Source organism: Strix uralensis, chromosome 31, assembly GCF_047716275.1.
Source record: "Strix uralensis isolate ZFMK-TIS-50842 chromosome 31, bStrUra1, whole genome shotgun sequence".
In the NCBI taxonomy this organism is placed as follows: Eukaryota; Metazoa; Chordata; class Aves; order Strigiformes; family Strigidae; genus Strix; species Strix uralensis.
Window position 1 is genome coordinate 2,923,972 of NC_134002.1, and position 70,853 is coordinate 2,994,824.

Consider the following 70,853-nt stretch of genomic DNA (forward strand, 5'->3'; position numbering starts at 1 on the left):
AGAAAATTAAAAACTCACTGTAACTTTAAATCGAAGCGAGTCTGTTACTGACCAATGAGGGGTAGAAGTGATAAGTAACTAATCAATAATCCCTGTAGTAATTACATAATCATGTAGTTTGGAGTGTATAAATATGCTGAAGTTCTTTCTTGTGGTGAGGAAGGGAGGGAAGGGTTTTGAAGATACGATAACGCTTCGCATGGATGTTAAATGTCATTATCGTTAGTATTTTGAATCAAAGTGACTTTTTTCTTCTCCTAACAAACCCATCTTTTTACCCGTGACCACAATGGGTGAGTGACCCCTCCCTCTCTTTATCTCCATTCCTGAGCCTTTTTTGATTCATTTTTCTCCCTCCCAGCACCAGGGGGGGGGGGGGGGGGGGGGGGGGGGAGGGGGCAGTGAGCAGCTGCATGAGGCTCAATTTTTCCCTGGGCTCAAACCACGAAACCCCTGAATAAAGATTTTGGCCAAAAGTTGAAATATTTGCAGGAAAGCCCTCAGTGTAACCAGTGTGTAAGAAAATTTCATTTTCAGTTTGACTCTAGACTGTAAAATGTAGATTTTTTCACAGGCTGTGGAGATGAACAAAGAAGACAATGACACTTTTCACACCTCCCCCGTGGATATAAAAATTTATAAATCTTGGGGTTTTTGAGCAGTAACATTTGATTTTGCACAAGTAGCCTCTGATTTGAGTCTTTTGGATGTCTTTCCTGCCTTGAGGCAAAATTAAGGAGAATTGGTAAAATATGAGGCAAAAAGGATGTGAAATATCTCAGATTTATCTACAACTCCTTTATTAAATCCAGCTGGGACCACCCATTATCTTCATTTCCTCTGTATTCCAAAAATAATAAAATCTTATGATACTGCCCTTGAATTTCCTTTCAAGTTTCAACTGGGTTTCCAAGATGGCTGTGCTGGGAGGCCAGGGGTACAGGAACAGACTCCAGTTTGGAGTGGGAGGCACTGGGGGATCCAATTTGTACTGGGAGAGGGCCCAGCCTGTACTGGAAGGGAGCAGGAGATCCATTTACTACTGGGAAGAGGCCTAATCTGTACAGGGATGGGGGTGGGAGTCAGATGATCCAGTTTGTACTGGGAGGGGCCAAGTCTGTACTGGGGGGGTATCAAGGTGGACTGGGACCCACCACATCTCCATGTGGGCATCCAGTTTGGACTGGGAAGGGGCCCAATCTCTACTGGGAGGGGTTAAAGGGATCCAGTTTGTACTGGGACAGATCCCAGGAGCTACTGGGGATGGTGCCAGGGGTTTCAGTTTGTACTGGGATGGGGCCCAGTCTTAACTGGGAGGGGATAAAGGGAACCAGTTTGTTCTGGGACCAGGCCCATGCTATACTGGGAGGTAGTCAGGGCATCCAGTTTGGACTGGAACCCACCACATTCTGAACTGGGAGGGGATGAGAAGTTCCACTTTGTACTGGGAATGGGCCTAGTCTCTACTAGGAGGTGTCATGGGAACCAGTTTGTACTAAAAAAGGTCCCAGTCTATACTGAGACGATGCCCAGTCTGTACTGGGAGTGAACAGGGAACCCAGTTTGTACTGGGACAGGGCCCAGTGTGTACTGGGAGGGAGGCAAGGGATACAGTTGGTACTGGGAAGGGGTCATTCTACACTGGAAGGGGAAAAAGGAAACCACTTTGTAGGGGGACAGTGCTCAGTCTGTACTGGGAGGGTGTGAAATGATGCAGTTTATGCTGGGATGGGATCCAGTCTGTACCGGGAGGTGCAGGGTGATCCAGTTCCTACTGGGACAGGGTCCAGTCTGTACCTGTAGGTTTTAAAGGGATCCAGCTTGTACTGGGACCTCGCCCAGTCTTAACTGGGACAGGAAAAGAGTGTGCAGGACCTTGCACTTGGCCTTGTTGAACTCCATCAGGTTTGCACAGTCCCATCTCCAGCCTGTCCAGGTCCCTCTGGAGGGCACATCCCTTCCCTCAAGTGTGTCAGCCTCACCACACAGCTTAGTGTCGGTGAACTTTCTGAGGGTGCACTCGATCCCTCTCTCCATGTCACCAACAAAGATCTTAAACAGCACCGGTCTCAACACTGACCCTGAGGAACGCCACTCGCCAGCACTCTCCACTTGGACATCAAGCCACTGACTGCAGCTCTTGGAGTGAGACTGTCCAGCCAATTCCTTATCACTGAGTGGTTCATCTGTCAAATCCACGTATCTCTAGTTTATAGACAAGGATGTCATGTAGGAGAGTGTCTACTGCTTTGCCCAAGTCCAGGTAAATGATGTCAGTTCCTCTTCCAACTGTTCTTTGGGGACCAGCAACTGGTGAGACCGGTGTGTGTGCATGTCACGTTGGTGTGTATGTCAGTGGGTGTAACCAGTAGTGAACATCAAACAGGAGCAACCAGTGAGTAGAAGAGGCCTGGGAGCCCAGTATTTTTGAGAGTGTAAGTCCAGATCGGAGAATAGAGAGCCCAGTGGGTCTGCAAGTATCGGCTGGAGGAATAAGGTTGCCCAAACCACCTCCCGGAGAAACTGTTGGGACTTGGGCATCTGGTACTGATAAGGCCATGGGTCTTGACCCAGAGGGGAAATTGTTCTTTGTAGGAAAGAGCATCAGCAATGCCTGGAGCTCGGCCTGGGGATGGATGAGGAGTCAGCTGAGAGCTGAGGGGTCAACATGAGAGGGAAGAACAACATGGACAATGCTGTGGTGGGTGGATGTCTGCTCCACACCTCCTGGTCAGGAAGGGGAAGTAGATGAGGCCTTCTTCAGACAACTGGAAGAAGCCTCATGTTTGCAGGCCGTGATCCTCACGGAGGACTTACACTATGCCCGTATCTGCAGAAGGGCAAACAGCAAGGTGCAAGCCACACAGGCTGCTTTTGGAGCTTGTTGGCTTGTCCTGAGAAGGGTGATTGAGCTGGCAGTGAGGTGAGGTGCCCTGTGGGACTTCATCCTTACAAACAAGGAAGAGGTGGTCAGGGATGGAACAGTCGGGGGGGAGAAGGTAGAGCTGAGGCTGGTGAGAGAAGGGAACAAGGCTTCATGAGAGCAGGTTTTGGCCTGCTGAGGGACTTGATTGGAAGGATCCCATGGGATTCCACTCTGCAGAGAAGAGGGGTGCAGAGAGCTGTTTGATGGCCAAGGATCTCTTCCAGCTCCAGAAGGCTCCACCCTGACATGCAGGAAGTCATGCAAAGGTGGCAGGAGGCTGGCAGGGATGAGAAAGGAGCTGCTGACTAAAATGAAGCATGAAGAGGCAGCTTAGAGAAGCTGGAACCTGGCTGCCTTCCAGCCTCAAAGGTTCTGTGACCCTGTGCAGGGCCATTGCAGGGACAGGGCTGGCTCTGACAGGGGCCAGCAAGCAGCTGCCAGGAGGTGACAGCAAGGACAGTTTACAAAGGAGACATTTATAGAGATTGACTTCACTGTTTTTCAGATTGACTTCGTTGGTTTTAGGAAGGCAAAGCTTGCCTGGAGCCCGTGGTGACAAGGAAAGTGAAGAGCAAAAAGATGACTATCAGTGGCTCGTTAGAGAGCAAGAATGAACAAGGGAAATGCAGGGCTGGTGCTGAATGGGGAGGGTGATTGAACAGCAGCAGACACAGGTAGGGCTGGGGGACTCAATGTCATCCTTGCCTGAGTCTTTATTGAAAAGGTCTCCAGGCCTCAGTGCTCAGGGAAAGGGCTAAAGGAGCAGGAGAGCTCGTACTGGCAGGAAGCTCAGGAAATGCAGCAAGGACAAGTGCCAGTGTGTGACCCTGCAGGACATCCCCCTGGCAATGGCACAGGCTGGGGGCTGCCTGGCTGGGAGAAGCCCTGTGGGAAAGGTCTTGGTGAGTTGGGCAGGAGGCAGCCGTGTGCCCTGGCAGCAAGGGAGGCCAGCTGCCCCCAGGGCTTGATGGCCAGGAGTGCGGCCAGGAGATCAAGAGAGGGCATTGTCCAGGTTACTGTGTTTGGATTTCAGACCCCCAGGACAGGAATGATGTTGGCAAGCTGGAGGGCATTTAGTGAATGGCCCCCAAGATAGGCCGGGTCTGGAACACTTTTCCTGTGAGGAGAGGCTGAGGGAGCTGGGCTTGTTCAGCCTGGAGAAGGGAGGGCTGAGGGCGACCTCAGTGCAGCCTGGCAGCACCTATGAGGAGGCCATAAAGAATAGAGAACTAGGCTCTGCACCATGGTGCATGTTCAGAGGATGGAAGGTGAGTGTTGGGTGAAAGAGGGGATGTTCAACCTGGAGATAAGGAAAAGATTTTTCATCCATCTCAGGGCTAATTCTGAGCAGGGTGGTCATGAGCCCTGCCTGCCCTTCTGTCTGCCATGGTTGGTCAGGTCAGAGTAATAGAGTTGCCCCCAGAATCAGACCCCAGGTGGGCCTCTTCCACCTGCCTCACCCCCTCTCCTCCCTGAGGATATATTTTCTGTTAGGTGTGTTTTTTGATGCACTGGATGACCTCACAATGCCTGCTGGCCAGCATGTCTCCTGAGGGCCAGGCCGGCTGCTGCAGTGGAATTGATGTCATAATCATCCCCATTCCAGCCAGCTCCACTTGGCCTGACTCTCCCCTTCCTCTCTGTCCCTGTCTTCTCGCTGCTGGGATGATCGATTTTGTGATGAACGTCTTGCCCCCCCCCCCCCCCCCCCCAGCAGCTGCTGGGGCCAGCTGCTGGCCAATCAGGTTACTGGAAGAGGAATGGCTTCATAATCAACAACACAATTTGTTGTGCCTTTCCCTGTCTCTCCCCATCCACTCCCTTGACTCCTCATCGCTGCTGCACCCCACGTTCAACAGACAAACCCAGCCCCTTCACTGGCCTTTCCCTCTCCTCTGCCCCCCGTGTTGGCAGAAACAGGGTGGGACGTGTCGCGTTCAGGCTTTGCAGTGCTCATGCAGAATTATTGCCACAAAGTCGGTGCTGAGATCAGACTCAGTGCTGTGGAGCAGACCCCAGTGTGAGAGACGAGAAACCAGGCCTGTGAGAAACTAAGAAAAACAGTCTGAGAAAGCAAAAGTTGAGGCTGATCAAAGAAATGCCTCAAACACTCGCAAGACAAAACTATGAGTCACAGGGTGCATTCTGTGGAGGTCGAAGCTGATAAGGCTGCCCGAATAACACAAGATGGGACTGGAGGAGGGAGCCCTGTGAAGACAGGACGGCTCTGCTCTGGTGCACCTGGCCAAAACTTCAAGGGCCATCTGTCCGGTGAATGACCTTTGCTTCATTATCCACGAAATGCATATTAAAGTTAACACCCCTCAATATGCTAACGAGGGCTAACATGATCATGCTAATTACATCATCCCATGAAACACCTCACCCCTCCCCGTACATGGGATACGTAGGTATGGGGGTCGACCTAGGGGATGGACCCAAGGAAAGTGGGTATAAATCAAGAAGGGAAGAGGGGGGGGGCCCCGAGGAGAGAGAGTGCAGTGAAGCGAAGAAGACGGATGCCAGTGAAAAAGACGGATGTCTCCTGTGCCTCTCGGAACCCTCGTCGGCAGGATCAGCGCAGAAACCCAGACCGGTGATCTGTATTTCCCCATTCCCTCTATCTCCCTCTTTTCCCTTTCCTATTAAGAAATGCAAGGCATATTATATTGCTTGCCACAACTTGCTATATACTTAGCCAACTATCGTGTGTTCAATTAGTACATTGTGAGTAGTTAATAAATGTTTAGACTTGGAGACTTGTTGTCCGCTCCATTGGGGATTTGCGAATCTGAGTCACTTGTCCCCCTCGTCTGAGCGGGACGTGACATTAAAATTGGCGTAGTCGGCAGGATCCCCTTCGGTGTCGGAAAGTCTTATGAGATACTGGTTCTCTATCCGACCAACTCGGACAGGGAGAACTGGGAATTGGCCCCTCAGCTCTACGCTGGGAAAGGGTCGGAGGGATACCGATTCTCTATCCGATAAGGACAGGGAGAATCGGGAAGTGACCTCTCAGCTCTAAGCCAGGAGAGGTTCGAGCAGTGGCAAGCCATGACTGGCCAGGAAATGTCGGTGCTTGACTGCTCCCCTATTTTTGAGAAACTGAAGGAGTATAAGGCTTGTCCTCCTCATTTAGTAGAGGTTTGGGCCCACGATAATTGGCATAATCCAGAAGCAGTGGCAAGCTATATCAGTGCACTTGCGGGGGTGCAAGGGTCGCGACCAGGCAAAGGAAAAGCTGTAGTGTGCGCTGTATTAGGGGCAGCACTGACTGCAGCCCAAAAAGATAAACATGTTAAGAAACAATTAGAAGGGGAAATGATCAAATCCTTACAAGATCTGGTAAAAGCTCTCCAGGATCAATTGGTTGAGGAACGTAAAGTTACTGAACAAAAAGCTAAACTCTGGCAAGAGCAAACTGAAGTTCTGAAAAGCCAATTAGCTGATGAGCGTAACACCTCTCAGCGATTTCACATGGCTCTGTTAGATGCCTTGGACCGAGAAAAAATCTCACGGTCCGAAAAAGAGAGGAATGAACAAGAAACCTGCAACCGGACAGATTTCAGCTCTGTTCCGGATAGTGAACAGGGAGTTGCGAGTCTGGCAAAAGCAGCAGCCAGACCCTTGTATCCAACAAAGGATTTAGAGATAAGCCGAGAAATTTTTTACCCCGAAAATGAGGGGGCAAATTTAAGACCATTAATTAAAACGGAGACCACCGAGGGTCAGGGTGGAAGAGCTCCGCAGGTCACCATTCGAACTACACCATATCCAGCGACTGAGCTTGCGAAAATTCAGGAGAAATATACCAGACGAGCTCAGGAAACTGAGACTGAATACGTGTGGAGGGTATCTTTGACTGGTGGCGACCGAATTTTGTTATCAGAAGATGAGGCCCAGGGATACTGGGGGCCAGGGGTTTTCTTAGTTACTGATGACCAGAGAGAGCCGTGGTCGTTAACTCAACGAGCTGCTTATTGGGCTGGGGGTCTGGACCCCTTGGAAAGGGGGGATCCAGTATGTATTGAGACCCCAACCGTAAATCATTTGACTGAAAGTCTGCAGAAGGCTGCTTGTCTCCAATTAATGCATGACAGGCGTTTGGTTCCGCAGCAGCCTTCCCCAATGCTATTAATTGCTAACCCTGATCAAATGACTCCCCTGATTCGGGGTTTGCCGGACTCTTTGAAATCACATGCAGTACAATTACAAGATCGTTTGCGGAATGCATTAGCCCCGCGAGGGGGGAGACGGGCGGGGGGAGAAGCCATGACCTGGGGAGAGATAGCTCAGGACTTAATAAATTATGGCCGGAGAATGGGCCTTACCAGGGGAACGGGTAAACCTAAGCCCTCGGTACGCAGAGTGGAACAGCAGGAAAATCCGCCTCCTTCCCCTCCGCAAGTTGTAAGAACAAAGAGAAACCTCTTGTGGACTGAGGGAATTAGACAGGGAATTCCCCGAGAGTTAATGGATGGTATGCATACTACAGTTTTAGAAAAGCTCATTCGAGCCTGGAAAGACAAAAGAAAGCTGCCCCCCCCAACCGAGCGGACCTTTCGAGAAAAGGGAGGGACAGAGCTGGAAACTAACGAGATGGTGGTAATTGCTTCTCAAACACCAACTGCCCCTGAAGAAGACTTGATTGATTTAGGGTCGGGAAACTGGATGCGCCATCCCCAGTAAGTGAGCCGGGGGATGGCGGGTGGGTCCACTTAAGGAGGCTCACAGAGAATACTAAAGGAGACTTGTTGATTACCTTTCCGCTCGGTCCCTTTAAAACTCCAGTTACATTTCTAGTAGATACGGGTGCTCAGATTTCAGCACTCCAAACTGAGGTTGCCAAGCGGAATGGCATAATTGCTGACAAAAAGCAGATCTGGGTTACAGATGTTTTCGGGGACTCTAAGCCACAGCTGACTGCTCGGGTGAAATGCTGGTTACCTGGGAATGAAACTGCAACAGAGGCTATGATGATCCTGGGAAATTTCCCCACAAATATCCTGGGACTTGACCTATTGAAGGGACAAGCTTGGGTGGATTCAAAAGGAAGGGAATGGAAATTTGGGTCCCCAACTGCCTCTATAAGACTTCTACAGCAAGCGCCTGCGCTTCCTCCTTCTAAAACTGTTAATGTGAAACCTTACGCCTTACCGTTAGGTGCAAGGGAGGGGATCACTCCGGTAATAGCAGAGCTGCGGGAGCAAGGGATAATCGTTCCAACTCACTCACCCTATAATTCCCCAGTGTGGCCAGTCCGTAAACCTAACGGAAAGTGGCGTCTGACAATTGACTATCGGCGATTAAATGCCAATACAGGTCCTCTAACAGCTGCAGTGCCTAACACAGCTGAACTGATTGCAACCATACAGGAACAAGCCCACCAGATCTTAGCAACTATTGATGTGAAAGATATGTTCTTTATGGTCCCCATACAGGAGGCAGACAGAGATCGCTTTGCCTTTACATGGGAAGGCGTGCAATTTACTTTTACACGTCTCCCCCAGGGATACTGCCATTCGCCGACCATCGCTCATTATGCACTAGCACAGGAGCTTGCTCAAATCCCTCCAAGGGAAGGGGTCAGGATATATCAATATATTGACGATGTTCTGATTGGTGGCTCTGATGCTGCTGCAGTGGGACAGACCCAGACAGAGATAATCACCCACCTAGAAAATTTAGGGCTCCAAATTCCAGCTGAAAAGGTACAACTCCCATCCTCTGAGGTAAAGTTTCTGGGTATTTGGTGGCGGGGAGGAACAGTGTGTATTCCCCCAGAAACTTTAACTACCCTGGAAGAAGTAAAGAGCCCTGAAAATAAGAAGGAGCTGCAACATGCCTTAGGCTTGCTGGTATTTTGGAGGAAACATATTCCCGATTTTTCCATCATAGCTCGTCCTTTATATGATTTGACACGCAAAAGGGCTACTTGGGACTGGACTCCTGTCCATGAAGAAGCCTTAAAGCTGTTAATCTTTGAGGCTGGAGTATATCAGGCTTTAGGGCCGATACATCCAACAGATCCATTCCAAATTGAGTGGGGTTTTGCAATTCATGGACTATCCATACACATGTGGCAACGTGGGCCGGAGGGTACCACTCGCCCTATAGGGTTTCATTCGCGCAGTTTCAAAGATGCAGAAAAGCGTTACTCGATCTGGGAGAAGGGTCTTTTTGTGGTTACCCTAGCTTTGCAGGAAGCTGAAAAAATCATAAGGCAGCAACTAATCATTCTACGAGGACCCTTTAAGGTCCTGAAACCAGTACTGGCTGGAACCCCCCCTCCTGTGGGGGTTGCGCAGCGAGACACAGTGAGGAAGTGGTATGCACAATTAGATCATTACTGCCACACATATCAGATAGAGGAGGGGGCACCCAAAGTGCTCAAAATACAAGATCCACCTTCTGACCACCCTGAACCTCCTCCCTCATACATAAAACCTGCTCCCCCATTTGAAACCCATCTAAAGAATGTATGGTTCACCGATGCATCTTCTAGAAGAGAGGGAAAGGTATGGAAATACCGAGCAGTAGCACTGCATGTTGACTCGGGGGACCGAATCATAACAGAGGGTGAGGGAAGTGCTCAGGTGGGAGAGTTAACAGCGGTATGGAGCGTGATTGTTAAAGAAGCTGAGACTACAGAACCAGTATTTATTTACACAGACTCCTATGCCGTATTCAAGGGATGTACCGAATGGCTTACATTTTGGGAACAAAACCACTGGGAAGTAAATCGGGTACCAGTGTGGCAGCGTGAAAAGTGGGAGGAAATCTTAAACATTGCAAAACGGAAGTCCTTTTTAGTAGGATGGGTTGCTGCACACCAGTCAGGAAATCACCCTGCCCACCTGCTAAACAACCAGGTGGATTCAATGACTCGTTTGATGAGAACTGCTACAGAAGGTGAGGAGGAGAAATGGGAACACTTACTGGAATGGCTGCATGTAAAGCGGGGTCATTCAGGAAGCAAAGATTTGTTTAAAGAAGCGATAAGCAGGGGATGGTCCGTAACCAGGGAATTGTGCAATACCATTATTTCAGCGTGTAGTCTATGTCGTACTCGGCTGGGAGAGCACAACCCTCTTAAGGACCAACCCCTACACCTAAGGGACAACAAGGGACTATGGGACACCTGGCAGGTGGATTATATTGGCCCTTTCCGGCTCTCTGAGGGAAAACGTTATGTATTGGTGAGGGTGGAAATAGTATCAGGCCTAACTCAAGCAGAAGCTGTATCTCGAGCAACTGCAGAAAATACGGTGAAGGGGTTAAAACGTTGGTTTAGCTACTTGCCTAAGCCCAAATCGATCCAATCAGACAACGGTAGTCACTTTACTGCCGGGGTGGTTCAGGAGTGGGCTCAAGATGAAGGAATTCAGTGGATTTTCCATACTCCATACTATCCCCAAGCAAATGGAATTGTGGAACGCACCAATGGACTGTTAAAGCAGGCCCTAAAACCCCTCGAACCAGGATGGCCACAACGGGTGTCAGACGCAGTAATGAAGATAAACAGCCGGTGGGGAATTAATGGATGCCCACGACTTACCGCGTTCTGTCCTAAGCCTCTGTCCATACTCGCCAGGAAAAAAGAGACTAAAGACCCTGCAAACCCGCTCCATTATCCTGGACAACCTGTTCTAGTAGACTTGCCCACTGTGGGGCAAGTACCCCTAACCCTAAAAACTCCCATCAATATTTGTTCATGGGTGGCTACTGATGCCCATGGGAAAGAATACCGCATCAATACCAGGTGGATTGTCCCTTCTTTCTAACCATCATTGTTTTGTCATGTATATATGTGTTTTACAGAGCATTGATCCTGGACAACAGGAGACCTATGTTACTTTTAGCACTTTCAATGGTTGTAGGCATTATTGGCTAGTTATTATTTGTAATCTGCTTACATTATTATATAATTTGTGGAATCATACCTGCTGAGTGTGGAATAAATCATTGCCAATCAATTACAATCAACGATCCAGGAAATTTTACAGGTACATTTAATGAGTTCACTTATTAGAAGGTTAACCTGGAGTTGTGCCTTAAGTTACCTTATTGGGAATCACCTCCAAAATAAAGGAAGCCTGTGAGCCACCTGTGACTGCAAACTGGTGCTTGCAAATACCAAACAGATCACAGTGCTAGCTCATATAACTGTATGTGGTCCTTACAACACCACATCCATCAACAGCAAGATGCAGTCATCAAAGACTAGTTGAAGGGGTCTGATCCCACAAATTAAGCATTAATGAATTGTACCTGAATATTAAATTGTATTCCCATTTAAATCCTTATAGACCTGATAATGTCATTGTGTAACCTCAAATAGTTTTAGAAAATTTAACTTAGCAATTATATGTACTAACAAGATATGCCTTTAAGGAATTAAAGGTGCAGACCCAACAAGCATCTAAGATGACGTTGCAGAATCTGGCTAGCATTGCTGAAGGAACATGGACTGTGCAGTGTGCTGAATCTGACTGAGGGAGAATGCTGCATCACCATCCACAATGCCACCACCTCTACAGAGGAGACCGTGCCATGATGAAGATGATCAACAACGGGAAGTGAGAACCTTTTTATTGACTGATGGACTAGTTTGATGGATGGAACCCTGGGTCATGGGTCACATCACTGGGATCCTCAGGACTCACGGGGTGGGGAAGATGGCTTGTAAATATTAGTATTGTGATATTATGCAAATTTTTGCTTTTAATGGTATGCCTTGCAGCAATTAGCTATATGCTCTCTCACCTTCTGTCTTCCTTTTCCCTATACCTTTTGGGATCACAATGGTCAAAGAAGAACTTGGAGTGTTTGAGTCACGGGGTGGGATGTGAGAGACGAGAAACCAGGCCTGTGAGAAACTAAGAAAAACAGTCTGAGAAAGCAAAAGTTGAGGCTGATCAAAGAAATGCCTCAAACACTCGCAAGACAAAACTATGAGTCACAGGGTGCATTCTGTGGAGGTCGAAGCTGATAAGGCTGCCCGAATAACACAAGATGGGACTGGAGGAGGGAGCCCTGTGAAGACAGGACGGCTCTGCTCTGGTGCACCTGGCCAAAACTTCAAGGGCCATCTGTCCGGTGAATGACCTTTGCTTCATTATCCACGAAATGCATATTAAAGTTAACACCCCTCAATATGCTAACGAGGGCTAACATGATCATGCTAATTACATCATCCCATGAAACACCTCACCCCTCCCCGTACATGGGATACGTAGGTATGGGGGTCGACCTAGGGGATGGACCCAAGGAAAGTGGGTATAAATCAAGAAGGGAAGAGGGGGGGGGCCCCGAGGAGAGAGAGTGCAGTGAAGCGAAGAAGACGGATGCCAGTGAAAAAGACGGATGTCTCCTGTGCCTCTCGGAACCCTCGTCGGCAGGATCAGCGCAGAAACCCAGACCGGTGATCTGTATTTCCCCATTCCCTCTATCTCCCTCTTTTCCCTTTCCTATTAAGAAATGCAAGGCATATTATATTGCTTGCCACAACTTGCTATATACTTAGCCAACTATCGTGTGTTCAATTAGTACATTGTGAGTAGTTAATAAATGTTTAGACTTGGAGACTTGTTGTCCGCTCCATTGGGGATTTGCGAATCTGAGTCACTTGTCCCCCTCGTCTGAGCGGGACGTGACACCCAGCAAGAAATAACAGCGTTCAACAGGAGATCTGCAGTGGTGGCAACCATGTTGGTTTTGCAAGGGGGCTTCTGTCCGTTCACTAAAAGGATCTGCTACTACCAAGATGCACTTGGTGTTTCAAGCTGTCACTGGCAGAGCTCCCACCAAATCAATCTGCCGTTGTGGCCGTGGGCCTCCACTCTGTTGGTGCTGGGCTGGGGCTTTTACTCCAGTGTAATCTGCACTGGTCACGGCACGAGACAGACAGCTCCTACCCCAGAGATCTCCATCCTTCTTCGTGTTAGGCCAGCACTCACTGTCCTTCACTCTGCTCAGAGTGTTTGCCTCAGCTCATGGAGGAGCTTGATGAGATTCTCCTTGAATATTCTGAGGCATAATCCAATAATTATTGCCCTCTGCATCCACAGCATAATAAATATTCCTTTCCCTTACTATGGGGATTGACCTGATGGGTCTGTTCACATGACTCCCTTGAATTATTCCCTGGTTGGAAGGTGACATTTTCACAAATTGGGTCAAGATGATGGGCTCTGTCACAGCCACATGAGGTCGCTTCTTCAAGAAATATTCAGCCTGAGGTTACCCCAGATGACCCAAGAGTGTTCATGGATGCTCCTGTGCCTGCTAATAACAGGGCCAACTTTCTCGGGTTCCCAATGACAACTTCAGCTGTGGGTCATCCCCAAGAATCTGCTGTCAAGGGTACCAGGATCCACGATGCCAGCCCACAGGAACCTGGGCCTTCCCAGTAGAACCTATGGATCTTGACCAAGACTTACTCTTGAGTTCCCAGACTGCAGGGAATGCATTGCATTTATTGTCACTGGTGTTAGTGACTATATGCTGCTCTGCTAGAAACTGAGCTGCCTTCCTGATTTCTCAAGCCCATTTTGTAAAATCTGTAATTCCATTTCTAAATCTTGTACTTGTCTGACATCTAACTCCAGCTTTTTATTTTGTAAGCAGAGCCTATGTCTGTGGACCCTACTATCTTCCTCTCTTTTGATTCACTTTGGTGTCTTAATCTGGGAAATTCTTCGGTGACCTGTCACATGGAATTCTTCCAAGCAGGTTCATCAGCAGGCTAAAGCCTACTCTCCTGAAGTCCTGTTCTTGGCCTTGTTCCCTTCTCTCAGGAGCCTCAACTCTACTTTCCCACCCCTGATTGTTACATCCCTGAGCAGCTCTTCCTTGTTTCTAAGTCTGATTTCCTGCAGGACACCTCCCCTCACTGGCTCCTCAGTCACCCTTGTTGGTATGATGTTGGCAATTAAATCCAAAAATCTTCTGGATGGCTTTCACTTGGGTATGTTGCCCCTTCAGCAAATTTTGGGATAGTTTAGGTCTGCTATGAGGACCAGGGCTTCTTCCAGTTAAATGAAGAAGGTCCATATACTTCCAGATCCTCATCAGGGGGTCCATAGCTGATATGCACCCACTACAATGTTGCCCACGACCCTTCAGCTCACAGCTGACTCATCGTCCATCCCCAGCCAGAGCTCCACACATTCCTGCTGTTCTCTCCCATAAAGGACAACTTCCTCTCTGAGTCCATCCCCATGGCTTTATCAGTACCAGACACCCAGGACACCACAGCTTCTGCAGGGGAGGGTATTTTTGGTGGTCTGCAACTCCTCATGTTCTTCTCTTGTGAGAGACATCACAGTCGAGATGAGCCAGCTACACACAAACATGAAAAGCTGACCAAATGGAGCTTCAGTCCAGGGGGACCTTGTATATCTCTGGGATTCTGAAATGGAATTCACCTGAAGTTCTACAGTGAAAAGGGGCCAGTCCTACATCAGTGGGGGGAGGGGAGCAAATAGCCCTATATGTCAGGTCAGGCTGGGAACTGACCAGCTGGTGTGGCCCCACAAACATGGATGTGTCCCAGGGTGTGGCTCCCCATTTTGGAGAAGTAGGGAGGACCTGGAGAGTGTTGAGTGAAGGTCTGCCAAGGTGGGGTTTGGGACCTGGTGCCCATGAGCTGTGTGGGGTGGCTGAGGGACCTGGAGTTCTTTGGCCCAGTGGTGTGGAGGCTCCAGGCACTATAGGAGTAGCCTGAGAGTGACTGAGGGGAGATTTCAGAGATGATGGAGCTTTTCTTTGTAGTGAGATACAGCATGAGAAAAAATTAATATGACAAAGTGCATCTGGGGAGGCCCAGATTGGACACAGAGAAATGTCACTCGAAGGGCAGTGCTGTGGTGTAACAAGTCACCCAGAGGGAGAATGGAGCAGCCCCAGGCTTTCCGTTTCAAGGAGTAGTCAAGGAGGATGGAGAGATCTCAGTAAAGGAAGGGAGATGCTGAGGTGAGAGCAAGGTGTGGAAGCTGGGTGGAGGTCTCCAGCCTGCAGAGAAAGAGGTGCAGGTATGGGACACATGAGACAGCCTGTGGTGGAGATGATAGAGGGATGAAGAAAGTCTGAAAATCCCCCAGCAGAGATGAGCTCTTTCTGCCCTTGGCTCTGGCTGTTGTCTCTGCCACTGATGCCAATGAGGAAGCACCTTCCCCTTCCAGCACTGGGTCTCATGGCCTCCCCTTCCCCACCAGAGAGCCTGGGAGGTGTTGGACCATCATCCTGCCCTGTCATTGCCCATCCTCACACCACACTGCCACAGGAAGAGCCCTGAGCAATGTGTGAGGGACAGGTTCTCCATTCCCAGAGGCTGGGGGTCAGGTCTAGGCCTTTTTGCTTAATGTAACACATCCAGGTTTACTCAGATCTGTTCCACCTTTTCATGGCCTTTGTTTCCCTGTCATCTCTGCCTGGAGATTTCTGCTTTAACCAGCCCCTGGGGAGGCTTGGTCAGTAATGGTCCTCAGTGGGACCCATTAAAACTCCAAGAAACTTTGGAGTTTGCATCTGATTTGGACTACTTGACAAGAACCTTCATCTTCATATCACTCTCAGAGGTTCACGGACACAGCTCCAAACCCACCTGAGGGGTCATTAAAATGACTTGGGCTGGTCCTCTGCTGCAGAGCTGGGCCGGGCTCCTGGGACGGAGGGAGCTCAGGGCAAGTGGTCAGCGCTGCAGAGAGACAGCTCTGCCCAGGAGCAGCTCCTCTGCAAAGCGCAGCAGGGCTGAGGGCACTGCCTGCAGGCACCGAGGGCAGAGGAGCCGGACACAGAGAGGGGAAAGGCAGACGGCAGTGGCAGGATGCTGAGAGCTCACTGGAGGAGAAATCTTCGCAGCCCTTGACACAGCAAGTCTCTGGGTGCAGGGCAATGCAGCTGCAGGTGGTGGAGGGATGTGGTGAAGCCGGCACAGCCACCAGGAATGTCCCTGGTGTCTGGAGGAGGAGGACGTGCTCCAGAGCAGGGCTTCCCTGCTGCACTGTCAGAGGGACAGGCCATGGCGGCTGCCTTCTCCCGGGGACGGCTGCAGGGGTGTGCAGGCGCGGGTGCAGCCAGGGGTGCCCAGGGCTGTCCTTGAGAGCAGGGTCCCTGCAGCCCAGGGGCTGTGTGCTGGGGCAGGGACTCTGCCAGGCGCCTGCCAGGGTCAGCACTCAGCCTACCCGGGGAGCTGCCCACGGCGCTGTGGGGAGAAGCTGTGTGGGGAAGGAGAGACCCCCGGCAGGGCAGGGTCCTTCTGCTGTGGAGAGGGTGCTGTGTGGGTCAGGGCTGCTCACAGCTCCACATCACCCCCAGGATTTTGGCAGAGGCAGCATTTCAAGAAGCACATGAAGGCAGGGGCTACCTGGAAGGAAAGGTGCTTTCTGAAGTCTGTGCTTTCAGTTTCCTGCTGTGGTTGTGGGGTATCATAATGCAGCTGTCAGGTTTGGACAACATAAGGACACTCCTACAGTATTACCCTGAGAGAGCAGTAGGTATTTCAGGAACTTGATAAAGTTCCTTCAAGCATTGATTTGCCTACAGAAAGCTCAGTCATCTCCTCAGTGTTTTCCTGACCTTCTCCTTAGACTTGCAGACACAGAAATGCCCCAGGGCAGGGCCCTGCTGCCAGGAGGGGTCTGCAGGGCAGAGCTGAGCACACAGCGGGTGGGATGGGGGCTGTGAGCACTGACAGGGAGGAGATAAGGGGAAAGAGAAACAGCTCCAGGCTGGGACAGCTCCAGGCACCAGAGGCATTGGCAGGGAGTGAAACAGACTGACAGCACAATCTGGGGGGGGGTTGTGGTATTTCGGCACCTCCCTATTACCCTTCAGTAAAAGTGCTTTTTACCTAACCACCCCCCCTGGTCTCCTCCCCCACCCAGCAGAGTCTCTGCCCTCCAGGCCCCACGCTCCGGGGCAGGAGCCGCCTCCTGTGCAGCCAGAGCTGCAGCAGAGGAGACTCTCCCCAGTGCCCATCTGTCCCTCCCTGGCCTGGCCTCCCTTGGCAGAAGCATTGGGGCATTGCTCCTTGGTTCTCCACCTGCCCCTGCTGCTGCTGCTCCTGTTTTCAGGCTCTCTGGGGATGGGGCTTTCAGCTGCAGCTCAGCAACTGGCCCTGCAGGTCCTGCCATGCAGATGTGTCCATGGCAGCAAGGTGCCCAAGCCCCCTTCGAGCCTCTGGGTCTCTGGGAAATGCTGACCATGGGTTGGAGATAAAGCCGGCTCTTTTTCCCAGGCACCCACTCTGCAAGGAATCAAAAATCTCAGAGATCTGTACTGCAGAGGGAAGCTTTCAACTGTATTCCTCTGCTTTCAGCAGCAGCATCCAATTTCCCGTCAAGGGAACAGCTGGGTGTGAGCCTCCTGCAGATTCCAGAGGTGCAAGCCCAGGGCAGCTGAGAGCAAGTCTGATGGACAGCCTGGCTCTCCTCACTCTGCACTAAGGCTCTGCCCGTTTGCACCCCCGCACTCTCCATGGAGCACTTGTAGCGCAGCAGCAATGTCCAGGCTGTCTGCCTTCAGAACGCACTCCTCAGGTAGGACAGGGCAACAGGAGCCAAAGCCAGAAGAGCAAAGCCCCACAGCTCTGCTCTGCAGCCGGGGGCCCTGGGAGGGACAAGGCTGAAATCTCTTGGATTTCCGGAGTGGAGTTAACCAGCGATGACTGCGGGTTCCTCTCTGCCTGTTGGGGCACAGCAGGACTGACTCCTGCAGAGCCCCCAGCAGAATCCCTTGCTCCCCACTGCCCCCTCAACCAGCAAACACCAGAGCTCCAGCCCGGGAGCTGCATGAAGGTCTTTCTGGAAGGACAGAGGCTGGGAGGGGTGGGGATACTGTGAGAAATGGAGCAAGTTTTGCCCAAATACGTCAATCCTAACCATTCACTAAATTTTCCTCCTTGGGCAGTCCCTAATTTGCAGAGGCAGCAGATGTCAAACGGCAGCTCCATCACTGAGTTCCTCCTCCTGGCATTCGCAGACACACAGGAGCTGCAGCTCTTGCACTTCTGGCTCTTCCTGGGCATCTACCTGGCTGCCCTCCTGGGCAACGGCCTCATCATCATCGCCATCGCCTGTGACCGCCACCTGCACACCCCCATGTACTTCTTCCTCCTCAACCTCTCCCTCCTCGACCTGGGCTGCATCTCCACCACTCTCCCCAAAGCCATGGCCAATTCCCTCTGGGACAACACGCACATCTCCTACTATGGATGTGTTTCACAGCTCTTTTTCTTTGCCTTCTTGATCACAGCAGAATTTTATCTCCTCACCGTCATGGCCTACGACCGCTACGTTGCCATCTGCAAACCCCTGCACTACAGGACCCTCCTGGGCAGCAGAGCTTGTGTCCACATGGCAGCAGCTGCCTGGGGCACTGGGTTGCTCATTTCTCTCCTGCACACGGCCGATACATTTTCACTACCTCTCTGTCAAGGCAACACCATAGATCAGTTCTTCTGTGAAATCCCCCAGATCCTCAAGCTCTCCTGCTCAGACTCAGATTACCTCAGGGAAGTTGGGCTTCTCCTAATTACTCTCTTACTAGATTTTGGAAGTTTTATGTTTATTCTTTTTTCATATGTTCAGATCTTGAGGGTCGTGCTGAGGATCCCCTCTGAGCAGGGACGGCACAATGCTTTTTCCACGTGCCTCCCTCACCTGGCTGTCATCTCCCTGTTAATCAGTACAGCCATGTTTGCCCACCTGAAACCCCCCTCCATCTCCTCCCCAACACTGGACCTGGTGGTGTCATTTCTGTACTCAGTGGTGCCTCCAGCAGTGAACCCCCTCATCTACAGCATGAGGAACCAGGAGCTCAGGGATGCCCTGAGAAAACTGTATGAACACACATTATTCCAGCATTAAAAAGATGCCCACCGTACTCTTAGAACTCCCAGGAATCCAGTGAAATTCCAGGTTATCTTTTGTTCTTCTCTTTCTTTATTTTGTAATTGTTTGTTACACTTGTGATAATATTAATTGTAATTATATATTATTCATACAACTTCCTACACTTGAAATCTTCCTTTTTCTGTCTGGTAAGTGTAATGTACGGAAGGAACCAGGCTCTTGCATAGCTAAAGAAGCCAGAACGTAATCATTTGCCTCTACCCCCATCTCTTTAAATCAGGTCTGGAGCTGGGGGCCCAGCCCCAGCAGGCAGAAGGGATTCAGGAGCCAAGGGCCCAGCTGCCCCATGGAGGAGCAGCCCCAGTGCCCCTCGGGGCTGCCTCTCGCTGCCTCAGCAGGCACTGCCTCTCTGCTGCCTGTGAGCTGGGGCTGCTGCTTCCCTGCAGTCATGGCCAAGGACAGCAGCAGGGTGTGGCCTTTTCAGTTCTGGCCTCTCCTTTCTTCCATACTGTCCTGCTGTTCCCTTGCATTTGTGTCACCCCCAAGCTCTTGTGTAGCTTTTGACAGTCCCGTTGTGTCCTCAGTGGCACCCCTGTGGCTGCAGGCAGAATCAGGCCATGTGAACCGCGGTGTCAGAGCTGGCCTCCATGCCAGCACAACCATCACCAAAGGGGCTCCACAGGGCATGACCAGAAGGCTGGACACCGCTTCCAAAGCTGGTGTCAGGAATACACTCAACAACTTCTCCCTCATATGGACTTTTCCTCTTTTGAGGTTTTTGATGCTTTCAGGGGAACAAGCACAAAGGCCTAATGGGATCTGTTTAGGGGCCAAGGGTTGGACCAAGACCTCCCTTCTTGGTTGCACATGTCCATACAGACAGCAACTGCTCTTTGATTTACCTGCCTGTTGCTGTCCCACCTGCAGAAAGGCTGATGTCAGATGCCATCCTGGAGAAGAATCGGGAGCTGCCAGGACAGGTCAAGGTATTTCCAGGGACAGTGTGTGAGTCTGGGGGGGCAGTGAGTGGCACCTCATAAACTGAGTAACCATCAAGGTGGAGTCTCTTGGAGCAAAAGGTGAACCTGAGGGCAGCATGGGTTAACGAGGGCACTGCAATTTCTGGAGAGGCTGTGAGGAGCCAGCAGGCAAAGGGACACAAGACTGGAGAGTGGTTCAGGACAGCCTCTTGGAAAGGCCACAGGCTGTATCTACTGTAGCCCTCCCTCGCCTTTTGTGCCATTGGAGACACCCCATGGTCCTGCCAGCCCCGTCCTTGGCCCTTGAGCCATCCAGGGAAGATGGAAAGGGCCTCAGCAGCAGTGAACCCCATCTGCCTGGCTCTGCTCCCCATCTGTGCAACTAGCACAGCCAGTGTAGGGTCACCCCATGACCCCAGGGCACCAGAGTCCCCTTGCTCTGCAGAGCAGCACCGCCAGCTTGAGCCCATGCAGGAAGCACGGGGACAGAGCCAGGAACAGCTGGGCAGGCCAGCACGGACACGCTCAGGTGGGGAAAATCTCTCTGGGGAGAAGGGATGTCACTGGAGAAGAACAAGGGAACGTTTCTGTGCCTGCAGGGAGGAATCCATGAAAAAGAGAAACCTCTTTCTGCAGGCAGTAGGTCAGGGCAGGCTGCTCTGTCGGTGGACCTGGATTTATTGCTGGCCTGAGGTGAGAGAGGCACCTACTGAGGGGTCAGTGGCTGTGGTGGTGGGCATCTCTTGGACCTGAGACTAGAAGTCCTGCCGTTTCACTGACCTCCATTTCCTCATGCCACAGTGAAACTTCAGATTCAGGGCTGATAGGGAGGCTGAGACCAGACCCCTCTCTGCCCCACAGCAGCTGCTGTGCCCTTCAGAGGGGCTGGGGCTGTGGGGTGTGTGCCCAGAGCTCTGCAGCACCCTGCAGCCCAGACTGGGTTCCTCTGTGGGGCTAAGCTGGGGAGAGGGCAGGGGAGATGGGAAGAGCTGGGGCTGGGCTGGGCTGGAAAGTGCCCAGGAGAAGACACCACCAATGTTAGCTGAGTTGTGTGACCATGCAGGGAGAGAACACACTCCAGTGGGTGTGTGGTGCAGACCCAGATAGGATGTAAGACATCTGAGACAGGCAGGTGCAGGAGAGAGGAGGCTGGTCTGTGCCCGTGGTGGCATAGGTGTAACGAGAAGGTGCCGTGGGGCCTTCATCACCCCCAACACCTCTCATCATCCATATCCAGCACTGGCCACTTGCCCCAGTTTATGGGTGGTTTTGCTCTGTGTCCATCTCCTTCTTCCTGCTGGTCTCGGTGCCTGTCTTGGGAGAAGAGCCAGCCCTGCCCCAGCCTCTCTTCTTGCCTAGACCTTGGCAGATGCCAGAGCAGGGCTGTCTGGGAACCCTTGTGTGGGATACGGCTGGGGTTTGGCTGGGACTGGGCACTGGGGACTGAACAAGACCCATGCCAGTTGCTGCTGAATGGGGAGGGGGTTTCACAGCAGCAGAGACAGATGGGGATGAGGGACTCAACGGTGCCTTTGCTTTAGTCTTTCCTGAAAAGTTCTCCCAGGCCTCTGCTCAGGGAAAGGGCTCCTACTGACAGGCTTCTTCAGCCTGGAGAAGGGATGGCTGAGGGGCACCGCACAACCAGGGGGGGCCTCCCCTTTTTCCCCATGAGGCTAGCCAAGCATTGGAACAAGCGTTGGTCCCCCTGAGAGATTGTGAAGTCCTCCATCCTTGCAGGTTTTCAAGACCCAGATGGACCAAGCCCTAAGAAGCCAGGTCTCACCATATACCTGACCCTGCTTTGAGCAGATGGTTTTCCCACAGACCTCCCAAGGTCTATGCTGAGCCTCAATGATCTTATTATCCTACGATGTCCCATCCGGTATCTGATAAGCCAATGAGAGAGCAGATGTTTATGGGGCACAGATCCCCCAGTGTTTTATGTGACCAGCTAAGACAAGTCAGGTGAACATCTCCTCCACTGCACTGACTGCAAGGGGAGCCTGGGAGGCACTGCCTCAGACAGCTCTACATTACCCCTGCACCTCACTGCATCCAGCTTTAACACCCCCAAAGGCCATGGTCTGCACCCTGAAGATCCTACTCATAGGTTTGGGGAATCAGAGAAGGTGAATGCCACCTGTGACTGAAATACATCCCCACTGTTCATTTACAGCAAGGAGTTTCTCCTTCTGGTGCATTCCCATGCCACGTGGACTCCACCTGGGATTTGTCTCCCCTTGTTTTAGACAACGGCTCATTGAGTGTCTGTCCACTGTTGCTCTTACAGGATCTTCTTGAACTTGACAGTGGGTCTTCAACCTCCTGCACTGTAATTCATCCTCACAGAATTTTAAATCACTTGGTTCCTTCATTGTCTTGTCCTCCAGGCACCTGCTCAGCCCTCACACAGCCTGGGTGTTGGCTCACTCCTGGGTGCTTCTTTCCAGGTGAGCCCCCTCCAAGTTGCAGTCCCAGGGGTGGTTCTGAGGGGAGATGCTGCTTGGTGTCAGGTCTGCTCCAGAGCAGACAGGGCTGAGCAGGGTGTCCATGAGCGTGTGTAAAGGGAACAAGATTTTAGAAAACTCTTTTTCTTTTAGGATATTGTTAAGAGCAGGAATAATTAATAAATAGATATTGTTTTAGAGGTTTAATTAATAGTATACAGGTGCTTTAAGAACAATACTGACAGTTCAATGCAAATACTATGCATTTGTCCCCTGTACAGCCCCCAGAATGGCTGGCTTAAAACCCAGTCAAGCAGAATTACCAAAAATCAATCTTAAGTATTAAGTTTAAGACATAACAAAATATAAGAAATAAGTGATTTACATAGGGTAAGCAATTTAGAAAGGCTAGGTAATTAAAAGCCAGACATAGATTAAGTATTTGTTAGGTAGAACATTTTGAGTCTTTTCTCAGAAGTCTAAAGGTGAATTATGATGAAGATTGCTCAAGAAGGTATGTAACTGTGATGAGCAAAGACTGCATCAGTGAGCAGTAGCGTCAGAAGGAGAACTGGAACGGAACGATGGCAACTAGTCGAAACTGTGGAATATAATGGACTTCTGAAGTTGATGAAGAATTAAGAGCTGAAAGTTCCCGGGAAATCACCAAAGACTCTTTGTATTGTATGATGTTATGTAGAATCACATATATAGAGGGCGGTTTTTGTTTGCCGCTGCCATTCACTGGGGTGATGGCCCAACACATGAGTTGTTAATAAAGCAGATTAGAGATACCCACAGTCTGACAAAATTCTTTAACATGGGTGAGGCAGGTGGAAAAGGCCCACCTGGGTTCTGATTCTGGGGACACCTCTGTTATTCTGACCTGACCAACCATGGCAGACAGAAGGGCAGACAGGGTTCATGGCCACCCTGCTCAGGATTAGCCCTGAGATGGATGAAAAATCTTTTCCTTATCTCCAGGTTGAACATCCCCTCTTTCACCCAACACTCACCTTCCATCCTCTGAACATGCACCATGGTGCAGAGCCTAGTTCTCTATTCTTTGTGGCCTCCTCGGAGGTGCTGCCAGGCTGCACTGAGGTCGCCCTCAGCCCTCCCTTCTCCAGGCTGAACAAGCCCAGCTCCCTCAGCCTCTCCTCACAGGAAAAGGGTTCCAGGCCTGGCGTATCTTGGGGGCCATTCACCAAACCCCCTCCAGCTTGCCAACATCATTCCTGTCCTGGGGGTCTGAAATCTGGACGCAGTAACCTGGACAATGCCCTCTCTTGATCTTCTGGCCGCACTCCTGGCCATCAAGCCCTGGGGGCAGGTGGCCTCCCTTGCTGCCAGGGCACATGGCTGCTTCCTGCCCAACTCACCCAGACCTTTCCCACGGGGCTTCTCCCAGCCAGGCAGCCCCCAGCCTGTGCCATTGCCAGGGTGAAGTTGTCTTAAGGCCTCATCTACTTCCTCTTCATGATCAGGAGGTCTGGACCAGACATCTGCTCACCACAATTTTGCCTATGATTTTCTTTCCTCTCATGTTAACTCCTCAGCTCTCCGCTGACTCTCAAGACCTCACAGTTTCTCTGTCTCTGTAATGCAATAGGTCACTGACTCTCTCCTGGATTGCGGGGGGGGTCGTTCTCCCAGTCTCTGTCCTCTGGCTGGATTTCCTCAGTACAACTGGTCTTGTTATTAAAGACTGAGGCAAAGAAGGCATTAAGGACTTCAGCCTTCTCCTCATCACTTGTTACCATGTTTCCTCCTGTATCTAGCAGGGGATGGAGACTCTCCCTGGTCTTCTTTTGCTGTTGACATACTTATAGAAACATTTCTTGTTATCCTTGATTGCTGAAACCAGATTAATTTCCAGCTAGGCTTTAGACCTCCTGATTTCTGCCCTGCATAACCTCACAGCCTCTTTGTAATCACTGTGAGTGGCTAGCCCCTTCCTCCAAAGGCTGTAAACTCTCCTTTTGTCTTTGAGTTGCAGCCAAAGCTCCCTGTTCAGCCAGGGTGGTCTTCTCTGCTGCCTGCTCCTCTTAGAGCACCTGGGGACTGCCTGCTCCTGAGCCATAAACACTTCCTTCTTAAAGAGTTCCCAGCCTTCCTGGACCCCTATACCCTTCAGGACCATCTCCCAAGGGATCCTGTCAAGCTGGTGCCTAAACAAGACAAAGTCAGCCCTTTGGAAGTCCAAGATGTCAGTCCTGCTTAGCCCTTTCCTGGCCTCTCTAAGAATAGATAACTCTATTATTTCATGATCGCTGTGCCCTAGTCATCCTCCAACCACCACATCATCCACCAGTCCTTCTCTGTTCACAAGGAGGAGATCTAGCAGGGCACCTTCTCTGCTTGGTTCTCTCACCAGCTGTGTTAGGAAGTTGTCCCCCACACATTCCAGGAATCTAAGGGACTGGTCACGCTCTGCGTGTTCTTACCCACTGAAGGGCAACTTTCCGTCTGTGTCCAGCCCCATGGCCTTATCAGTACCAGGACCCCACAGTTTCTCCAGGAGAGGGGATTTGTAGCGCCCTGCAACTCCTCATGCTGTTCTCCTGTGAGAGACACCCCAGTCACGATAAGCCAGCTGCACACAAATATTAAAAGCTGATCAAAATTTTCTACAGTCCATAGGAACCTTTACAAAATCTCTGATTCTACAAACTTGAAGTTTTGCAAGGAAATGTGGCCAGTCCTACATAGCTGGGGGGCAGGGGGCAAATAACCCCATAGTTCAGGATGGGCTGGGACCTGCCCTGCTGAGCAGCGACTCTGAGGGGAAGGGCCTGGGCACTACGAGGGATGCCCTACGAGCCAGGAGATGATGGACATGATGAACAAGGGCAGCTGTCTACGGGGCTGCATTCGGAGGAGCGTGGGCCACCCAGACACCCTGAGTTATCATCCCCTCCACTCCCCAGTGGTGTAGCCCCACACATGCGTGTGTCGTATGGTGTGGCTCCCCATTTTGGAGAAGTAGGGAGGACCTGGAGAGTGTTGAGTGAAGGTCTGCCAAGGTGGGGTTCGGAACCTCGTGCCCATGGACTGTGTGTGGTGGATGAGGGACCTGGAGTTCTTTGTCCAGTGGTGTAGAGGATCAGGTGGTATAGGAGTTGCCTCGGAGTGCCTGATGGGTTATTTCAGAGATGATGGAGCTTTTCTTTGTAGTAAGATATAGGATGAGAAAAAAATAATGCCACAAAGTGCAGGTGAGGAGGCCCAGACTGGATGAAAGGAAAGAAAAATATTACTCCAAGGAGACTGCTGTGGTGAAATTCATCACACAGAGGGAGTCTGGATCAGCGCAAGGCTTTTTGTTACAAGGAAGAGCCAGGGAAGACGGCAAGATATCAGTAAAGGAAGGAAGATGATCAAGTGAGAGCAAGGTGGGACAGCTGGGTGGGTGACTAGAGGCTTCAGGGAAAGAGGTTGTATCTCTGCCTGCAACACCATAGCACTGTCACCTGTAGTGGAGGTGACAGAGGGTTGTAGAAAAGCTGAAAATCCCCAGCTGAGTCAACCTCCTCCTGACTTTGGCCATAGCTGGTGTTTCTGCCACTGATGCCTATGAGGAGGCACAGTCCCCTGCAGCACTGGGGCCTCATTGCCCCCTTGTCCCTACTCAGGAGCCTGGCAGGTGCATATCTCCATCACCCACTGCCCCAGGAAGAGCCCTGAGCAATGGGTGAGGGACAGGATCTGCCTTCCCAGGGGCTGGGGGTCACAGCTTGGCCCCTTGGTTAATGGGGTCAGGGCTTGGCCCTTTGGCTTCATGAAACACATGCAGGTTTCCTCAGCATCAGAGCCACCTTTGCTTTGCTTTTCCCTACCTGCCATCACTGCCTCCACATTTCTGCTCTAAGTGGAGCCTGGGGAGGCTTTGTCAACAGTGTCCCTCAGTGGGACCCATTAAAGCCACAAGAAACTTTGGAGTTTGAAACTAACTTTGACTTCTTCAGAGGTTTCTTCAGCAGCATCTCAGTGTCCGATGTTCAGAGACTCAGCACCAAACCCACCTCAGGGGTCATTAAAATGCCTTGGGCTGGTCCTGTGCTGAGGAGCTGGGCCGGGCTCCTGTTACAGAGGGAGCTGAGGGCAAGTGGTCAGCGCTGCAGAGAGAAAGCTCTGCCCAGGAGCAGCTCCTCTGCAAAGCGCAGCAGGGCTGAGGGCACTGCCTGCAGGCACTGAGGGCACAGGAGCCGGGCACAGAGAGGGGAAAGGCAGACGGCAGTGGCAGGATGCTGAGAGCTCACTGGAGGAGAAATAATCACAGCAGTTAATATAGTAAGTGTCCTCCTGTTTTGCTGGGTGGGCAGTGGGAGATGGCAATCTATTTCTCCTTTCTGGAGCAAGTTCTAAGACCCCACTTCTTGTTCGCAGATGTCTGAGTCTCTCCTGTGTCCCTGCACACAGAGAGATGCCCCTGGGCAGGGCCCTGCTGCCAGGAGGGGTCTGCAGGGCAGAGCTGAGCACACAGCGGGTGGGATGGGGGCTGTGAGCACTGACAGGGAGGAGATAAAGGAAAAGAGAAACAGCTCCAGGCAGGGACAGCTCCACGCACCAGAGGCTTTGCAGGGAGTGAAAGAAATTCACGGTTCAGGGTGGGGGGTGGTATTTGTGAAACTCCCTATTAGCCCTTCACTGAAAGTGCTGTTTACATAATAATCCTCCCTGTTCTCCTCCCCCATCCAGCAGAGCCTCTGCCCTCCAGGTCCCTCAGTCCAGGGCAGGAGCTGCCTCCTTGGCAGCCAGAGCTGCAGCAGAGGAGACTCTCCCCAGTGCCCATCTGTCCCTCCCTGGCCTGGCCTCCCTTGGCAGAAGCATTGGGGCATTGCTCCTTGGTTCTCCACCTGCCCCTGCTGCTGCTGCTCCTGTTTTCAGGCTCTCTGGGGATGGGACTTTCAGCTGCAGCTCAGCAACTGGCCCTGCAGGTCCTGCCATGCAGATGTGTCCATGGCAGCAAGGTGCCCAAGCCCCCTTCGAGCCTCTGGGTCTCTGGGAAATGCTGACCATGGGATGGGGATAAACCCGGCTCTTTTTACCAAACCCCCCAACCTCAAGGAATAAAAAAACTCAGAGATCTTTACTGGGGAGGGGAGTTTTCAACTGGATTCCTCTGCTCTCAGCAGCAGCCAATTTCCTGTCAAGGGAACAGCTGGGTGTGACCCTCCTGCAGATTCCAGTGGTGCAAGCCCAGGGCAGCTGAAAGCAAGTCTGATGGACAGCCTGGCTCTCCTCACTCTGCACTAAGGCTCTGCCCGTTTGCACCCCCGCACTCTCCATGGAGCACTTGTAGCGCAGCAGCAATGTCCAGGCTGTCTGCCTTCAGAACGCACTCCTCAGGTAGGACAGGGCAACAGGAGCCAAAGCCAGAAGAGCAAAGCCCCACAGCTCTGCTCTGCAGCCGGGGGCCCTGGGAGGGACAAGGCTGAAATCTCTTGGATTTCAGGAGCGGAGTTAACCAGCGATGACTGTGGGTTTCTCTCTGCCTGTTGGGGCACAGCAGGACTGACTCCTGCAGAGCCCCCAGCAGAATCCCTTGCTCCCCACTGCCCCCTCAGCCAGCAAACACCAGAGCTCCAGCCCGGGAGCTGCATGAAGGTCCTTCTGGAAGGACAGAGTTTGGTGGGGGTAGCGGTTCTGTCAGAAATTGAGTAAGTTTTGCTAGAGAAGTCAGTCCTAAACCTTCACTGCTTTTTCCTGCTTGAACAGCTCACTATGCACAGAGATAGCAAATGTCCAACAGCAGCTCCATCACTGAGTTCCTCCTCCTGGCATTCGCAGACACACGGGAGCTGCAGCTCTTGCACTTCTGGCTCTTCCTGGGCATCTACCTGGCTGCCCTCCTGGGCAACGGCCTCATCATCACCGCCATCGCCTGTGACCACCACCTGCACACCCCCATGTACTTCTTCCTCCTCAACCTCTCCCTCCTCGACCTGGGCTCCATCTCCACCACTCTCCCCAAAGCCATGGACAATTCCCTCTGGGACAACAGGGCTATCTCCTATTCAGGATGTGCTGCCCAAGTCTTTTTCTTTTTCTTCCTGATCTCAGCAGAATTTTCTCTCCTCACCATCATGTCGTACGACCGCTACGTTGCCATCTGCAAACCCCTGCACTACGAGACCCTCCTGGGCAGCAGAGCTTGTGTCCACATGGCAGCAGCTGCCTGGGGCACTGGGTTTCTCTATGCTGTGCTGCACACAGCCAACACATTTTCACTACCACTCTGCCAAGGCAATGTCCTGGACGAGTTTTTCTGTCAAATCCCCCAGATCCTCAAGCTCTCCTGCTCACACTCCTACCTCAGGGAAGCTGGGCTTCTTCTTGCTAGTGCGTGTTTATTTTTTTGGTGTTTTGTTTTCATTGTGGTGTCCTATGTGCAGATCTTGAGGGCCGTGCTGAGGATCCCCTCTGAGCAGGGACGGCACAAAGCCTTTTCCACATGCCTCTCTCACCTGGCTGTGGTCTCCCTCTTTATCAGCACTGGCATGTTTGCCCACCTGAAGCCCCCCTCCTTCTCCTCCCCCACCCTGGACGTGGTGGTCTCATTTCTTTACTCAGTAATTCCTCCAGCAGTGAACCCCCTCATCTATAGCTTGAGGAACCAGGAGCTCAAGGATGCCCTGTGGAAACTGATAACTAATTGTTATTTTGAAGCAATAAACTACTCATCTTCTACTGCACAGCAGTTATAATATAACTCTGTACAGGCCCAGCCTGTCATTTGCATTTTCTGTTGGTGGTGATTGCATTTTACTTGTAATTATGTTGTCATCCTCTTTCTAATTCACTGTGTACTTTTGTGACCGAGTGTCTGGATAAATGAGGAGCCATGATCTGTGTGTGTTTTAACAAAATAAAGGGCAGGCAGTGATTCTTCTTCTTCTGGGATCTTTCCTGTAAGGTTTTATGGACCTGCAAGAAAAATTCCTGTGTGCAGACGTGGAGGGTAAGAGAGTCCCAGCATGGCAGTACTACCAGGGAGCACTTGGTCTTCTATAGATATTCCCTCCTCACTTCCACACTCTTTTCTGATCCCTTCAGTTTGGTGTAAGTCCTGAGTGCTCCGGCAGCTTGGTCGCACTCCTGCTACATGACAGTTCTGTGACCACAGGCAGGGACAGGCAATGGGCACTTCTGTGACAGAGCCGGCCTCAGTAAATGCAGTTCCATCATGAAAGAGGATCTGCTCAGGGCAGTGCCTGAAGGCTGAGGTCTTCTTCCAAACCTGATCTCAAGAACATGCCCAAGAAATTGGCCCATTGATGAAAACACCAGTGAACAGGTGCACAGTGTGATTTGCAGGGTGGGGGCACACAGCAGTGTCCTCGCACAGCCAGGCCTCCTGGGAGAGACTTGAAGGTCCAGGGTCTGGTCTGTGTCTGTGCTCACTGGACACACTGGGGAAGCTGCTTGTGCTGGTTTGACTGGGATAGAGTTAATTTTCTTCCTAGTAGCTGGTATGGGGCTGTGGTTTGTTTTTGTGCTGAAAACAGTGTTGATAACGCAGGGCTGTCTTTGTTATTGCTGAGCAGGGCTTACATAGAGTCAAGGCCTTTTCTGCTCTTCACCCCACCCCACCAGTGAGCAGGGTGGGACTGCACAAGGAGGTGGGAAGGGACATAGCTGGTACCTACCCTAACTGACAAAAGGGATATTTTATTCCTTATGACATCATGCTCAGTAATATAAAGCTGGGGGAAGAAGGATGAACATGGGGACCTTCAGAGTTATTGTTTTTGTCTTCCCAAGTCACCATTACATGTGATGGAGCCCAGATGTCCTGGAGATGGCTGAGGCCCTGCCTGCAAATGGAAAGAAGTGAATGAATCCCATGTTTTCCTTTGCTTACCTGTGTGGCTTTTTCTTTACCTATTAAACTGTCTTTATCTCAACCCACGAGTTTTCTTACTTCTACGCTTTTGATTCTGTCCCCCATTGTACTGAAGGGAGTGAGTGAGTGGCTGTGTCGGGCCCAGATGCTGGCTGGGGTTAAGCCATGACACTGACCAAGGGAAATCAGTACCTTCTAGTCCCTTAGAACCACCATTTGCAAGACTGGTCTCTCACCCCAGATCGCAGAGGTTCTTTCTCCCTCCATGAGGTACATCAAATCAGTAGCTCAGAAGTCCATGTTTACATTGTAGGGAGGAGATGTAAGCATGCACATCATGTGTGTGAAGTGAGAGAGAACAAATGCCATCAGCTATTCCTGGGGTTGCCATGATGGTGTGTGGCACAAACTGTGTCATAAGGTCATTTCACATTGACAGTAACGTCCCCTGGCAAATAAACCGAATGCAGCACTGGGATGTGTTTCCTTGAACCGAGGTCCCTCAGTCCGTTCCTCATGCCGTAGGGCATCTCACACGAGTGCAGAGCAGTGTGATCACCACAGGGCTGAGGGGCCTCCCAGCCTCTGGCAGTGGCAGCAGGAGGCCAGAGAGACACTACGACTCCTGCAATGCACTGCCTCTGCATGTACAAGGGAAGGACTCGTGTCTCTGAACATCCCTGTGTGTAAGATGAGTGCATGAGTCCAGCTGAGATGTGGACACCTGACAGAGCCCTGACACGTCTCTGTGTGTCTCCGGGAACCCCCACTCTGGCAGTGAGACTCATCTGGGCTGCCTTGGACAGGCTCATTGCAAGTGCTCCTGTTCGTTATGTCACCCTCACCTGTGATTCTGGACTGAGCCCTCAAAAGTGTCAGAGCAATCAGAGAGGTTTTGGGGTCCATGGAAAAGGCAGATGTCAAACGCATGTTCAAGAAATGCAGGAACGAGAAGTGGGAGAATTATAGGGGGAGAACTATAGCCTTGTCAGCTTCCCTCCATCCCTGGGAAGATGGTGGGACATGTCCTCGTGCAGCCATCTCCAGGTAGTTGAAGGACAAGAAAGGGATTGCTGCACCAAAACAGGCAGGGGAAAGAAGGGCATGTTGTGCACATGGAATTTTGCAAGGCCTTTGACATGGTCTTCCATGGACTCCTCATAGCCAGGTTGGTGCTACCTGGGCTGATGAAGTGGATGTTAGGGTGGGTGGGATGTTGGCTGGGTGATCAAACCCAAATGTCATCAGTGGTACAAAGTCCTGAGTGCAGCCGGTCACTAGTGGCATCCCTCAGTGACCAGCACCTGGGCCAACACATTGAACATCTTTACCATCCCCCTGTATGATGTGACAGAGCGCACTTTCAGCTCCTTTGTGGGTGATGCAAAGCTGGACAGAGGCCTTGAACAACCTCACCTGGTTCACCCTGCCTTCAACTTCAAAGTCGGACAAGAGGTTGTCCAGGGCTCTCCTCACACCTGAGTTACTCTATGATTCCATGAAACTTTCCCTTGATGAATTTTTTGAAGACAGAATAGGCGGAGGAAAAGGATCACATTGACTGAGCGCTTAGAGATATGGTGTAGTTGAGAACTGTAAGTGTTAGGTTAATGTTTGGACTGGATGAACTTCAATGTCTTTTCTAACCTTGATAATTCTGTGAAATTAAAAAAGAGGCAGAAGAAGAGATATAAAATGTGTCAACATAGCTACAGCAGTTCCTGTAAAGTATGTTTTTCCACTCAAATTGTTAATAGGAGATATATTTAATAGATATGATGAAACAAGCCTACTCTGATCTGGTCAGGTCCTTGGCCATAAGGAGGGTGATGGATGCGTATGGTACTATGAGGTCTGTTGTGTCTCAGAATCACAATTCAGTAGGAAGCGTGTGGCTGTGAAGGGGACCGTGAGGTCAGTTCTGTCTCTGGAGGTGACAGCCCAGCAGCAGGTACACGGCTGGGAAAGTGCCTCTGCCAAAGTACCCATAGGCCTTACCCAGGAGAAGGGCTTGGACACGGGATGTCATGTCCATTCCCCCTGAGCACATGTGGGACAGCAGCAGGCACATGGCTTGGTCACGTCCATCCGAGAAGCTGAAAGGCCAGCAGCGGTCATGTGGTTTAGAAGATCCTGGTGGGGTTCCTGCTCTCTGGTCAGGTGAAAGGCCACAGGAAGCCTTTGGGTTGGGTTCTCTGGTGGAAGGGCTGTTTCTGAGGTGGTAGAGCTTTCCTTGGTAGTGGGAAACATCAGTGAAGGTCGGGAAATGGTGGGGTGGGAGCAAGGCGGGGAAGGGAGATGGGTGCTCCAGCCTGCAGGGAGAGAGGGGCAGGAGTGGGACAGGGTAGAACAGCCTGCGGTGGGGATGGCAAAGGGCGCTGGCAAGGCTGAAAGGCACCAACAGAACCCAGGTCTTTGTTCTCTTGTGTCACCGATGAAGGTTTTAGATCACTTAAAGTATCATGGGGAAAGGTATTAGCAAAAAGTGATTTTAATGTGAATTTGTAACAGTGTGACTTAATGAAATTTGATGGCAAGTTTCACTCTATTACTTACTACATGGAAGAAACACAGGAAGGAAAATTGCGGTAGAGTCGAGTTAGAATGATTTACACAGAGACCGAAGATGAAAAGGGCAAGAGAGACCGTCCCATTACATCACGAGTTTCAGATCAGTCCCCTTAATTTCTAAACTCCTCCTCAGAGAGGAGTCTAGGTGCAGCTAGATCCAATCTTAGCCCCAGACCCGGTTAAGGGTTTATGTCTAATGGAATTAATATAAAGAGTAAGGAAAATATCTTGTTTACTTTTTACACTAATTTGTTGGGGAATGAGTGATTATATATCCCACAAAATTTTGAGGTAGCAAAAAGTTAAGATGCATTAACACTGTGAAGGTAAACCACAAGATTAGGTTGAATGATTTTTGGCAATGCTTAATCACTGGCTGATTTAATAAAATTCATTATAATCAACATCATAAGTTTCCTGAATCAAATAGACACATACAAAAACATACATACACAGAGAGGTATAGAGTTTGACGTGTGATAGTAAATTACTGGTACCAAATAATCACTGAAACTTCATTTCATCATTTTTCAGCAGAGAATTTTTGAACCCTTTCTCTTTGTCAGTGTCTATCAGCAGATGATCTTGGAAATCTTCATGAAATCTGTTCTGTGACATCCTCACAAAATCTGCCCTAAGAGGCATCCCAGCTCAGAGGGTGATACTGGGGCACAGCCTGTTGTGATCCCGTAGAGCTCAAAGGGTCACACTTAGGGTCGCTATTTATAGGATCACGAGATGATTGACTTTGGTCAGTATTTTTTTCAGTTTGGTCACAATACTTCTCAGATAATTCTGGTACGTCTCAGAGCAGCTACAAGATGGTCTTCAGGGGTCCTTCCAATCCAAACGATTCTATGATCCTATGGACACCCTTGCTCCTCACCTCACCAACATTGTTTGTTCTCTCATTGGCCCCCTGGGACTTGCATCACTTTTCTTTACATCAGACTTCTCCACTGAAGCCCACACCTGATTGTGACAGCTTCTTTGCAGCAATTTCTACCTGCTTTCCTTAGAGCACTGGAGGTAATCAGGTACAGAAGGGTTTTTTGGAAATTGCGAGAAAGAAAAAATAAAAAGCACATCACACTGGGGTCTTTACTCACTCCCTTAAGGATAGTCAGGGAACAGACCAACCATTTTCACAGTGTGCCTGAATATATCTTGTCTTCAACCACAACATCCTACAAGGACAATAATATCAAAGCTCAATTGAAGCTTGAACAGGAAATCAAGGGCACCAAGATGAGCTTTTGGTACTTCAGGAACAGCTGAAGAACAAACAGAGATACTGTGGGACCACTGCTGAGTTTAGAAAGAGCAGGTGTAGGTAGATCTGAGATGGTCTGTGTCCTCTTTGCCTCAGTTACCACCAGCGAGGTCTCCCAGGCCTTTGTGTTTTCAGTCAAGACTCAGGACAGGAAAAACCAGCGGTGGGTGGGGATCAAGGCAGGGGTGACTGGAGCAAACTACACCCTTACCAGTCCATGGGAGCAGTGGGGCTGCACCCAAGGGTGCTGAGAGAGGTTTTCACCAGGACATGCTGGTCTGTTAGGATCCCAGTAAGAGAGGCACTCAGACTCTGTGAGGCATCATTTAAAATGCTGTTCGTTAGTGCTAACACCATAACGAGAGAATCGTAGAGCTAATCTTATGTCCCTCGAGATGGTGGGAACCCCAGGGGATGTAGTGTTGAATGGGCTTCCGACCTACAAGCAGCATGCCATGCAGACCCCATCTGTCGATAAGAGTCTCCTGGTTTGGACATTCAAGCTACTCTGGGACGTTCTTAGAAGGAAACAACATAATTTATCATTTCTGCAGTCAAACAGGAACAACGTTCTCATGAGAACTTCTTGCTGCACTGTTAGGTACAGGCACAGCCAGGCAGGTGGCATAAGGAGCAGTAGAGAGTGGGAGCTGCCTGAAGGCTCCTCTGTGACAAAGAGCTGCTGAGGTTGTCCTGTGGCCAAGGGACCCGTGCAGCACAGCACAGGCGTGAAGACCGCGCTGTACATGCAGCAGCACAGAGCAGCACAGCACTGACTGCTCAGGTTTCCCTGGGAGAAGGCTGGGCTCCACCCTGGTGCCCCAGCTGAGGTGCTGCGGCCCAAATGTGCACTGCCAGGAAGAGCTGTAGGTCCATTGCTTGTCCCTGGACCATGATCTTTTTGTATTAAATGAGTAGCATAGCGTAGCATGGCGTATGATAGAACAGAACAGAATAGTTCAGCTGGAAGGGACCTACAGTGACCACCTAGTCCAACTGCCTGACCACTTCAGGCTGACCATAAGTTAAAACATTTTATTAAGGGCATTCTCCAATGATGGAATGTGGACACTGAGCACTTCTAGGAAGCCCTTTCCAGTGTTTGACAATCTTCCCGGTATGCAAATCTCTCCTAATGTCAGGACCGAACATCCCGTGATGCAGTTTTGAACTATTCACATACATCTTGTCCCTGGGTCCAAGGAGAATAGATCAGCACGTTCCGCTCCATTTCCCCTCCTCAGAAAGCTGTGGGACCGGATGGGTTACACCCAAGGGTGCTGAAAGAGTTGGCAGCTGGGCTCGCCAAGCCGCTTTCCGTGATTTACCTGAAGTCATGGCTAACTGGAAAGGTCCCATTGGACTGGAGGGTGGCAAATGTGACACCCATCTACAAGAGAGGCAGAAAGGAGGATCCAGGAAACTATAGACCTGTCAGTCTGGCCTCGGTGCCAGGGAAGGTCATGGAGCAGGTCATCTCGAGTGACATTGAAAGTCATATAATGGGCAACCAGGGGATCAGGCCTAGTCAGCATGGGTTTATGAAAGGCAGGTCCGGCCTGACAAACCTCATCTCCTTCTATGACAAAATGACCCAACTATTGGATGAGGAAAAAGCTGTGGATATTGTCTACCTGGATTTTTGAAAAGCATTTGACACAGTTCCCCATAGAATTCTCATAGAAAAACTGGGAGCCGATGGCCTGGAGGAGCGAATAGTCTGCTGGGTCAAGCAGTGGCTGGATGGACAGTCCCAGAGAGTGATGGTCAATAGAGCTCAATCCAGCTGGCGGCCGGTCACAAGTGGTGTTCCTCAGGGCTCGGTGTTGGGACCATTTCTGTTCAACATCTTTATTGATGATCTCGATAAGGACACAGAGTGTATCATCAGTAAGTTCGCAGATGACACCAAGTTAAGCGGGAGTGTCGATCTGCACGAGGACAGGGAGGCTCTACAGAGAGGCTTGGATAGATTGGATCGGTGGCCAACGTTAACGGGATGAGCTTCAAAAGGCCAAGTGCCAGGTCCTGCACTTGGGCCACAACAACCCCCTGCATGGCTACAGGCTTGGGGAGGTGTGGCTGGAGCTGTCTGGAAGAGAAGGATCTGGGGGTTCTAGTTGACAAGCAACTGAACATGAGCCAGCTGTGTGTCTAGGTGGCCAAGAACCCACTTCAGTGCTGCATGTTCATTGGGGTTAAAACAAACAAAACCAAACAGAAAAACAAGCATACACGCTAGGCTAGTCCTTCGGAGAGAGAGCTTCCAAGTGGCAAAGCAGATTGAACACAGAAATATTGAGAGCCAAGTTCACATTTCTAGAAAGGGAAAATGTTCCAGGTCAGTAATTAAACTCTTTTGCCCATCCTGCCTGGACATCCACAACAGTTGTGTCACACCATGGGCATTGTCAGAGGGAAGATGGAGGTGGTGTGAACTGAAATCCTTCTGGCTCAAATGGAAGCTCAAAGCCTGAGCTGGCAGGATGACACTGGCTGCAGTCAGACACCAGTTACATGAGACGACTGTGAGTCCAGACCTCGTTGGCAGAGTTTCTCACACAGCTCCCTGAGGAGGGCAGGGTGTCAGGGAGAGGAGAGCACGCTTCAGTTTCCCAGATCCCCGGAAAGTGCCCAAACCATCCTTCCCTTGGCCTCTGCCATCCCATTGCATGAGATGCAGACTTGGTGGGGTCAAGAATCCTTAAATAAGGCTTCAGGTGTTTGTTTGGTTTCCCTGAGATAACCAGTAGCGACAAAAAAGCATTAATGTCCCAAAACAAAGACATCTGCCGTGTAGCCTTCTGTATCTCTGGTAGCCTCTCTGGGCAATGCCAACTGAATCAGTATCTGCAATACACGCTGTGCTACCCCATCCTCAAGGACAAACTTGAAGAAGTTCAGATGAAGGGTGGTCTTGAAAAAGTCGCCCTTTGTGTCCCTACGTGGTGTGGACACTGCTGATTTCCCTCTCCAGAGGGTGGCAGAGGCTGGATCCCCTTCTCAGGACAGACTCCTTGCTAGAAAGCCACAGGCATGGGGTTGGTTCACCTGGTTCTTACTGGCACTTCACTCAGCATCCATTGTGATGTAGGTGGTGTTTTCCTGTCACTCCTTTTTCTACACAGAAGAGCAGAAAAAGACAACCGTTTCGTAAGAGATGTTCATAAAAGCCCTGTTATGGCCAAGAAGTCTCATCATGAGTTCTGGAGGCAGCAAGGAAGATCATAAAAAGCACCAGAAAGATCCAGGAAGCTTGAGGCCTCTTCTGAAGAGTTAGTTGCCCTGAGCAGCAGCGATTGGCCATGTGTAGGTGTGGGAGAGTGGTTCTCTCACTGGGGGATGTCAGTGAGAAACAATGAGATGTCTGATGGCTTTAGCAAATCCTTACAGCCATGTCAGAGCCCAGGAATGGAAAGCAGTGAATGCCTGCAGGTGAAGGAGGAGGTGGATTGTCCTAGAAATATGACAGGAAGGAAGGAAGGAAGGAAGGAAGGAAGGAAGGAAGGAAGGAAGGAAGGAAGGAAGGAAGGAAGGAAGGAAGGAAGGAAGGAAGGAAGGAAGGAAGGAAGGAAGGAAGGAAGGAAGGAAGGAAGGAAGGAAGGAAGGAAGGAAGGAAGGAAGGAAGGAAGGAAGGAAGGAAGGAAGGAAGGAAGGAAGGAAGGAAGGAAGGAAGGAAGGAAGGAAGGAAGGAAGGAAGGAAGGAAGGAAGGAAGGAAGGAAGGAAGGAAGGAAGGAAGGAAGGAAGGAAGGAAGGAAGGAAGGAAGGAAGGAAGGAAGGAAGGAAGTCTCCTCCTGTGCACATCCAGGATGGTACAAACATTTCCATTTTGAGTGCATGCCTCAGCCTGGCAGAGGGGGAATGCCCGCTGCTGGGGATAGCTGTGCTGAGTCATCTACATTAGCTGACCTTGCTCTTCTCCCCTCTTTCACTCCCCACCCTTGGACTGACCTCAGGAAAGATCCATGATACTTCTTGTCCTCAGAGGAGTCTTTCCTATCAGGTCTATCAGATTTCCTGAGCTCCTTTTCCCTTCAGAGCTGCTTCCCATGGCACCACTTGGATCATCTCCCAGGTACATCACAGACACCTCCTCTGTAATCCAATGGCCTGTGCTCTGCTGCTGGCCTTCCTTACTGCCCTTTGGTGTCTGGGACCCCACTATTTCATGGTCACAACAGCCAAGGCTGACACAGCTTATCCTAGTCCTGACCAGCTCTCCCTTGTTGGTCAGGACCAGGTCCAGGTGAGCATTGCCCTTGTGGCCCACCTGGCATCTTTGCTAAGAAGTCCTGAGCAGGGTGGCCATAAGCCCTGTCTGGTCTTCTCTCTGTCATGGTTGGTCAGGTCCCAATAACAGAGGTGCCCCCAGAATCAGAACTCAAGTGGGCCTCTTCCACCTGCCTCAGCCCATCCCCTACAGGAGAATGTTGAAGTGACCTCATAACCATCCCCATTCCAGCCAGATCCCCTTGGCCTGCCTCTCCCCTTCCTCTCTGTCCCTGTCTTTGCTGGGATGAGCGGTTTTGTGAAGAATGTCTTGTCCCCAAATTGCTGGGGCCAGCTGCTGGCCAACCAGGATCCTGTAACAGGAGTGGCCTCACAATCAACATCACAAGTTGTGGTGTCTTTCCCTGTCTCTCCCCATCCACTCCCTTGACTCCTCATCGCTGCTTCACCCCACGGTCAACAGCTAAACCCAGCCCCTTCACTGGCCTTTCCCTCTCCCCTGCCCCACGCGTTGGCAGAGCCAGGGGGGCACGTGTCACGTTCAGGCTTTGCAGTGCTCATGCAGAATTATTGCGATAAAGTCAGTGCTGAGATCAGACTCAGTGCTGTGGAGCAGACCCCAGCAAGAAATAACAGCGTTCAACAGGAGATCTGCAGTGGTGGCAACCATGTTGGTTTTGCAAGGGGGCTTCTGTCCGTTCACTAAAAGGATCTGCTACTACCAAGATGCACTTGGTGTTTCAAGCTGTCACTGGCAGAGCTCCCACCAAATCAGTCTTCCAGTGTGGCCGTGGGCCTCCACTCTGTTGGTGCTGGGCTGGGGCTTTTACTCCAGTGTAATCTACACTGGTCACGGCACGAGACAGACAGCTCCTACCCCAGAGATCTACATCCTTCTTCGTGTTAGGCCAGCACTCACTGTCCTTCACTCTGCTCAGAGTGATTGCCTCAGCTCATGGAGGAGCTTCATGAGATTCTCCTTCAATATTCTGAGGCACAATCCAATGCTTATTGCCCTCTGCATCCACAGCATAACAAATATTCCTTTCCCTTACTATGCCGATTGACCCGATGGGTCTTTTTACATGACTCCCTTGAATTTCCCTGGTTGGAAGGTGACATTTTCACAAATTGGGTCAAGATGATGGGCTCTGTCACAGCCACATGAGGTCACTTCTTCCAGAATTATTCAGCCTGAGTTACCCCAGATGACCCAAGACTGTTCATGGATGCTCCTGTTCCTGCTAATAACAGGGCCAAGGTTCTTGGGTTCCCAATGGCCTCTTCAGCTGTGGGTCAGCCCCAAGAATCTGCTGTCAAGGGTACCAGGATCCACGATGCCAGCCCACAGGAACCTGGGCCTTCCCAGTAGAACCTATGGATCTTGACCAAGACTTACTCTTGAGTTCCCAGACTGCAGGGAATGCATTGCATTTATTGTCACTGGTGTTAGTGACTATATGCTGCTCTGCTAGAAACTGAGCTGCCTTCCTGATTTCTCAAGGTATTTTTCTATAATCTTTAGTTCCATTTCCATATCTTGTACTGGTCTGACATCTAACTCCAGCTTTTTATTTTGTAAGGAGAGCCTATGTCTGTGGACCCTACTATCTTCCTCTCTTTTGATTCACTTTGGTGTCTTAATCTGGGAAATTCTTCGGTGACCTGTCACATGGAATTCTTCCAAGCAGGTTCATCAGCAGGCCAAAGCCTGCTCTCTGAAGTCCTGTTCTTGGCCTTGTTCCCTTCTCTCAGGAGCCTCAACTCTACTTTCCCACACCCGTTACATCCCTGACCAGCTCTTCCTTGTTTCTAAGCCTGATTTCCTGCAGGACACCTCCCCTCACTGCCTCTTCAGTCACCCTTGTTGGTATGATGTTAGTAATTAAATCCAAAAATCTTCTGGATGGCTTTCACTTGAGTATGTTGCCCCTTCACCAAATTTTGGGATAGTTTAGGTCTGCTATGAAGACCAGGGCTTCTTCCAGGTGAATCAAGAATGTCCATCTATTTCCTCTTCCTCATCAGGGGGTCCATAGCAGACATCCACCCACCACAGTGTTGTCCATGACCCTTCAGCTCTCAGCTGACTCATCGTCCATCCCCAGGCAGAGCTCCACACATTCCTGCTGCTCTCTCCCATAAAGGGCAACTTCCCCTCTGGGTCCAGCCCCATGGCCTTGTCAGTACCAGACCCCCAGATTGGAGAGACATGGATTTGATTGATGGACCACTCAGAGATAAGGAACTGGCTGGGCAGTCACAGTCCAAGGCTTGTGGTCAGTGGCTCAATGTCCAAGTGACAAGTGGCATCCTCAGGGGTCAGTTTTGGGACTGGCATTGTTTAATGTCTTTGTTGGTAACGTGGACAGTGGGATTGAGTGCACACTCAGCAAGTTTGTCAATGACACCGAGCTGTGTGGTGCAGTTGACACGCTTGAGGGAAGGGATGTTCCATCCACAGGGACCTGGACAGGATGGAGAGCTGGGCTTATGTAAACCTCATGAAGTTCAACAGGGCCAAGTGCAAGGTCCTGCACATGGATCGGGGTAATCTTAAGCACAAACAGAGACTGGGCAAAGAGTGGTTTGAGAGCCCTGGGGAGAAGGACTTGGGAGTGTTGGTCAATGGAAAACTGACTGTGAGCCAGCAACATGCACCTGCAGCCCAAGAAGCCAACCATTTCCTGGGCTGCATCAAGAGAAATGTGGCCAGGAGGTTGAGGGAGGAGGTTCTGTCCCTCTACTCCATTCTCGAGAGACCCCACCTTGTACACTGTGTCCAGCTCTGGGGCTCCCAGTGTCAGAATGACATGGACCTTCTCAGACAGGTCCAGAAGAGGCCACAAGGATAATCAGGGGGCTGGAGCACCTCCCTTATGAGGACAGGCTGAGGGAGTTGGGATTGTTCATCCCAGAGAAGAGAAGGCTCCAGGGAGACCTTCTAGCAGCATTCAAGTACTTAAAGGAGGCGTAGAGAAAAGATGGGAAGGGATGCTTTATCAGGGAGTGTAGGGATAGGATCAGGGGAAACAGCTTTAAGCTGAAAGGGGGAGATTTAGATTAGTTATAAGGAAGATATTCTTTACTGTGGGGGTGGAAAGACACAGGAACACATTGCCCTGTGAAATTGTGGTTGCCCCCTCCCTGGATGTTCTCCAAGCAAACTGTTCCAGTCTCTCAGCACCCTCATCACAAAACATTTCTTCCTTATAACATCTAAATCTACCCTCTTTCGGTTTAAAACTGTTGCCCCTTGTCCTGCCATTACAGGTGCTGGTAAAAAGTCTCACTTTGTCTTTCCTGGACTATGATCACTATGTTTTCATCTGCAAACACCTTGGAGGGTTCCCAGACATCTCCCAAGATGGTGTTTGGAGGCCTCAAGCACATGACCAGTATAGAGAGGCTGAACACTCTGGGCTCACTGGTGTGGAGACTCCAGACAGAATAAGAGTAACCTGAGAGTGCTTGAAGAGAGGTTTCAGAGATGGTGGAGTTTTACTTCATAGTGGAAAACAGCATGAGAATGAAATAACTCCAGAAAGGGCAGCTGGGGAAGTCCAGGCTGTACACAGGGACAAAAAGTATTCACTCCAAGGCCAGGGCTGCAGTGTAACAGATCACCCAGAAGGAGTCTGGATCAGTGCAAGGCTTTTGGAAGATTTCAAAAACCAAAACCCAACATTTCAAGGAAGAGCCAGGGAAGACAGTGAGATATCAGTAAAGGAAGGAAGATGCTCAGGCAAGAGCAAGGTGGGACAGCTGGGTGGGTGATTACAGCATTCAGGGAAAGAGGTTGGACCTCTGCCTGCAACACCATAGCACTGTCACCTGTGGTGGAGGTGAAGAGGGTTGTAGAAAAGCTGAAAGTCCTCAACTGGGTCACCCTCTTCCTGACTTTGGCCATAGCTGGTGTTTCTGCCACTGATGCCTATGAGGAGGCACAGTCCCCTGCAGCACTGGGGCCTCATTGCCCCCTTGTCCCTACTCAGGAGCCTGGCAGGTGCACATCTCCATCACCCACTGCCCCAGGAAGAGCCCTGAGCAATGGGTGAGGGACAGGATCTGCCTTCCCAGGGGCTGGGTGTCACGGCTTGGCCCTTTGGTTAATGGGGACAGGGCTTGGCCCTTTGACTTCATGAAACACATGCAGGTTTCCTCAGCATCAGAGCCACCTTTGCTTTGCTTTTCCCTACCTGCCATCACTGCCTGCACATTTCTGCTCTAAGTGGAGCCTGGGGAGGCTTTGTCAACAGTGTCCCTCAGTGGGACCCATTAAAGCCACAAGAAACTTTGGAGTTTGAATCTAACTTTGACTTCTTCAGAGGTTTCTTCAGCAGCTTCTCAGTGTTGGGCTCATGGACTCATCACCAAACCCACCTGAGGGGTCATTAAAATGCCTTGGGCTGGTCCTCTGCTGAGGAGCTGGGCCGGGCTCCTGTTACAGAGGGAGCTGAGGGCAAGTGGTCAGCGCTGCAGAGAGACAGCTCTGCCCAGGAGCAGCTCCTCTGCAAAGCGCGGCAGGGCTGAGGGCACTGCCTGCAGGCACCGAGGGCAGAGGAGCCTGGCACAGAGAGGGGAAAGGCAGACGGCAGTGGCAGGATGCTGAGAGCTCACTGGAGGAGAAATCTTCACAGCAGTTAACATGGTAAGTGTCCTCTTGTTTTACTGAGTGGGCAGTGGGAGATGAGAATTTATTTCTCCTTTCTGGAGCAGGCACTAAGACCCCAGGTGTCGTTAGCACTTGTCTGAGCCTCTCCTGAGCCCCTGCACACACAGAGACGCCCCTGGGCAAGGCCCTGATGCCAGGAGGGGTCTGCAGGGCAGAGCTGAGCGGATAGGGGGTGGGATGGGGGCTGTGAGCACTGACAGGGAGGAGACGTGGGAACAGAGAAGCAGCTCCTGGTTGTAACAGCTCCAGGCAATAGAGACATGGGCAGAGAGCAGGAGGGAGCTGTTACTGGAAACAGCTTGGGAGGAGGAATTCAGGAACCTCCCTGCCATCCCCTGCAGTGCAGACACCTACTCCAAAGAAAACCCCTGGTCTCTTCTCCCACCCAGCAGAGCCTGACCCTCTGTCACTCTCTTGCCTCCTCACAGCAGCTCTGTGACATTTCTCCATATTTCTCCTTCTGCCTCTGCTCCCCATGTTGGTATCACCGGACTCTCTATGATGGGGTGGGGTTCAGCTGTGAGCAATACCTGTGGGCATTGCCATGCAGATGTTTCCATGACAGTGAAATGTCCAAGTGCCTTCATAATCTGCAGGCTCAGGGTGATACAAATGAGCCAGATCACCCTTCAGGTCTCCCCATCTTTAGGACATTCGACTCTTTCCCAGTGGGGTCCTGCTGGACTGCAGCCTGTCCTCCAGAAGGGCACAGCTCTCCCAGGGCAGCTCTGTGTTATCCAGCAGCGTCATGAGAAACTGAATAGAGAGAAATGAGAAATCTGTCCTAACTTATTGATGCTTTTTCCTCTGTGACCAGGCCCTCATACCGTGAGGGACCAAATGTCCAACGGCAGCTCCATCACTGAGTTCCTCCTCCTGCCATTCGCAGACACACGGGAGCTGCAGCTCTTGCACTTCTGGCTCTTCCTGGGCATCTACCTGGCTGCCCTCCTGGGCAACGGCCTCATCATCACCACCATCGCCTGTGACCACCATCTGCACACCCCCATGTACTTCTTCCTCCTCAACCTCTCCCTCCTCGACCTGGGCTCCATCTCCACCACTCTCCCCAAAGCCATGGACAATTCCCTATGGGACAACAGGGACATCTCCTACTCAGGATGTGCTGCCCAGGTCTTTATATTTGTCTTCTTGATCACAGTAGAATTTTCTCTCCTCACCATCATGTCTTACGACTGCTATGTTGCCATCTGCAAACCCCTGCACTACGAGACCCTCCTGGGCAGCAGAGCTTGTGTCCACATGGCAGCAGCTGCCTGGGGCACTGGGTTGCTCAATTCTCTCTTGCACACAGCCAACATATTTTCAATGCTGTTCTGCCAAGGTAATGCTGTGGACCAGTTCTTCTGTGAAATCCCCCAGATCCTCAAGCTCTCCTGCTCACACTCCTACCTCAGGGAAGTTGGGCTTATTATGTTTAGTGCCTGTTTAGGTTTTGGATGTTTTTTTTCATTGTGGTGTCCTATGTGCAGATCTTGAGGGCTGTGCTGAGGATCCCCTCTGAGCAGGGACGGCACAAAGCCTTTTCCACGTGTCTCCCTCATCTGGCCGTGGTCTCCCTGTTTGTCAGCACTGGCACATTTGCCTACCTGAAGCCCCCCTCTGTCTCCTCCCCATCCCTGGACCTGGTGGTGTCATTTCTGTACTCAGTGGTGCCTCCGACAGTGAACCCCCTCATCTACAGCATGAGGAACCAGGAGCTTAAAGAGACATTGAAGAAGCTGATTCAATCACTGTTTCTCAGCACCATTAACCTGCCCATGTCTCTTCAGAAGTGATTTCACATTCATTATTGGAACCTCCTGCACTTTGGGCATTTGATCTGTCATAGTCATGTTTGTCCATGTCTGCACCCACTCCACTTCCCCAGAGGCATGAACCAGCCTGTCTGACCCAGGGGTCTGTTCTCATGTGTCTGGCACGATGATACAGCTGGCCTCCCATGTGACATCTTTGTAAAAAAAGGGCATTTCCTCAATGTCTGGAGTTTGGGCTCTTCTTCCAAAGCTGAGGTCAGGCTGAAGAAATTGCCCCCACAAGGCCAATCTTCTGTGTTTGGTTCTCTAAGGGAGGAGGACATGGGTCAAGGTGTTAAGGAATGGGCCTGAGCTGAGTCTTCACCCGTAGGTGTCCAGTTCCCCTGGAGATGGTGAATGATCACAGGGATCTGCCTGGGACTGTCACCCCGTGGCTTTCAGGCACCACAGCCCACTCGTTCTGCAGAGCAGCACCACCAGCTCAGGGCCCTGTGGGGAGCAGAGGGACAGGGTAGGAGTGACAGGTCAGGCCAGCATGGAAACATTTCAGTGGTGAAAGGCTCTCTGGGGGCAGGGACATCCCCCGAGAAGAACAAAGAATCAGCACTGTGTTTCCATGGGGAAATCAATGATCAAGGGAAACGTATTTCTGAATGGACCAGCTTGGGGCAAGTTTCTCTATTATTGGGGCAACTGGAGAAGTCTAAGAAGCCTCTGGGACAGGAGAATTTTTACTGGGAGGAGGCTGGCACAGAGGAGCTTACTGGGAGTGGACAATAAGGATCCCTTGGAGACAGAAGCAGGGGACAAAGGGAGAGACTGGTCTCCATCTCCTCATGCCATGGCTGGCCCTCAGCCCTGGGGCTGATGGAGAGGCTGAGACACCTCTCATTTCTTCCTTTGCTCCCCACACTTGCATGGATCTCAGGAAACATCCATGAGCCTGTAGAATGCACAAACTTCCTGTGCTGAGGTCCCATCGCTGCAGGGAAAGCAGAAGGGTTTGTGGGACACATGGGAGTGTAGGGAGAGAGAAGTGTGTGTGTGGCAGTGTGTGTGTAAAAGGCAGGAAGAAGATGGGAATTAGCAGGGGGTGGGAGTGCATCACATTGAGGTGAAATATGTTGAGATTTGATTTTGAGACAGCATAAGAAGGAGTATGTGCAGTTCAGTGCTGGGACATGGGGCTAAATAGAGCATTCAAGTGAAGCTGGGGGCTGGGACATCTTTAGCGACTGAAGAGAATTATCAGGGCTTTGGAAGAAGCTGCACAGGTTATGGGGATCTCACAGCCATTGTAGGACCACAGAAAATGACAGTTTTGTGTTTGAAGACAGTGAGGACAGAGAGTCATCAGTAAATGTTGGGACACTATAGGGACAGAGTGAGGTGGGGAAGCAGGGGTGGTGGTTAAAATCTGCAGAGAAACAAGCACAGGCATAGGAAAGTGTGGGACAGCCTGTGGTGGGGATGGACCCTTGGTTGAGGCTGGGACCCCCCAACAGAAATGAAAACCTTGTCTATTCAACTATGGCTGCTGTCACTTCCACTAAGGACCCTGACAGGACACCAGTTCCTACAGCCACAGCACGTTGTTGCCTCCTCCCCCACCCTCCACAGAGCCTGGGGGGAGTCCTACCGCTGTCCTGCATTGGCATCACACCCCCCTGCATCTCACTGACCCCAGGAAGAGCCCTGAGCATCCCAGGAGGGAAAGGATCCCCGTTCCCAGGGGATGGGGCTCAGGGCTTGAACATCCTGTTGATGAAACCCATCAAGGCCTTTCACAGGCCCCTGAACATTTGATTTGCAACCTGTAAGCAGTGCCTCTGACTTCCTGCTTCCCCAAAACCCACGGACAGGAACCTTGTCTCCTCATTCCCTCCCTGGCCTCTTCAGTGATGGCCCTCACTGGGGATCACTGACACCCTCAGAAACTTGGAGGTTTGCTGCTGACTTTCCCTTCTCTAGAGGCCACTTCAATCCCTTTTCTGGACCTGCAGTTCAGGAACTTGGCACCAGAGGGCTCATCAACACGCAAATCCCCCTGACAAGCCAAGTCTCTGGGCATCACTTAATTCCTCACTTCTGAAATGTTTAATTTAAGAGGTTTCAGGTGTGCAGGCAAAGTGAAAAGTTTTCAGTCCTACATGTCAGTAAGAAACAATTTCTTCTTTTTCCACTACTCCTTGTTTTTCTGCTCACACATGAAGTGACATCAGCAAACTCCAATGGATATTGATCCTGAGCATCTGCTGATAGAGGCTGAACATGTCGGGAAGCCAAGACCCTCTATGTCAGACACTCTGTGGGCAATCTTTGTCCCTGCCTTCAGCTCCACATTTCTCTCATCAGCACCCTGGGACTTCCAGCACCTTTGTTCAAATCTGAGCTTTCTCCACAGCAGCCTGTAGCTGCATCTTTCAGACCTTTGTCACCAACTCCCACCTGCTGTACTTGGAAAACGACGTGCACGCAGATGCAGAATGATGGTTAATTGCCAGAAAGCTAAATCAACAGAAGGCATGGTTAAATAAAAAATAAAATACACTCCTCTGCTGTGATATTAAGTCCACCTTACCTCCTCCAAAGGCCACTTTCCACAGTGGTGGTGGCCTTAGACTAAAGGAAATCACATTTTTTGTAAAGCAGTGACCCAAAGAACCCCCAAAGCACCCCCTGCCCCAGACTCTGTCCATATTCACTCACAGACACTCACACCCTGAAGTCATGAGCCCATCTGCATCCCATCCCTTCCCATTCCCATCTGCAAACCCATCTGTTAAACAGGACTGGACTCAGCATTGGCCCCTGGGCTTCACCACTGGTGCCCTGCTCCCAAGGGGATTTTGTGCTCTTGGCCATGGCCTTCTGGATCTGGCCATTCACCCTGTTTCCAGTCCACCTCACTCACGCCTATCAGGGTGTGACGGGATGCAGTGTGAAAAGAATTGTTAATACGGAGGTGAAACACCTTCCCTGCTCTGCCCTCATCCACCAGCCGAGGCATCTCATTGCTGTGGTGGGTTAACCGTGGCTAATCACCAAACTGCCACCCAGCTGCTGGCTCACTGCCTCTCCCACCCCAGCGGGATCGGGGAGAAAATACAAAGAATGGGAATGAGAAAGCTGCTGGGTGGGGACAAGGACAGAGAGATCTACGGGCAAGACTTGACTTTGAGGGAAATTAACTCAATTCATCAACAGTTAAACCAGAGATTTAATTATGAATTCAGGTAATGGGGGAAAAAAGAGAAACATTAAAACACTTTTCCTCTCCCCTGTCCCAGGTTCAGCTTCACTCCTTCACTCCAGGCTTCTCTCCCCCATCGCCAGTAGCCAAGGGGAATTTGGGATTGAGGGTCACAGCCACTACATAACAGTTCTTCTCTGTACTCCTTTGTGTCCCACAGTTTTTCTCTGCTCTGCCACTGGTCCTCCATGGGCTGCAGGGAAGAACTGCTCCACCATGTAATACCTCCTACTCTTTTTCCAACATTGGTGTTCCTCCTATTGTTTGTCAAAGCATTTGTTCCCTCCACCTCTACCTGTCTGATGTTTTCTGCCCTTTCTTGAATGTTTCACAGAGACACGACCAGTTTTGCTGATGGGCTGATCTGTGTCCTGCCTTGAGACCATTGTGGAGCTGGAAACAGATCTGTCTGGCACAGGGCAACCCCTGGCCTCGTCCCACAGAGCCACCCTTGCAGCCCCTCCAGCTACCAACCCCTTGTCACAGACACCCCATACAGTCACCTGCTGTGGAAAGGGCAGGTGCAAAACACTGACATTTTTTTTTCTGACCGGTGTTTTCCTTCCTTGTTCTCTGTTGACAATTCTGAAACAACTTCCTGTGAGTGTGTGTGCAGCCAGTTGTCTGAATAGAGCAGGTGGGAATTGGTGCAAATGAGCTGCAACCTTCAGTTACAGACAGAAAGACTGGGTCTGAAAAAGCCCAGGGGCTGAGAAGAGAGACCTCAGTGATGGGGACACAGTGACAAAGGTTGGCCATAGTGCGTGTGACCTCACTGAGCTTGCTATTCCTGCCTGCTTTTTCAGACTCCATCAGGGCAAACACAGAGTCAGTATAAATTGGAGAATGCAGGTATTTCTTGTTCTGGAAGGTGAAAACTGAACAAAATAGCAACAAATTTTAAAACTTCTTTAACATGTAAATCTTTATTTTTTAGGCTATACTCTGGAAATATCTCTATTTGCAGGGATTGAAGAATTAATAAAAAATATGCACAGAGGTGTTGCCTTTTAGAGCACACAGCTGTCTCCACCACAAGCTGTCCTACAGTGTCTTGCATCTCCGTCTGTTCCTCAACAGGCTGTAGACACTGACACAACCACCCCAACTCTCTCTCACCCTAGCATCTCCCCTCCTTTACTGATGTCTCTCTGTCATTGCTGCCTTTGTGGCTCCAGCAGGTTCCAAGAAGCCCTGTCAGCTCTCCTTCATCCAAGGGTGCATTGCTGAGAGGCTGCTGAAGCTTGTCCAACCCTTGGAATGTTACCCCAGCTGCTCTTCCACACAAGCACCACTGATACTGCCCCAGGAGACCTGGAAAGTGTCAAGCATGATGACATGACTCTGGAAACCATGTTCAAAGGCATTTGGGCACAGGTGATCTTTGTCTCAGTCCTGCTGGGGAGAGGAAAAGGTTTGAGAAGGGAACAGACCCTGCAAGTAGACAATCGGTTGTGCCATTGGTGTTAGTAATGGGTTCCTATGACCTTGAGACCCTCCCTGAGGAAGAGATGGGATTCACCTGATGAAGTGAAACAAAAATACTTTTGCTAAGAGACTGGGCAATCTGCTAAGATGACTTTAAGCTAAAAGGGTGGATGAAAGGAGACAATGACCAATAAACATATGAGGAGGTGGTGGACAGTCTTTCAGGGAAAGGATCTTGTATGATGAGATTAGAAGGGAGATGGTAATAAACAAAAGAGAGCTCAGGAGTGATACAGAGAAATTATTACTTGTTTTAAGACTTATTTACTTATAGAAAACTGCTTAGCAACTTATTTACTTACTTCTAGCAAGTTATAGTATTACTTATAGTATTTTTTAATATTGCTAAGAATCCTGCTTGCCCAGACTGTTCTGTGGAATTTTACCAAGGACTCCTGTGTTCATCAAAACAAAGCAGTTTACTGTAAAAATCTACCAAGAACTGCAGTGTTCAGCAAAATATCATGTTTTTGACCTTCAGGAACAGATGTGCTCTAACTAGTTGGGCCTCGGTAATGAGTAAAGATAGACATATACGGATTGTAGAAGTTTCATTGGTTCCCTTAAAAAAGATAGGATGAGTAAACCAGCTGAAAAACATTTTTGATGTTCAAGAAATTGTCTAAGAGAATCTGCGCATGCTCCGGGGAAAAAACAAGGTGAGAAAGACTACGAGCCTTCCTCCCAAAGACCCCCGAAGACGATCACCAGGAGGCAATGCACAGGTGCAAAGAGAACATAAACCGCTGACACCAGCCTCTAGAACTCACCCAGCCTTACTCATGCATATGTATGTTTGTGTTATGTAATCAATGAATATGTATATCCACACTCGATAAGTTTTTGGTAAAATGTGTGGTGGGTGTGCAAGCTTTGTGGAGAAATCCCCTTGCAACCCGGCTGGAATAAAACATATAGCTGTATAACTCTATTTTGAGTTGTACAGTCTTTTTGCGTGAATCAGGAGGAAACACCTCAAACATATGCACTTAAAGAAGGAGATGCCCACAGGACAGCAGGATGGAAATGCTCTCCTGCCCCTTCTGAGAGATCAGCATGACTGGACACCTCTTTTGAGAGCTGGCACAGTAATTCTCACAGTGTGGAGAGCAAACAAGAGGAATTAGATGTCCGTGTGCAGTCACAGAGCTCTAGTCTCATTTGGATAACAAAGATGTGGGGCATTGCTGACACCACTGGAGAGCTGCGATGGATGGGTGCTGGCGTTTTAGAAGGACAGGCTGAGAAGGCGAGGGAGGGGAGTTGTCCTGCCCATGAGAGAGCAGTGGGAATGCATGGAGCTTTGCTTGGGAAGAGGTGATGTGTCAGCTGAGAAGCAATGGATTAGTGGGCAGAGCCACAGGGGCTACACTGTAGTGAGTATCTGCTATAGGGAATCAGGGTGGTTTGGGAAGAAGCAGATGAGGCATCTTCAGATGTTCACAGGCCCGGCTCCTCATGGGGACTTGAAACCCCCTGATCTCTGCCAGAGGGGAAACACAGTAGGGCACAAGCTGTCAAGAGGGTTTCTCCAGGGTAACAATGATAACTTCACAAATATTGAGACATGGGGCTGGGAAAGCCAGAGCCCATCTGGGGTTGAACCTGGGAAGGGATGTGAAGGGCAGCAAGAAAGGATTGTAGAAGCACAGCAAAGCTGAAGGCTTTGGGAATAGCTGGAGGCTAGGGAAAATCTGGGAATCTGCTGAATGGGGCAGGGGTCCTGGTGACACAGGACAAGGAAAAGACTGAGGGACTTGGTGGTAAGAGCATCCTTCAGGAACCCCAGGACCTGCGACCAGGGGGAAAATCTGGAGTAAGGAAGACTTATCATTGGAGGAGGTGTGTTAAATTAGACAAACTGGAAATGAACAAGGTCTTGAGGCCTGACAGGATTCACCCATGAGTGCTGAGGACTCTAGCTCATTTCACTGCAATGGCACTACTGATTTTTTTAACAGTCTTGGGGATCAGGAGATATTCCTGAGGTCTGGAAGAAAGAAATGTCAGCCCCATGTTCAAGAAAGGCAAGAAGGAGGATCTGGGGAGCCAGTCAGTCCTTCTGCCTTAGAATCCTGTTGACAAAGTTTGTTCAGTGGAAACAGACATGCATTTAGAAATGGCTGAACGGCTAAATGCAGAGGGCTGTGGTCATGGGCACAAAGTCCATCTAGAGTACAGTTTCTAGTGGTGTGCCTCAGGAATCAATAGTGCATCCAAGAGTGTTTAACTTCCTCATTCTGTGACCTAGATGATGGGACTGAGTGCACCCTCCAGAAACTTGAGGATGACACAACATTAGGGAGGAGAGGTGAATGCACCAGGTAGTGTCACTGCCATTGAGAGGGACCTGGACAGGCTGGTGAACTGGGCTGAGAGGAACCTCACAGAGGTCAACCAAGAGAAATGCAAAATCCTTCCCCTGTTGTAAGAGTCGGTCAGAAGATCAGCATTGTCTCAACATTGTCATCAGGGACATGGACAGTGAGGGACCCGACAACGGCCTGTTTGGAGCGTAGTTGCTGATCCCTGCAGTGGAATGTGGTGCAAAGGCTCCTGAATGCAGAACTGTGTGGCACAGCCAGTGCTGTGCTGTTCTCCTGAGCACTGACCCGTGTGGTGCAGGCAGTGCAGTGCTGTTCTTTGGTGCCTGAGCCGTGCAGTACAAAGAGTGTTGTGCTATTGTTCGGTACCTGGGCCTAGCCGGAGCTGTTAGAGATAATTGCATAGCCATTGTCAAAAAGATGGATCGCGACTGTTGCCATAACATCGATGAAGAAATCATGAACCTCAGATGAACTTTGCTTCATTATAATACTGAAACACACCTCCTGGTTAGAAGGTTACCCGCCTCCAAGACTGACCACACCTCGGACACTCCCCCCTGCGCACGCGCGATGGCCTCGCTTGAGAAGGGCGGAGACCCCTGAGGCAGAGGTGGAGCAAAGTGTGTTACTGAGCATAAAAGATGACTTCTGGACAACGAAAATGGGAAGCTTCCCCACCAAGGACCACGATGATCGACGACGCAGCATCAGCTGGACCCGGGACCATTAGGACGTCGTGAGATCAGCGATGGTAGCTATAACCTCCCTCCCTCTTCTCTCTAAACTTAACTTTACTTTTCTCCTTTCTTTCACCCATCTCTAACTATCGTGTGCCTCTTCACAGGCAACACAATAAAGTTTCACTGTTTGATTACTGCTATCCCCTTTGGTGTTGGTCACCTTAATTTTGCACTTTCGAGATCGTAGCAAATGAACCATCATGAGTCCACCGAGTAGACCGTGACACCTGTGGAGGAATAAAAGCAAGAACCCGTACGTGCTGGTGTCTGAGTGACTGGAAGGCAGCTTTGTGAGGAAGGACCAGGTGGACAACAAGCTGAACACGAGCCAGCAGTGCATGCTTGTGGCAAAGGTGGCCACCAGCCTCCTGTGCTGCATTAGGAAGAGTGCTGCTGGAGGTGGGGGCAGTTATCCTGCCCCTCCACTCAGCACTGGTGAGACCACTTCTGGAGTGTTGAGGCCAGTGCAGGGCTCCCCAGTACGGGAGAGACATGGACTTGCTGCAGGAAGCCCATGTTAGGGCCAGTGGAGATTATTAAGTGTCTAGAGCATCTCTCCAGAGTTCCCTGAGAGACCTGGGACTGTTTAGCCTGGAGACAATAAGGCTTAAGGGGGATCTCATCATTGTGCACAAATATTTGAAGGGAGGGTGTAGGAATCACAGAATCACAGACTGGTTGAGGTTGGAAGGGGACCTCTAGAGATCATCTGGCCCAACTCCCTCCTCAAGCAGGGCCACCAGAGCTGGTTACCCAGAACTGTGTCCAGAGACCTTTTAAATGGCTCCAAGGATGCAGAGCCCAGAACTTCCCTGGGTAACCTGTGCCAGTGCTTGGCCACAGTGAAAAAGCATTTCCTGATGTTCCCAGAGAATCCCCTGTGTTCCCTCGTGTGCCCACTGCCTCTGGTCTGTTCACTGAGTACCACTGAAAAGAGCCTGGCTCCACCTCTGTGCACCCTCCCCTCAGGGGTTTCTAGACTAAATTAAAGTCCCCCCTGAGCCTTCTCTTCTCTGGCCTAAACAGTCCCAGCTCTCTCAGTCTTTCCTCACATGTGAGGTGTCACAGTCCCTTCATCACCCTTGTGTATGTCCCTGTCTGTCTTGTACTGGGAAGCCCAGCACTGGACTCAGAACTCCAGGGGTAGCCTCACCAGTGCTGCATAAAGGGACCAATCATCTCTCTGTGCCTGCTGGCAATACCTAGTCCAGTGCAGCCAAGGATGCCCTTTGTCTTCTTTGCCCCAAGGGCACATTACTGGCTTATGTTCAACCTGGTGTCCACCAGGACACCCAGGGCCCTTTCTGGCCAAGATGATTTCCAGTTGGCTGCCCCCAGCACATACTGGTGCACTGGGCTGTTCTTCCTCAGGGCGCAGGACTTAGTGCTTCCCCTTGCTCAATTTCATGACGTTCCTCTTGACCCATTTCTCCAGCCTGTCAATGTCTCTTCTGGATGGCAGCACAAAGCTCTGGTGTATCAACCCCTCCTCTGCCCCATCTTCCACCTCATTAAGGAAAATGTTAAACAGGACTGCACCCAGTATGGATTCCTGGGGCACACTGCTCTCTGCTGGCCTCCAGCTCGACTTTGCCCTGCTGATCACCACCCTCTGGGTCCTGCCATTCAGCCCCTTTTCCACCCACCACCCAGTCTGCTCATCCTGCCCATACATCGACAGCTTCTCTGTAAGGTTCCTGTGGCAGAGAGTGTTGAAAGCCTTCCTGAAGTCCAGGCAGACAATATCCACTGCTCTTCCTTCATCTACCAGGCCAGCCACTTCACTGGAGAAGTTTATCAAGTTAGAAAGCATGTAGTCATGCTGACTACTCATGATTATCTTCTTGTACTTAAACTGACTGCAAATGGTTTCCAGATTTCCTTGCTCCATCACTTCTGAGCAATCAAGGTGAGGCTGACTGACCTTTTGTTCCCTGGTTCCTCCTTCTTGCCCTTCTTGAAGACAGGGGTGACATTTCTTTTCTTCCAGTCTCCAGGCTCTTCTCCCAGTCACAAAAGTGTTCAGACATTATTGAGGGTGGTCTTGAAATGACATCTGCCAGCTCGCTCGGCACTCATCGCTGCATCCCATTAGGGCCCAAGGACTTCTATATCGCCAGTCCATGGCAAGTGTGGCCACCTCACCATCAGATCAGTGTTCCCTCACCTGATACTCTTCCATCAAGGGTACATCTTCCTTGCTCCATCCTTTCCTCCTGCTCTCTTGGACCTGGGATTCCTCTAGTAAAGGCCGAGGCAAAGGAGGCATTCAGTACCTCAGCATTTTCCATGTGTGTCTAGGCAGATCCCCTGTCTCATTGAGCCATGGGCCGGCATTTTCCATCATCTTCCTTTTGTCAAGTGTGCATTTCATGAAGCCTTTCTTGTTGTCTTTAACATCCCTGACCGTATTCATTTCCATTTGGGCTTTATCTTTCCTAACCTCATCCCTGCATGCTTGGTCAATGCTTGGTTATTTCTCCCAGGTTATCCATCCTTGCTTCCACCTTCTGTATGATTCCTTTAGTGTCTGAGTCATGAGAGGGCCAGATCCTGGGTAAACAGAGGGTCTAAGACCAAATCCTGGAGAGATCCATATTGTCTAAAATTCTATATACGTATACATATAGGCCACTAACATGGCCTAGCACATCAACCTTTATTTGCCCTTAATCTATTGGCTCTTGGTTTGCTTGCTTTGTACCCTCCTTTGTTGTTTTAGAGATGTTTGTCACAGTAATTCTCTGGGACAGAAACTGAACTGGTACCTCCTTTTATTTTCTGCAGTACCCTGAGAGTCCTCCTGCTGTTATTGTGTGAGACACACATCAGTCAGGGTGAGCCATCAGCACACAGATATTAACAGCTGACCAAATGGAGCTTCTCATCCAGGCAGACCTTGAGAAACTCGACGATTTGGCCAACAGAAACCTCTTGATATTTCCAGGGAGATGTGGCCAGTCCTGCACTGGGAGGAAGAATAACCCCATGCATCAGAACCAGCAAGGACTTGCCCAGCTGAGCAGTGACCCTAAGGGAAGGGCCTGGACACTAGGAGGGACGGCACATGAGCCGGTGGTGCATGCTCCACAGGAACAAGGCCAGCTGCCTAGGAGGTTGCATTAGGAAGAATGTGGCAACCCAGAAAACCTGAGTTGGCTTCCCCTTCAACTCAGCACTGGTGTGGCTCCACACACACAGATGTGTCCCTCTGTGCAGCTCCTATTTTGTAGGAGTTGGGAGGAGGTGGATAGTTTTGAGGGGAGGTCTGCAAAGATGGGGTTTTGGCCCAAATATGCTATCTTTGGCCCAATAGCATGGAGGTTCCAGGTAGTAAAGGATTAGCCTGAGAGTGCTTGAAGTGTGGTTTCAGAGGTGATGGAGCTTTTCTTCATAGTGGAAAACAGCATGAGAAAAACATAAGAGAATAAGGTGCAGATTATGGGGTTGAGAATGGACACAAAGAGAAAGAAACATTACCCCAAGGGCAATGTTGGGCTTCAACAAGTCACCCAGAGGGAGTCTGGACCATCCCATAGCTTTGTGTTTCAAGGAAGAGCCAGGGAGGATGGAGAGATATTCAGTGTTGGTGCGGCCTCACCTTGAGTACTGTGTGCACAGCACTGGGCCCCACAACTGAAGAAGGATGTGAAGGTCCGTGAATGCACCCAGAGGAGGGCAACAAAGCTGGTGGCAGGGCTGGAAGGAATGTCACATGAGGGGTGGCTGAGTATGTTGGGTTTGTCTAGTTTGGAGAAGGGGAAGCTGAGGAGTGACCTCATGGCTCCCTGCAGCCTCCTGAGCAGCATGTGCTGTTCTTTTCTTCCTCACATCCAGTGATAGAATGTGTGGGAATAGTTCAAAGCTGCAGCAGGGGAGGTTCAAACTGTACATGAGGAAACATTTTTTACTAAAAGGGTGGACAAACACTGGAACAGGCTTCCTAGAGAGGTGGTTGATGTCCCAAGCAGGTCAGTGTTTAAGAGGCCTTTAGACAATACCCTTAATAACAGCTTTAACTTGGTCTGCCCTGAACTGGTTAGGTAGTTGGACTAGGTGATCGTTTGTAGGTCCATTCAAACTGAAATTATTCCGTTCTATTCTATTCTATTCTATTCTATTCTATTCTATTCTATTCTATTCTATTCTATTCTATTCTATTCTATTCTATTCTATTCTATTCTATTCTATTCTGTAAGGGAGGTGAAATGCTGAGGTGAGAGCAACATGGGGAAGAAATCATGATGTTGAGAGCCTGCAGGAAAGGAGCTGCAGGTGTGGGACACTGAGCACAGACTGTGGTAAAGACGGTTGAAGGCTCTAGTATATACGAGAACTCCCAGCAGAACTTTTCCCCCTTGCCTATGGTTGTTGCCTCTGCAGCTAAGGCCTACCAGGATAAACCTCAGCCTTATGGCACCAGGAGCTCATGGCCTCCTTGCCCCACCCAGGAGAGACCCATCAGTGCCATACCCTAGTCCGGCCTTAGCACCGCACATTGCCACATGACACTGCCCCAGGAAGAGCCCTGGGCAATGTGGGAGGGACAGGATCTCCCTTCCCAGGGGCTGCGGGTCAGGCTTTGGCCCTTTGGCTTCAACACATGAAGGCAGACTGAGCATCAGAACCACCTTTACATTGGGTTTGCTACCTCTCATTCCTGCCTTCACCCTCCTGCTCTAACCAGCCCCTGGGGAGGCTTTGTTGGGGATGGCCCTCAGTGGGACCCAGTAACACTCCTGGGAACTGTAGGTGTTGCTTCTGACCTTGACTTCTTCAGCCGTTGGTTCAGGCTCCTCTCAGTGTCTGAGGCTCATGGTCTCAGCACCAAAGACACCGTGGGGCTCATTAAAATGCAAAAAGCCATGTCCCTTCCAATTATTTTCTTCAGTCTTCAAGAGGTCTCTGGAGTGCACGTAAAGGGGAATTTTCCCATGAGCCTTTAATTTTAAGTGTCTTGTATTAGCTTTTCATTTTACAGCAGAAGTGATGGCAGCATTCTCTAATTGATGTTGATGCAGGGGGTCTCCTCCTGCTGTCAGGAGGGGTAGGACCAGCTCCTCCTGGAGGTCAGACACTCCATGGACAACCTGATTCCTCACCTCCCCAGCCCGGCCATTTCTCCCATCGGCCCCCTGGCACTTGCAGCACTTCTCCTGACATCAGACCTCCAGCCCAGCTGCAGCTGGAGGTTACAGCTCCTCTGCACCAGCTCCCACTGGCTTCCCTCACAGACCTGGCTGCACACGGGCACAGCAGAATTTCTCTTCATTGCAAACAAACAGAAGGAAAACATGGGAGAGTTTAACAAACAACAACCGCCACTGCTCAGCTGTGTGCTAAGGGGAAGCTGCCTCCACTGAGGTTCACCATCCCCAGGGGAGAACCTCACTAGCAATGTTTCAGACAGATCCATGGGAAATGAGAGATATGAACACAGTGAAGGAGGTGGCTGAAGAGAGAATTAGACTGCTGAGAGACAAGGGCAGGCTTCTGACTCCCTGAAGCTCAGAGCTTCAGTTTCAGTTCATACACTTCCTTGTAATTCCCATGTGGTCATGGTGGAAAAACTTCATCACTTTATTCAAAGTTTTCAGTCATCTCAGCTGACAAACTTGGCTCAGGTGTTTTTTAAAAGTCTCAGGCAGTTCTTTCCCTTTCCAGGCAGAGCTCAGCTGTCTGACCATGGACATCAAGTGCCCCTTGCAGACGCCCCGGTGTATGTGACGTATTTCCCTGGCACTGGCCACTGACACCCAGGCCAGGAGGTCTCCTGCAGGAGACCAGAGCCCCTCGGGAGCTGCTGGTAGAGGCCGGGCAGAGGGGCCCAGGACACCTGCACTGCCACCAGGCATCTCTTTCCCTGTGACTTAGGGCATCTGTGTCCCTGTAGCTACTTCCGACCCTGGTTCTGGAGATATTTTTGTCTTTAAAATCATAATTAAAAAAATGTTCATGAAATCCCACAAAGCCTGGCATAACAAAACAAAGCAAATTAAACTAAATAGGAGGAAATAAACACAAAGAATTACAAAAACCTGAAAATTGTATTCAAATTTTTTCTTTGCTTTTCTTTTTTCCACATTATTTTTTGTTTCATTTTTATTGACATTTTGTAAACATTTCTGTCTTACTCAGGCCTGCAGCATAAAAGACAGATATTTCTATGTCTGGCAGAGATCCCAGCACCCTAAAACCCCTCCCCACCCAGCAGCATCCTTGCCACTCCTCACCCCTCGCACAAAGAGAGTCACCACTAAGGTGGCAGGCTCTCTAACCTGATACGGGGAAGCTGGGTGACCACCTGCAGTGAAACACCCTGGGTTTGCGTGGCCAGATTTGCACTTGTCTCAACACATCTGTGTTACAGTGTCTGCTCAAAGGGGTCTCTGCATCATCCATGAACACTCCCTTTTTATTCCCTCCAGAGTAAATGAAGAGTGACTCCTTTGTAAGTGAAGAAAGGGAGGAGACTTGTCTCCCCCAATATCAGACACCTCCCCGCAGATGTCTATGTCAGATGAAGTTGTCTAGTCTTCCCCTCCTAGTCAATGGAGACAAAGGAGTTGTCTCCACTGAGGTGTCTGGAGATCCTTTTCCTGGTAGACCAGGAAATGCTCCACAGAATTTCCCATAAGTCATTGGTCACCCTTCCAAGCACCCTGTGGGTACTTCAGCTACCCCAGGGCATCTCAGAGAGCAACAGCTGATGAGTGCAGGCAAAGGAATTACTGAAATGAATTTGCTCCATCACCTTCGCAGGGACTGAGATGTTACTGACCAGCCTGTAGTTCCATGGATGCTCCTTCTTGCCCTGCTTGAAAATGGGTGCAATGTCTGCCATTTCCCACCCTGTTTGCCCTGACACTTCGAAGATGACCAGGAGCAGCCTTAGAATGTCCCCAACCAGCTCTCCCAGCACCCTTGGGCATATCCGCTCTGGTCCCGTGGACCTGTGTGTGCCGAGGTGGTGCAAGTGCTCCCCAGACTCACCTTCCTCTGCCATGGGTGCAGCCCTGCCTGCAGAGATGTTGGTCAGAGACTCAAGGACCGGGGAGGTCTGGGGGCAGATCTTACCAGGAGAAGAGGAAGGGAAAACAATGAGTTCCTCAGCCTTTATCTGATTTCAGCCCCATCTGAGCTTTGACTTTCCTGCTTCCACCCCTGTACCCCACGGCCATGTCTGCATCTACCTCCTAGACAACCTGTTCCCTCTCCCACCCCTGTGTAACGCCCTCTGGTTGTGAACTCTTCAGCCAGAAGATCCCTGTCCATCTGCAACAGCCTCCAGATAGGCCCTGCTCAACTCCCAGAACATCACACTGAGATGTTGCTGGGCTTTAGTATTGTTGTTTATGAGGATCCAAGATGGCTCCATGGATCTTGACTCTTCAGGATCCCACCAAGCGGATGCTGAACCATGTGAAATGTGCTGTGCTGCAGGCCAAGGCTGTCATTCTGCTGTTTGTCTTTTTCCTCTGCCATGGTCACTGCAGCCACGGCTGCCCTCAGCATTCACATCCTCATCCAGTTCTGCCTTGTTCATGAGTATCAGAGTGCAGCCCTCGGCATTCATCACCTGCCTGTGTCCAAAAAGGGAGGGGTGGGTGAGGGGAAAGGTCCCTGTCTGGGTGCTGGCTCTGAGGACACCTCTGTTCCAGCCCCCTGACCAGCTGCAGCAGGCAGGAGGGCAGGCCCCGCTCATGGACACCCTGCTCAGCCCTGTCTGCTCTGGAGCAGACCTGACACCAAGCAGCATCTCCCCTCAGAACCACCCCTGGGACTGCAACTTGGAGGGGGCTCACCTGGAAAGAAGTGCCCAGGAGTGAGCCAACACCCAGGCTGTGTGAGGGCTGAGCAGGTGCTTGGAGGCCCAGACAATGAAGCAACCAGGTGATTTAAAATTTCTATGAGGATAACTTGCAGTGGAGGAAGTTGAAGACCTACTGTCAACTGCAGGAGGCGCCTGTACGAGCAAGAGTAGACAGACACCCACACAGCGGTTGTCTAAAACAAGGGGAGACAAATCCCAGGTGGAGTCCACGTGGCATGGGAATGCACCAAAAGGAGAAACTCCTTGCTGTCCACGGATGCTGGGAATGTATTTCAGTCACAGTTGACATTCAGCTTCTCTGATTCCGAGAACCTATGAGTACCTTCAGTGTCCAGACCAATGGCCTGTGAGGATGTTAAAGCTGGATGCAGTGAGCTGCGCGGTAATGTAGAGCTGTCTGAGGCAGTGCCTCCGAAGCTCTCCTTGCAGTCAGTGGAGTGAAGGAGATGTTCAAGACTTGTGTTAGCTGATCACATAAAATACAGGAGAATCAGTGCCCCACAAATATCTGAGCTTGTTGGAGATCATAGGATAAGATCATTGAGGTTCAGTGGAGACCTTGGGTGGTCTGTGGGAAAACCATCTGCTCAAAGAAGGGTCAGGTCTATGGTTATTCTTTGCTTCTTAAGGCTTGGTCCATCTGGGTCTTGAAAACCTGCAAGGATGGAGGACTTCACAATCTCTCAGGGGGAGCAACGCTTGTTCCAGTGCTTGGCTAGCCTCATGGGGAAAAAACTGAGGCCCCCCTGGCTGTGCGGTGCCCCTCAGCCATCCCTTCTCCAGGCTGAAGAAGCCAGTCAGTGGATGGGGCTGAGCAGGACCATGGGGTGTCTCCAATGGCACAAAAGACAAGGGAGCGCTGCATCAGATCCAGCCCATGGGCTTTCCCAGAGGGTGTCCTGAACCACTCTCCAGTCTTGTGTCCCTTTGTCTGCTGACTCCTCACAGTCTCTCCAGGCATTGCAAGACACTTGTTATACCATGGAGTCCTCAGGTTCACATTTTCCTACAGCACAATCCACCTTGCATGGTCACTCACTGCCACCCAGACCCACACACTGTCCCTGGAGATCCCCTGAGCTCTCCTGGCAGCTCTCTATTCCTCTCCAGGATGGCATCTGCCATCAGCCTCACTGCAGGTGCGACAGTGCCAGGCAGGTAAATCAAAGAGCAGTTGCTGTCTGCATGGACATGTGCAACCAAGAAGGGAGGTCTTGCTCCAGCCCTCTGCCCCTAAACAGATCCCACTAGGTCTCTGCGTTTCTCCCTCTGAAACCATCAAGAAGCTCAGAAGAGCAAATGTCCTTTTGAGGGAGCAGAATCTTGAGTGTATTCCTGAGACCAGCTTTGGAAGAGGCATCCAGCCTTCTGGTCCTGCCCTGAGGAGCCCCTTCGGTGATGTTGGTGCTGGCACGGAGGCCAGCTCTGACACTGTGGTTCACACGGCCTGCTCCTGCCTGCAGCTACAGGGGTGCCACTGTGGACACAACTGGACTGTCAGAAGTTACACAAGAGCTTGGAGGTGACACAAATGCAAGGGCACAGAGGGACAGTGTGGTAGTGAGGAGAGCCCAGCACTGAAAAGGCCACGTCCTGCTGCTGACCTTGGCTGTGGCTCCAGGTAAGCAGCAGCCCCAGCTCACAGGCAGCAGAGAGGCAATGCCTGCTGAGGCAGCGAGGGGCAGCCCCGAGGGGCACTGGGGCTGCTCCTCCATGGGGCAGCTGGGCCCTTGGCTCCTGAATCCCTTCTGCCTGCTGGGGCTGGGCCCCCAGCTCTGAGGAGATTTAAGAGAACAGAGGAGAGGCAAATGATTATGGACTGGCTTTTTTAGCTATGGAGAGAGCCTGGTTCCTTCTGTACAAGAAGGCTTACAAGCCAGTAAAAATTGGTTCTAAGCTTAAGAAAAAGTTGTATGAATAATACCTGATTGCAAAAAATTATATGTATAAAAAACAAGCACAAACTAAAGAAAAAGATAAACAAAAGATAGGCTGGTATTTTCTGAATATCTGGGAGCTCTATGAGGATGGTGGACACCTGATTAATGCTGGAAAAATGAGTATACACATACTTTCCTCAGGACATCCTTGAGCTCCTGGTTCCTCATGCTGTAGATGAGGGGGTTCACTGCTGGAGGAACCACCGAGTACAGAAATGACACCACCAGGTCCAGGGATGGAGAGGAGATGGAGGGGGGCTTCAGGTAGGCAAACATGACAGTGCTGATAAAGAGGGAGACCACAGCCAGGTGAGGGAGGCAAGTGGAAAAGGCTTTGTGCCGTCCCTGCTCAGAGGGGATCCTCAGCACGACCCTCAAGATCTGCACATAGGACACCACAATGAAAACAAAACATCCAAAAGCTACACAGACACCAACCATGATAAGCCCAACTTCCCTGAGGTAGGAGTGTGAGCAGGAGAGTTTGAGGATCTGGGGGATTTCACAGAAGAACTGGTCCACAGCATTGCCTTGGCAGAGTGGTAGTGAAAATGTATTGGCCGTGTGCAGCACAGCTGTGAGAAACCCAGTGCCCCAGGCAGCTGCTGCCATGTGGACACAAGCTCTGTTGCTCAGGAGGGTCCCGTAGTGCAGGGGTTTGCAGATGGCAACGTAGCGGTCATAGGCCATGACAGTGAGAAGGAAATACTCTGCTGAGATAAAGAAGAGAAAGAAAAAGAGCTGTACAGCACACCCTTGGAAGGAGATGGCCATGGTGTCCAAGAGGGAGTTGGCCATGGCTTTGGGGAGGGTAGTGGAGATGGAGCCCAGGTCGAGGAGGGAGAGGTTGAGGAGGAAGAAGTACATGGGGGTGTGCAGGTGGTGGTCACAGGCGATGGCGGTGATGATGAGGCTGTTGCCCAGGAGGGCAGCCAGGGAGATGCCCAGGAAGAGCCAGAAGTGCAAGAGCTGCAGCTCCCGTGTGTCTGCGAATGGCAGGAGGAGGAACTCAGTGATGGAGCTGCCGTTGGACATCTGCTGCCTCTGTAAATTAGGGACTGCCCAAGGAGGAAAAGTTAGTGAATGGTTAGGAATGACTTATTTTTGCAAAATGTCCTCCATTTCTCACTGTACCCCCACCCCTCCCAGTCTCTGTCCTTCCAGAAAGACCTTCATGCAGCTCCCAGGCTGGAGCTCTGGTGTTTGCTGGCTGAGGGGGCAGTGGGGAGCAAGGGATTCTGCTGGGGGCTCTGCAGGAGTCAGTTCTGCTGTGCCCCAACAGGCAGAGAGGAACCCGCAGTCATCGCTGGTTAACTCCAGTCCAGAAATCCAAGAGATTTCAGCCTTGTCCCTCCCAGGGCCCCCGGCTGCAGAGCAGAGCTGTGGGGCTTTGCTCTTCTGCCTTTGGCTCCTGTTGCCCTGTCCTACCTGAGGAGTGCGTTCTGAAGGCAGACAGCCTGGATATTGCTGCTGCGCTACAAGTGCTCCATGGAGAGTGCGGGGGTGCAAACGGGCAGAGCCTTAGTGCAGAGTGAGGAGAGCCAGGCTGTCCATCAGACTTGCTCTCAGCTGCCCTGGGCTTGCACCGCTGGAATCTGCAGGAGGGTCACACCCAGCTGTTCCCTTGACAGGAAATTGGCTGCTGCTGAGAGCAGAGGAATCCAGTGGAAAACTGCCGTCCCCATTAAAGATCTCTGAGATTTTTGATTCCTTGAGTTTGGGGTGTCTGGCAAAAAGAGCCGGGTTTATCCCCATCCCATGGTCAGCATTTCCCAGAGACCCAGAGGCTCGAAGGGGGCTTGGGCACCTTGCTGCCATGGACACATCTGCATGGCAGGACCTGCAGGGCCAGTTGCTGAGCTGCAGCTGAAAGCCCCATCCCCAGAGAGCCTGAAAACAGGAGCAGCAGCAGCAGCAGGGGCAGGTGGAGAACCAAGGAGCAATGCCCCAATGCTTCTGCCAAGGGAGGCCAGGCCAGGGAGGGACAGATGGGCACTGGGGAGAGTCTCCTCTGCTGCAGCTCTGGCTGCACAGGAGGCAGCTCCTGCCCTGGATCCTGTGGCCTGGAGGGCAGAGGCTCTGCTGGGTGGGGGAGGAGAACAGAGGGGATTATTATGTAAACAGCACTTTCACTGAAGGTCTAATAGGGAGTTGCACAAATACCACCCCCCACCCTGAACCTTTGCTGTCAGCCTATTTCTTTCACTCCCTGTAAATGCCTCTGATGCCTGGAGCTGTCCCTGCCTGGAGCTGTTTCTCTTTCCCCTTATCTCCTCCCTGTCAATGGTCACAGCCCCCATCCCACCCACTGTGTCCTCAGCTCTGCCCTGCAGACCCCTCCTGGCAGCAGGACCATGCCCAGGGGCATCTCTGTGTGTTCAGGGGCTCAGGAGAGGCTCAGACATCTGCACACAAGAAATGGGGTCTTAGAGCCTGCTGCAGAAAGGAGAAATAGATTACCATCTCCCACTGCCCACCCAGTAAAAAAGAGGACACTTACTGTGTTGTGAAGATTTCTCCTCCAGTGAGCTCTCAATATCCTGCCACTGCTGTCTGCCTTTCCCCTCTCTGTGCCCGGCTCCTCTGCCCTCGGTGCCTGCAGGCAGTGCCCTCAGCCCTGCTGCGCTTTGCAGAGGAGCTGCTCCTGGGCAGAGCTGTCTCTCTGCAGTGCTGCCCACTTGCCCTGAGCTCCCTCCATCCCAGGAGCCCAGCCCAGCTCTGCAGCACAGAACCAGCCCAAGATATTTTAATGACCCCTCAGGTGGGTTTGGTGATGAGTCCATGAGCCCAACACTGAGAAGCTGCTGAAGAAACCTCTGAAGAAGTCAAAGTTAGATTCAAACTCCAAAGTTTCTTGTGGCTTTAATGGGTCCCACTGAGGGACACTCTTGACAAAGCCTCCCCAGGCTCCACTTAGAGCAGAAATGTGCAGGCAGTGATGGCAGGTAGGGAAAAGCAGAGCAAAGGTGGCTCTGATGCTGAGGAAACCTGCATGTGTTTCATGAAGCCAAAGGGCCAAGCCCTGACCCCATTAACCAAAGGGCCAAGCCATGACCCCCAGCCTATTGGAAGGGAGATCCTGTCCCTCACCCATTGCTCAGGGCTCTTCCTGGGGCAGTGGGTGATGGAGATGTGCACCTGCCAGGCTCCTGAGTAGGGACAAGGGGGCAATGAGGCCCCAGTGCTGCAGGGGACTGTGCCTCCTCATAGGCATCAGTGGCAGAAACACCAGCCATGGCCAAATCAGGAAGAGGTTGACTGTTTGGGATTTTCGCTTTTCCACAACCCTCTGTCATCTCCACCGCTTCTGTCCTACTGTGTTTCATCACCTCTTTCCGTGGAGGGTGTAGTCACCCACTCAGTTTTCTCACCTTGCTCTCACTTGATCATCTTCCTTCCTTTACTGATATCTCACTGTTCTCCCTGGCTCTTTCTTGAAGTGTTATGTTTTGGTTTTTGATATCTTCCAAAAGCCTTGCACTGACCAGACTCCTTCTGGGTGATGTTTTAAACCGCAACACTGGCCTTGGAATGAATACTTATTCTTCATAGTGGAAAACAGCATGAGAAGGAAATAATGCCAGAAAGTGCACTTGGGGAAGAGAAGTCTGTACACACAGAGAAAAACTCCACCATCTCTGAAACCTCTCTTCAAGCACTCTCGGGCTACTCCTATTCTGTCCGGAGTCTCCACACCAGTGAGCCCAGGGCGTTCAGCCTCTGCACACTGCTTATGTGTTTGAGGCCTCCAAACACCATCTTGGGAGATGTCTGGGCACTCTCCAAGATGTTTGCAGATGAAAACGTAGTGGTCATAGGCCAGGAAAGGCAGAGTGAGACTTTCTACCAGCACCTGTAATGACAGGACAAGGGACAACAGTTTTAAACTGAAAGAGGGTAGATTTAGTTTTGTTATAAGGAAGAAATGTTTTACAATGAGGGTGTTGAGACACTGGAACTGGTTGCCTGGAGAACTTCCAGGGAGGGGGTATCCACTTCTTTCCTGGGCAACGTGTTCCAGTGTCTCTCCACACTCGCAGAATTTCTTCCTTATATCTAATATAAATCCACGAGCTTTCCATTTAAAACCCTTACCCCTCATCCCATCCCTACAATGCCTGATAAAGAGTCCCTCCCCATCTTTTCTGCAGGCCTCCTTTAAGTAGTGGAAGGCTGCTAGAAGGTCTCCCTGGAGCCTTCTCTTCTCTGGGATGAGCAACCCCAACTTTCTCAGCCTGTCCTCATAAGGGATGTGCTCCAGCCCCCTGATTATCCTTGTGGTCTCTTCTGGACCTGTTCGAGGAGGTCCATGTCCTTCTGACATTGGGGGCCCCAGATCTGGACACAGTGCATGAGGTGGGGTCTCACCAGAGTGGAGCAGATTGGCAGAATCCCCTCCCTCGACCTGCTGGCCACATTTCTCTTGATGCAGCCCAGGGCACAGTTGGCTTTCTGGGCTGCAAGCGCATGTTGCTGGCTCACAGTCAGTTTTCTATCCTCCAACACCCCCAAGTCCTTCTCCCCAGGGCTCTCAAAACACTCTTTGCCAAGTCTCTATTTGTGCTTAAGATTACCTCGACCCGTGTGCAGGACCTTGCACTTGGCCTTGTTGAACTCCATGAGGTTTGCACAATCCCACCTCTCCAGCCTGTCCAGGTCCCTCTGGATGGAACATCCCTTCCCTCCAGTGTGTTGACCATATCATCCAGTGTGTCAACGACACCACACAGCTTGGTGTTGTCAGCAAACTTCCTGAGGGTGCACTCGGTCCCACTGTCCATGTCGCCAACAAAGACGTTAAGTCCAAGTGGTGATCCTTGGACTTTGAGCCACTGACTGCAACCCTTTGAGTGTCACCATTGTAGAAGAATTTTAAATATAACCTCTGGTATATTTGAAATAGATTTTAAGGTCTAGTGAAATGTGTTCAGGACTTAGCGATCTTGTAATATTACCAATGTAACCAGAATGCTGCTCCACAGGCCTGAAAAGTGTTCTCAGCCTGCTTCTTGTATAGTCCCAACCCAAAACTTGTTTAAAACCCAGTCAAGCTAATCACATAGACACAGACTGAACAAAGGAAAATTAATTGACTAAACACAGGTGTTTTGTGAGATTAACAGAATTTAGTATATAGAAAGTGCTTGCGCTACCTAAGCTTTTAATAGAACATCCTGAAGTCTTTCTCACAAGAGAACAGCATAAGGCATTGCAGGGTGATGAAAATCCCCTCTGCTGGAGAAACTGTGGGGTCCTGGGGGTCTGGTACTGATAAGGCCATGGGGCTGGACCTGGACAGGAAGTTGCCCCTTTTGGAAGAGAGCAGCAGGAACGTGTGGAGCTCTGCCTGGGGATGGAGGATGAGTCAGCTGAGAGCTGAAGGGTCATGGGCAAGACTGATATAAAAAGCACTAGATTTAAATGTAGTAGAGATAGAATGTTAGAAGGTTGTGTGATGTGAAACTCAATCATAGAAACTAGATGAGCTTTAGGAACCATATGTGTTGGTTATAATATTTGTTTAGGTCTTATGTAACTAAGGAAACTTGTTATGCTCCAACAGTGCTGCTTGAAATCCCCTTACCTTCACTATCCTGATTTAGGGATCAAGAAATCAAATGAATAAAAGTGATTAATGACAGAAATGAAGATAGATATTGATAAATATATATATATAAAATCAAATCAGACTGATCAATACAGTAAAATAAAAGCTCTTCATAAAAAGTTGTTAAAGTAAAAATTGTAATTTAATCATCTTCTATATGTAGAAGTTAGTGGAAAATTTAAATTATGAAATACTTGTAACAGATTAACTCGGAGGTTTAAAAGAGAAGAGAAAAATGAATCTTAGTGGCAGGTCCTGGCTCAGGTGACCTGCGAGAAGAAAGAATTGTTCTGGACAGAACTGGTACGAGTTAAGCAAGAAGATGGGAATTAGTCAAGTAGAAATCGAGCATGTGCAAGGAAAAGGGTCAGCCAGCGAGCACCGTGATGACTATCGGAGACCACCAGAGGGCCCCTGAAGACCACCTAAGATCTTAAGTGCTCATGCAAGAAGGACATTTACATATATTAATGAGTTCCAGGAAAAGTGTTGAATATGTTAACAATTTCTCAGAATACTGTTGAATACGGATGATTGGCTACTATATACATTTTTGCTTTGGAGACAATTGTCGCCCACACTTCAGGAGGAGCTCTCCCCTGTGCACTCTGTGCTGAAATAAAGAGTGCTGCTTTCTGAAACTCACATTGAGTCTTAGAGAGTTTTCTCATACCAGCTTTATGGCCACAACACTGTGGTGGGTGGATGTCTGCTGTAGACCCCCTGATGAGGAAGAGGAAGTAGATGAAGAAGCTTCGTTCAACTGGAAGAAGCCCTGGTCCTCATGGCAGACCTAAACTATCCCAATATTTGCTGAAGGGGCAACATAACAAAGTGAAAGTCATCCAGGAGGTTTTGGAGTTGACAACATCGTCCTGACAAGCATGAGAGAAGAGCCAGTGAGGGGAGGTGTCCTGTAGGAAATCATACTTAGGAACAAGGAAGAGCTGGTCAGGGATGTAACAGTCAGATGTGAGAAAGTAGAGCTGAGGCTCCTGAGAGAAGGGAAGAAGACCAAGAGCAGGACTTCAGGAGAGCAGGCTCTGGCCTGCTGAGGAAGCTGCTTGGAAGATTCCCAGGGGATACGACACTGAAGAGAAGAGGGGAGAGCTGTTTGAGGGTCAAGGGTCTCCTCTTCAAGCAGCAGAAAAGTCCATCCATACATGCAGGAAGTCAAGCAACATGGCAGGCGTCTGCTTTGGATGAGGATGAAGGTCCTGACAAAAATGAAGCATGAAGAGGCAGCACGGAGAAGGTGGAAGCTGGCTGCCTTCCAGCCTCAGTGGTTCTGTGACTGTGCTGGAGAGAGACATTGGTGTGTGTGTGCTTGTGTTTGTCTGTGTGTGTTTGGGGCAGGGAGGTGGGGGGGTACTGGAGGGATGAGGAGAACCCAGAGCCAACTCCTGGACAGTTGGAGAGTCTAAGATTGGCTCCTGGAGAGATCACTACTAGACGCGTGTCTATAGAGGCCGAAGATTTCCACTCCCACAGCCCAACATACAAACAGCCCAAACCTCGTTTCTCCTTTCTCCACTGACAGTGGTTGTGCTTGGCCTACAGACCTCCCGAGGTCCCATCTAGGATGAGTGATGGTGCATTTCCTTCCACCACAGCTCTTCCCTTGATGATGATTGGGAGAGCACTCACGTTCCCCATGACCATGGAAGGGAGCAGACATAAGTTTGGAGTGATCAGATGTGGCTTTTTGTCCCATTGAAGTCACTGACACAGGGCTGCTCGGCAGGGAACCTCTGATGCAGGATTCATCATGTCTGAGCTTAACCTTTGCTTTTCTTTTTCCTTCTTTTCCCTCCCAAGTTCTTCTCTTTGATCACCCTCATACATTCCTCTACAAACAGCCCAACTCTGCTCTTTCCCCACTGCCCCTGGCTTTGCTGGTTTCCTGCCCTCCTAGAGTGTTCCTAAGAGGGTTGTCCTGTTGATTCCTGCCTTGGTCAGTACAAACCCAGCAACACCTTTTATTAGCTGTGGTGTCCTGCAGTTTCTTATCCTGTGATCTTGTGTTGATGGCTCACCACAATCAGGGTGAGCCACCTGCACACAAACATGAACACCTCGCAAGATGGAGCTTCAGTCCAGGAGGCCTTTGAGAAACTCTGGGACTCGGCCAACAGAAACTTCTGAAGTTTTTCAAGAAGTGACCAGTCCTGCATCGGCAGGAAGAATAATTTCTATTGATCACCAGCTACAAGTAATCATGAAAGGAAGGCAAGAGACCGGTATGGTTGAGTGGAGACATGCTGGTTAATGTAAAGGGCAAGAAGGAAATGCACAGGCAGTGGCAGCAGGGACAGGTACCCTGGGATGAGCACAGAGATGCTGCTGGGTTGTGTAGGGATGGGGTCAGGAAGGTCAAGACACAGCTGGAGCTGAACTTGGCAAAGGATGCAAAGAATAAGAAAAAGGGCTTCTACAGGTACATCAGCCTGAAAAGGAAGATCAAAAACACTGCATCCTCCTGATGAGCAGAACTGGCAAATAGTAACAGTGGAGAAGGAGAAGTCTGAGGTAATCAACAATATTATTTTCTAAGTCTTCACTACAACCTCTCTTCCCACACCTCTCGAGTGGATGGGCCACAAGGCAGGGACTGGGGGAGCAAAGTCCCTCCCACTGTAAGAGAAGATCAGGTTCAGGACCATCTGGGGAACTGAACATACATAAGTTTGTGGGACATGACAAACTCCATCCCAGAGTCCTGAGGGAATTGACTGATGTATTTGCCAAGCCACTCTCCAGGATATTTGAAAAGTTTTGGCAGTCAGGGGAAATATCTGGTGCCTGGAAAAAGTGAACTATTTTACCCATTTTTTAAAAGGGTAGAAAGGAGGACCCTGGGAACTAGCAGCCTGTCAGCATCCCCGCTATTCCTGGAAACATCACAGAACAGATTCAGCAGCAGCAAAGGAGGTGCTTTGCCCAATCTTATTTCTATTTTGCCCTGGGCTGTACAGAGTTGGTTCTCCTTGCTGTCATGTCCTTTGACCGCTGTGTTGCTCTCTGCCAGCCTTTGCGTTACGCCGCCATCATGAAGCCTCAGCTCTGCATCCACCTG

General features: G+C 50.5%; 3 protein-coding genes across 3 annotated transcripts; 2 read left to right on the plus strand and 1 right to left on the minus strand.

Moving 5' to 3' along the window:
* Positions 1 to 17,856: 17,856 nt before the first annotated feature.
* LOC141936125 (olfactory receptor 14A16-like) lies at positions 17,857 to 18,798 on the plus strand. The gene has a single exon (XM_074852850.1). The coding sequence runs from the start codon at positions 17,863 to 17,865 to the stop codon at positions 18,796 to 18,798; it is 936 nt and encodes a 311-aa protein (XP_074708951.1). The 5' UTR covers positions 17,857 to 17,862.
* A 9,069-nt stretch (positions 18,799 to 27,867) lies between these two features.
* Positions 27,868 to 28,920, plus strand: LOC141936080 (olfactory receptor 14A16-like). The gene has a single exon (XM_074852805.1). It carries the CDS (start codon positions 27,955 to 27,957, stop codon positions 28,918 to 28,920), a length of 966 nt encoding a protein of 321 aa, XP_074708906.1. The 5' UTR covers positions 27,868 to 27,954.
* Positions 28,921 to 62,271: 33,351 nt separating this feature from the next.
* On the minus strand, positions 62,272 to 63,204 carry LOC141936117 (olfactory receptor 14A16-like). Its single transcript, XM_074852843.1, has one exon. The coding sequence runs from the start codon at positions 63,202 to 63,204 to the stop codon at positions 62,272 to 62,274; it is 933 nt and encodes a 310-aa protein (XP_074708944.1).
* Positions 63,205 to 70,853: the final 7,649 nt, after the last annotated feature.

Bases quoted from the DNA above. Each gene is read 5' to 3' on its own strand.
- LOC141936117 (XM_074852843.1), bottom strand. From the start codon at position 63,204: ATGTCCAACGGCAGCTCCATCACTGAGTTCCTCCTCCTGCCATTCGCA.
- LOC141936125 (XM_074852850.1), top strand. From the start codon at position 17,863: ATGTCAAACGGCAGCTCCATCACTGAGTTCCTCCTCCTGGCATTCGCA.
- LOC141936080 (XM_074852805.1), top strand. From the start codon at position 27,955: ATGTCCAACAGCAGCTCCATCACTGAGTTCCTCCTCCTGGCATTCGCA.